Source organism: Muntiacus reevesi, chromosome 2 (assembly GCF_963930625.1).
Source record: "Muntiacus reevesi chromosome 2, mMunRee1.1, whole genome shotgun sequence".
NCBI classification, from domain to species: domain Eukaryota; kingdom Metazoa; phylum Chordata; class Mammalia; order Artiodactyla; family Cervidae; genus Muntiacus; species Muntiacus reevesi.
The window spans coordinates 11,558,901-11,630,822 of record NC_089250.1 but is presented as its reverse complement, the minus strand read 5'-3'; the positions used below and the strand labels follow the sequence as shown (position 1 = coordinate 11,630,822).

At 46.3% G+C, this 71,922-nt stretch overlaps 1 protein-coding gene and 1 non-coding gene across 2 annotated transcripts; one reads left to right on the top strand and one right to left on the bottom strand.

Annotated features, from left to right (window-relative positions):
* The first annotated feature begins 27,033 nt into the window (after positions 1-27,033).
* On the top strand, positions 27,034-71,630 carry IL2RA (interleukin 2 receptor subunit alpha). The gene is made up of 8 exons (XM_065919547.1): positions 27,034-27,097; positions 55,959-56,141; positions 60,632-60,745; positions 62,865-63,086; positions 64,438-64,518; positions 64,840-64,911; positions 66,198-66,264; positions 69,675-71,630. The coding sequence occupies exons 1-8, from the start codon at positions 27,034-27,036 to the stop codon at positions 69,697-69,699; spliced, it is 828 nt and encodes a 275-aa protein (XP_065775619.1). The 3' UTR covers positions 69,700-71,630.
* LOC136161930 (U2 spliceosomal RNA) lies at positions 52,878-53,068 on the bottom strand. Its single transcript, XR_010661816.1, has one exon. It is a non-coding gene; the product is annotated as a U2 spliceosomal RNA (small nuclear RNA).
* Positions 71,631-71,922: the final 292 nt, after the last annotated feature.

The following is a 71,922-nucleotide window of genomic DNA, read 5'->3' as shown; positions in this document are numbered from 1 at the left end:
GGGAACAAATGTGTTTGTCTGGGTTCTGGCTGTCTCTCGGGAAGAGAACCCAAGCCAGACCCATGATGGTCTGCACACCTGGCCATGCAGCTGACCAGCCAGCTGCCGTTCTTCTTGCTTTCTCATTTCCAGTCTGTTATTTATTTGAATGCAGCTGCAGGATCATGCAGGGGCCAGCTGGATAAGCAAGCATGGCCTGATGTCTCAGTCTGTGCTCAGGCATCTACAGTGGTGAGGGAGCTCTCTGGGGTCTCTCCAGTGAGGTCACTAATCCCATTTATTGGGGCTCCACCCTCTTGACCTCCGCAAAGCTCCACCTCCTGATGCCATCACACTGGGAATCAGGATTCAACCTGTGAGTGTTGGGAAGGACACAAACATTCAGTCTATAGCACCTGGTATTTTGCAGAATATGTTAGCAGGAGCCAATCCTGTGGAAATCAAGCTCAAAGGGAAACAGGGAATGGGAGTAACGTTCAGCTTAGGGCATAAGGAAGTGAACCTTCCCACCCCACATCCTACAAGATGGGCAGGAGACAGACTATTCTCTTAGTCCCTCTGGTGAAGAAATGGTGCCAGTCTTTTTTTTTTTTTTTTAATATTTGTTTATCTATTTTCTCGGCTGTGCCAGCTCTTAGTTGTGGCATAGGGGATCTAGTTGCCTGACCAGGGATGGAACCCTTGCTCCATGAGGAGCAAGGAGTCTTAGCCACTGGACCACCAGGGAAGTCCCGACCCTGCCCATCTTTTGATGAGAGCACTAAACGAGTGATTCAGAAGTGTAGCCCGTCTCAGAGAGCTTACGATTTACTCTTGTTCCTGCCATCTGACTCACACTACCTCACCTTAAATCTCATGTGATATGGTGGAGACCTACATTCATCAGAAAGTTCCCCAGAGAAATTGAGAGAAAAGCATTGAGACTGTCTTAGTCAGCCCAGGCTGCCATAACAAATAGCACAGACTGTGAGGTTTAAACAGTGCACCCTGATCTCCGAGACCGGAGAAGCGCCGCTCATCACGTTCTTGGGGAGGGCGCCCTCCTGGGCTGTCTGCGGCCACCCTCTCGCTGTGCGCTCCCTTGGTGGAGACAGCTGGCCCCCGTCTCCATCTTCACATCATGGGGGCTGCATCCTCCAGGCCTCATCTAAGCCTAATCACCTCCCGAAGACCTCGCCTCCCAGCACCGTCACGCGGGGCGGGGGTGGGGGGTGAATTTGGGGAGACACAGACACGCCGACCGTGAGGGAGAGAAAAGACCCACACTTCTCGGGGGCCCTGGATGCCTCGTTTAGAGGGGACTGAAGGGGGAGGAGGAAGCCCCGGCTGCCTGCACAGCTCTCTCTCCAGTCCTGAAGTTTGTGGGCCCAGACTGTGGGCTCTGGGAAGCTTCCAGAAGGCGGACAGTGCCCAGAGGAGCGTGGCAGCGAGAGAAGAAAGATTTCAGCCTTTTTTCTTCCTCTGGAAGCCCTGAGGGCCGGAGAGACGTCCGTACTGGAGTCTGGGGAGACTCCACGAGAGACAGTGCGAAGTGCTGCATCCTGCCTTTGAAAGGAGGGTGTGCTGATGACCTGCTTCTGCTCTTTTTGGGTCATAGTTTCCAGACTGGGGTCCGCGGGCCCTGTCGCCTCACGCAGAGGCCGGGCGGGGGAGGAAGAACGTTTATTTGGGTCACACTGAACAATTCCACACAGCTGCACTGTCGTCCCCACTTAACCGATGACATCTCCTGAGCGGAAGTGACTTTCTCATGGGTACAGCCGGCAGTGAACACGCACCTGAGTTGCCAAAGAGGCTCCCTCTCCCCAGATGCCAGATAGGAAGGCGGCTGGGGCCGAGGATTCAGGCTGATTCAGTGCAAAAGGATTGAGGAGTCATTCTTGCAACAAAATGCGCCCCTTGAACATTTGAGACATGAGATGAACTTGCTGAGCACCTCCTGTCCACCAAGCTCTGGAGGAGAAAGGGCCCAGAGGTGCGACAGAAGGTGTCCAGACCCACTGTCCCCACCTCCCTGAAGGAGTTACAGGTGGGGGCGCGAAGACCTGCCTTCTGAGGTCAGAGCCTTCAGTGGGGCAGAGCGGGCACTTCTAGGTGGAATCTGCTGTCCCCTGGGGCCTCCTTCATAGACTGGACATGTCCAGTGTGCAAGCTGTTTACCACCGCCTTCGCCTCCTTTTCGGTTGGATTCTGTGTGTTCACAAATCATTGTCACACACTTATAGAGAGCTTTTTGGTGAGAGCTGAACCATAAAGAAGGCTGAGCACCAAAGAATTGATACTTTTGACTGTGGTGTTGGAGAAGACTCTTGAGAGTCCCTTGGACTGCAAGGAGATCCAACCAGTCCATCCTACAGGAAATCAACCTTGAATATTCATTGGAAGGACTGATGCTGAAGCTGAAACTCCAATACTTTTGCCCACCTGACGAGAAAAGCTGACTCGCTGGAGAAGACCCTGATGCTGGGAAAGATTGAAAGCAGGAGGAGACATGGGCAACAGGGAATGAGATGGTTGGATGGCATCACCAACTCAACGGACATGAATTTGAGCAAGCTCCAGGAGATGGTGAAAGTCAGGGAAGCCTGGTGTGTTGCAGTCCATGGGGTCACAGAGTCAGACACAGCTTAACAACTGAGCAACAACGTTTTGGTTTACAGACAATAGATGCAGTTCTCCATCTGGAATTTTCTAGTTTAACTCTCAGGAGGAAATCTTTTTTTTTGCTCCTTGTCTCTGAGACATTAGAAACATCCTTTTTACATTCACTTCCTGTCCATTGTAACCAGTAGTCCCTTTATTTTACAGACTGAGGATCTAAGCCTTAATTAGATGGAGGGATAGAACTCAGGCTTTTCAATGAGTGGGCAGTGACCAAATTGTGGAGACTGGGACAAGAGATGAGGGGCCTGGGAGAGGGCCAGTCCAGCAAGGATGGAAAACTTCGCTAGTGACACCAGCAACACAAGCTATGGGTTTTCTTTCCAGCAGTGCTCAGCAGCCTGGAGGGAGAAGGGCAGAAAGTGGGTGGTAGAATTAATCAAAAGCTAGACATTAGCAGAGCAGATGTCCTAGAAAGAGAGGAGGCTTGGGAGGAGCTTGGATTGGCAGGAGAAAGGCTGGCATGAAATGCCTTGGCTTTCAGACAGCAGAGCAGGGAGGGAGCAGAGGAGAGAAATAAAAGGATGCCGAAAAGGGAAGAAACAAGTTATTAAGATGATGGTTAGATCAAAATTATAATCTGACCAAACATTAATTCCCAGGGTCTCTGTGTGTAGAGATATTTCTGATATTTCACAGAGGATGATTTTTGTTTAATTTATCTCGACACAATTTGTCTACTTTTCAGAAACTTTTTTGACTTTTTTTCCCCTTTCATTTCTTTCCTAAGTCATTCTATACAGTTATTCCTGTAATGTTGATAACAACAAACACTTAGAAACAAATTCAAAAGTCCAATAATAAATATTTAATGAAATTTAATGATGTTCAGTGGCAATTTATATTGAAAGATCCCAGTTTGGTTTAAAAATATGGAAATATATACACAGACAGTATTTAATGGATAGTTACCAAAAAAAAAAAGATATTTACCAATAAGACTTTATCAAGATAAGTGGGATTATAGCCACTTTTATACATATTTTTTGCTTGTTTGTATCTTTTCTCAGTAAAAAAAAATGTTAAAGAATGTACAATTTTCTGAATTAAAAAAAGTTTTAATTCATTTTCTACTAATTGGTGTCTGTTCTGATTTTTTGACAAGGTTTTCCATAACTTTTTAATTGCTTTGATTGGTTGAAAACTAATCCTTCCAATAAGAAATTTACCTTTTTATAGATGATTTTTGTGCATGTTTTGTGATTTGCCTGTGGATATTTTTTAGAAACTGAGTTCACACATGCTTAGTTGCTCAGTCGTGTCTGACTCTTTTGCAACCCTACGGACTGTAACCCACCAGGCTCCTCTTGTCATGGGACTTCCCAGGCAAGAATACTGGAGTGGGAGGCCGTTTCCTTCTCCAGAGGATCCTCCTGTCCCAGGGGTTGAATCTGCATCTCCTACATTGGCAGGCAGTCCCTTTACCAGCTGAGCCACCAGGGAAATGCAAGTTCACATATGCACACACCTAAATCGGCCAGTAGGTTTTAAGATGTCTTTATCGTTTTCCAACACTGAGATTCCCACTCTCTGAGCAGGGAGACCAACAGCCTGATCTGTAGGCAATGATTCGCGGGGGTCTGTTATCTTTTCCATCAAGTCGTTGGGTGCCTCCCCGGAGAGCGTGGGCAGAAGCGAGCCTTGCTCCAGAACTTTGATCTTGAGTACAGCTTTGAGTGGCAACCTTCATGTGGTCCTCAACGTGTGATCGGGTCATCAAAGCCAGATCAGCGGCTTACGTGGCAGGATCGGGAAATGAGTTTATCTGTGATCAGAGGGTTTCGAGGGATTAGTAACCCTTTCAAGTTACACTCTCTGCCTCTCTGGAGCAAAAACATTGCAGAGAGTAGCAATGACAGTTCACCTCCAAGATAAGATGTTCCTAGAACAGCAGAGGAGAATTATGCCCACTGTGTGCTGGGAATTTTAATGTAAATCAATCTCATTTATCCCTAAACTCCCAATGAGACAGGCGTTATTATGAATAGGAACTGAGACTCAGAGAGATCAAATAATTTGCTAAACACAGTAAGTGGCTGAACCACGATGAGAACCTAGATCTGTCTGAGGTTAATGTGTTACTATAACAAAATACCAGAGACTGGGTGGGTCGTAAACAACAGAACCGTACTTCTCACTGTTCTAGAAGTTGGTAAGTCCAAGATCCAGCTGTTGGCTGATTCAGGATCAGTGAGGACCCTCCTCCTGGTTCGTGGACAGCCATAGTCTCGTTGTGTCCTCACATGGAGGAAGGGGCAAGGATGCTCTCCAGGGTGTCTTGTAAGGGCACTAATCCCATTCATGGGGGCTCCACCTTCATGACCTCATCACCTTCCCAAAGCCTCACCTCCTGACACCATCAGCTTTGGGGTTCTCTCATGTAAATTGAGGCGGGTGGGGCATGAACATTTAAACCATAGCAGATGGCTGCCTCCGGGTTCCATTACTGTTTTACACAAAGGAAATAAAAAGCTGTGGGCATTTAAAGAGCAACTGAAAGCCAGAGGAATTCCAGAAGTTTATGCAGGGTCTCTCATCTCCTGAGCAGGCGGCAGGGTGGAAGACACTGAAAATCATGTCCAGCCAACATCCCCTTTATTTCAAGAAGATGCAAAGACCTCTTCTGCACAAGAGAACCCCTCCCTACCACTTCCTCCAAGCCACTAGATTCTAGCTAGTGTTGAGGACCTACAGAACACAGACAGGGCTTTTGCTCCCGAGGGACTCATATAAAAATGTGCTTTGTAATAAAAATTTCAAGAAAATCTCTCATTATTTCTTTATTTCTTTTCTTTTTTTTGCCATGAAGCTGTTGAGGGTTTTACTTAGGTTTATTACCGATGTAATTCACAGGCTAGTCACACTCTTCCTTTGGACTAAATGTAACAATTATTCAAGTTTGCCTTTGGCTTTATGAAGTGAAAACTTACCAGTGTCTCTTATTTCTTGATTCAATGACAAATTCAGTGACGGATTATTGATTTATTCAGTGGTTTATTATGATCCTACATGATTGCAGGTTGCATTTCAAACTCTTTTTTTTTCTAGTTGTATAATTCCAAATAATGATTCCCCACAGCCCACTCTCATATTCCAAAACACACATTCTTAAACCAGAGGGTTGTTTCTTAACAGGGAGTATGGGAATCAAAATGAAAGTGTTCAGTAGACATATATGGCTAGAAAATGATGAAATGACCTTGGGGAAAATGAAAAAAAAATTTTTCTGTTTCCCTCCTCCTATCTTCTGCCATATTTCAAGGTAAGATGACAGCTGTGACTAAATAGTACCAACTGTATCTCCTCCATCAAGTGGAAAGACCACAAGCATTGAAGAGGATGTCTTTATCAAAATATCTGTAATTGTGACCTTCAAAGAAACAGAACGAGAAGTGCTAGTGAATTGTTTTTTCACAAGTAGCCTTCCTTCATTTCCTTTAAAGCTGAGACCTCCTCCTCAAGCAAAAACATAGTTTCTCTCTGCTACAAGAAAGTTGAAAAACATAATTATTTCCACCTGTTTGTTTTCCTCTGCTTTGATAGTTGGGTTTCTCTGCTTTAGCAAGAGACATCTTGTCTGGACCTGATCATCATCCCAGAAAAGAAGGAAATTTAAAAACGCCTTCCTGAAATCTGATATGGGTCGTCGTCTCATCCAAGGCCGTAAGGTGACTTGCCTGAATGCCTCTGTGCTTCCTTGAGTAAGAGAAGGGGATGGAACCTATCAGTCATCATGGGATCATCTCATTATAGGGCTGACAGAGACTTACCTTATTCGATGTGTAAATCTTCTCTACTATACCCACAATGCTGGGATTTCAAGGTGCTAATTAATTTCATCTCTCTCCCCTCTGAATTCTGAACCTATTGAGAAAGAAAACAGGGAGTGTGATATTGTGAATTATGGTAAGAAATATATATATTTGTTATTTGTCCCCATTTCTGGGAAGGAGCTCCTAAAACCCTCGGAATTTCCTAAGTTGTAAGGATGATAAAAGTGCCTTTTATTATATTAATGAGATGAATTTTAGAAAGCATCTAAGGATGGAGATTGGTGACCAGAGGAACCAACTATGTGACTTGAGGGCTGGCACTTTCAGTCCCACTCTCTCTGATCTCCAGGGAGGGGAGAGGGCTGAAGATGGAGTCCAGTCTCCACTGGCCAATGATTTACTCAATTGTGCCTAGGTAGAGAAGCCTCCCAGGAGAACTGACTGTCTATAGCTACAAAGATGCTATTAGAAGCTTTATTCTTTGGCAGTATTCAAGTGATTGGCAGTTGTGTAGTCAACACACTTCAACATATACCCAACAGACTTGAGTATGTCTACAAAAAAAAGTCATACAAGAATGTTCCCAGGGAAAAGACAGCCTTCAGAATGGGAGAAAATAATAGCAAACAAAGCAACTAACAGAGAATTAATCTCCAAAATATACAAGCAGCTCCATACCAAAAAATAAACAACCCAATCAAAAAATGGGCTAAAGAACTAAACAGACATTTCTCCAAAGAAGACACACAGATGGCTAACAAATACATGAAAAGATGCTCAACATCACTCATTATCAGAGAAATGCAAATCAAGACCACAATGAGGTACCATCTCATGCCAGTCAGAATGGCTGCAATCCAAAAATCTACAAACAATAAATGCTGGAGAGGGTGTGGAGAAAAGGGAACCCTCTTACACTGTTGGGGGGAATGCAGACTAGTACAGACACTATGGAGAACAGTGTGGAGATTCCTTGAAAAACTGGAAATAGAACCACTGGGCATCCACACTGAGGAAACCAGAATTCAAAGAGACACGTGCACCCCAATGTTCATCACAGCACTGTTTATAATAGCCAGGACATGGGAGCAATCTAGATGTCCATCAGCAGATGAATGGATAAGAAAGCTGTGGTACATATACACCATGGAATATTACTCAGCCGTTAAAAAGAATTCATTTGAATCAGTTCTAATGAGATGGATGAAACTGGAGCCTATTATACAAAATGAAGTAAGTCAGAAAGAAAAAAACAGACTCCAATTAAAATTAATTAATTATTTAATTTTAAAAAATGAATGTTCACAGAGGAACCCTCCTACACTTTTGTTAGTAGGAATGTTAAGTTAGTGCAGTTACTTCGGGAAACAGTGTAAAGGTCCCTCAGAAAACTAAAGACAGAATTACTATATGACCCAGAAATCCCACTGCTGGGCATATATCCCAAGCAAACTATAATTCAAAAAGATACATGCACCCCTATGTTCATCGAAGCACTATTCACAATAGCCAAAACATGGAAACGACCTAAATGTCCAGCAACAGATGAATGGATAAAGATGTGGTGTATGTGTTCAGTGGATACTACAGCCACAAAAAAGAATGAAATAATGCCATTTGCAGCAAACATGGATGAACCTAGAGATTTTCATATTAAGTGAAATAAGTCAGAAAGAAAAAGACAAATACCACATGGTATCATTTTACATGTGGAACCTAAAACATGGCGCAAATGAACCTATTTACAAAAGAGAAGCGGACTCAGAGACATAGAACAGACTTGTGTTTACTAAGCAGGGGTGGGGGTAGGGGGTGGGCAGGGACAATCTGGGAATCTGGGATTAGTAGATGTAAACTAATATACACAGGATGGGTAAACAACGCGGTCCTAACGTATACCATAGGGAATCACACGCAATATCCTCGGAGAAAACAAAATGGAAAAGAATATTAAGAAAAACAATGTGTAACTCAGTCATTTTGCCATACAGCAGAGATTGGCACAACACTGTAAGTCAACTATACTTCAATTTAAAAAACTAAATTAAAAAAAGAGAATGCATACTTTTGAATCAGTTCTAATGAGATGGATGAAACTGGAGCCTATTATACAGAGTGAAGTAAGCCAGAAAGATAAACACCAATACAGTATACTAATGCATATATATGGAATTTAAAAAGATGGTAACGATAACCCTATATGCAAGACAGAAAAAAGAGACAAAGATGTATAGAACAGACTTTTGGACTCTGTCGGAGAAGGCGAGGGTGGGATGGTTTGAGAAAATAGCATTGAAACATGTATATTATCAAGTGTGAAACAGATTACCAGCCCAGGTTGGATGCATGAGACAAGTGCTCAGACCTGGTGCACTGGGAAGACCCAGAGGGAAGGGATGGGGAGGGAGGTGTGAGGAGGGACCGGGATGGGGAACACACGTAAATCCATGGTTGATTCATGTCAGTGTATGGCAAAACCCACTACAATATTGTAAGCAATTAGCCTCCAACTAATAAAAATAAATGAAAAAAAAAGAAAAGAAAAACAAATAAAAAAAGAGAATGCCCGCAGAAGATTTATTTATAATAATCAAAAACTGCAAATATTCAAAATGCCCATGGGTAGAAGAATAAACAATTTTGGTTTATTTATACAGTGGAATACTATGCAGTAATAGAAAAAAGAGAAAGACTTACTGATATGTGAAGTGACATGAATAAATCTTAAAATGATGATGCTGAGTGAAAGAAGCAAGCCCTCTGGAAAAAAATACACACGTGATTCCAGCAATATGAAGTAAAAGAAGAAGAAAAATGAGTGCATCGTGATAGGAATCAGAAAGTGGTTATCTCTGGCTGGAAGGGAATACTGATTGAAAGAAGGATGAAGGCACTTCCTGGGAGGAGGAAATGTTCTGTAACTTGGTAGGGATTGTGGTTACAAGGGTGCATTCATAAGCCTGTACATTTAAGATGTGTGCATTTTAGTGTTACAGACACTAAGATTATACTTCAGCAAAAACCTTTTTAATAAATATTTACAGAGCCTCTGTTATGTGCCATGATCTGTGCTAAGCATCTTGGATTCAAATAAGAATAAAATCTGAAGGAAATTTCCATCTAGAAGGGAGTTGTTGAAGTTTTAGACAATCTATAGATAATTACCTTATAATCTTCTCTTTCCCTCCTTGGTTTACAGTTAGTACTAAAAACTTAAAAAAACAAAACAAAGGGATGTACAAGGAATCAGAATACCAGCATTATTACTGACATAAGGGTTGGAGAACATGGCTTTAGATTTATTACCCAAATCTAGACAGACCTTGGGCTCCCGAGAGTCCACCCATGGAGAGTGGTCTGCAGACCAGACCTACTTTCTAAGACTGCTGGCTTCTCCTCCTGACGTTGGTGACAACATGGATGAAACTTGAGGGCATTATGGTAAGTGAGATAAGTCAGACAGAGAAAGACAAATACCATGTGGTCTTAGTGACATGTAACATCTAAAAAAACTGAAGCGAGAAACAGCAGAGTGGTGTTTACCAGGGGCAGGGGGGTGGTGGGAAAAATGGGAAGAAATTGGTCAGAGGGTACAAACTTCCGGTCAGAAGCTGAATAAGTTCTGGGAATCTGATGAGCAGGATGGTAATTATGGTTAAGAACGCTTCATCATATCCTTGAAAGTTGCTAAGTGAGTAAATTTTAAAATGTTCTCCCCACAGAGAAAGAAATGATAATTATGAGACGTGATTGGGGGTATTAGCTAATGCAACTGTTGTGATGGTTTTGCAATATATTCGTGTATCAAATGAGCACACCTTAAACCTACACAATGTATGTGCCAGTTAGATCTTTTTAAAAAATTATTTGTTTTTAATTTTCTGGCTGTGCTGAGTCTTCCTTCACTGTGGCCCTCGGGCTTCTCTAGCGCTGGCCCACAGGCTTAGTTGCCTCACGGCATGTGGGATCTTAAACTTCCACAACTAGGAATCGAAACTGCACTCCCTAAGTTGGAAGCTCAGAGTTTTAACCGCTGCACTACCAGGGAATTCTCACCAATTCTATCTTGATAGAGGGTTTTCATTTAATATAGGGAAAAGGATTTCTAGCTTAAGGTTGTGGCAGATTAGACCCACTTCCTAAGACTGCTGCCTTGGGGAATGTTAATGGAAGAAAACAAGAGCGAACTTCGAGTGCTCTGGAAGTTTCAGTAGATAAGCTCTACCCAACTGAGGAACAGAGGTCAGGTGGATGTCAGTTCTCCATGAAGAGGAGGAAATTGGGGTGGGAGAAGAAGCCAACTGCTTACTCCAGCTGGAGACCCTCCCCCCATGAAAACTTGAGGCAGGACCAGCCACCTACCAAAATAGGGAGACAGACAGACAGACAAGCAAGTCCAAAATGCTTTGTCGATGATCACATTCATACCAGGTGCAGAAAAGAATGGTGTACTTGGGGATGAAAGTCATAAAAACTCACTTAAAAAAAAAAAAGGAGAAAGATGGGCTGATTTTGACAGATGAGGAGTGGAGGCAGAAGAGCTTGAAAAAAGCTGAGGAGGTATGAAGTGTGGCCTGACACAGTTTGGGGAGTAGCTAGTTGGCGTAGCTAGTTGTTCAGATGAGTGTGGAAAGAAGAGGCTATTTATAAATGCATCGCAGGCTCTGGCCAGGATTCTGAAATTGACTTCCACGAAATAGAGAACATGATACAATCAGATGTGTATGTTAGGTGATTGTGCAGATGCTGCAGGTTAAGACAGGGTCAAGGAGAGGGATGCTGAGGACATGTGATAAATCCTATGAGTGGGAAAAAGAGATGATGAATGTAAAAGAGTTAAAACCCAAAGGACTTGACCATCAGCTGGAGGTGGAGGAAGCAGGGGAGGAAACGGAAGAGTCCAAGAGCCCCAGTTTCCAGGCTGGATGGCTGACTGGATGGAGGGACCCTGAAGGAGCCAGGGAGTCTGGGAGAACCACTGCAGGGAAAGATGGTAAGTTCAGTTTGGGAGAAGTTACCTTTGAGAGGTGACAGGCACCGGAGTAAGTCTCTCCGAGACAGTCTGATGAATTATCACTCTGTAGCTGGCAGGGAAAATTTGGGCTGAATGTAGATTCACAAGAGATCAAAGTAACTAAAGATGTGGCTAGACAGACTGAGAACAGAAACACACCCCCCTTCTTGTTGGAGCTTCTGCATTCCTGCTGGTGCTCTTTCTTGCGAGTTGCAATGCCTCCCCACCCACTGGCATCTTTCTGGGCCATGCGACTTGCTTTGGCCAGTGGTGTGATGTATGGGCTTCCCAGGTGGCTCAGAGGTAAAAAAAAAATCTGCCTGTCAAGGCAAGAGCCCCAGGAGACATGGGTTCGATCCCTGGGTTGGGAAGATCCCCTGGAGGAGGAAATGGAAACCCACTCTAGTATTCTTGCCTGGGAAATCCCATGGATGGAGGAGCCTGGAAGGCTACAGTCCACGGGGTCGCAAAGAGTCGGACACGACCTAAGTGAGTTAGCATGCATGCAGCCTGGAACAGAGCCACAACCCATGGCGGGGCTCAGACAGTCCTCAGTGGACATGCAGCCTTCCCTTGGCTTCCGGTCAAATCAGAATAAAATCGTCAACTTCTGACCTGTGTCTACAGACACTGAAACCAGCCACCCCTCTGAACATCTCCAGATGCATCTCACCTGTGTCTTCTGGCTCATCCACCGCACAGTCCTGGAGATGTTTTCTGTTTTCTGTTCCTAGGTGGTGATGTGAGCTCATCCCCAATTCCCACCTCCACCCCCACCCCCACCGCCAATTGTTATGTCAACCAAAAAGATGCACAATGTTACAACTGCAAGTTCAATTTTATTGGGGGCAAAATGAGGACTGCAGCCCGGGGAGATAGCACCTCAGATATATCTCTGAGAGGCTGCTCCAAAGAGGCAGTTGGGGAAGGTCAATATATAAGATTTTGGTGAAGGGGAAGTTTAATGCCATCTGGTGCCTACTTTACAAGAGGTTTAAGGCTAGTCACGAGGAGCTGCTGTCACCATGAAAGGACTTCAGTGCTTTTCTAGAGGTGAAGAGATGCGAGGACTGGGATCACGAAATCAGTTCTGAAAACATCTAACTATAAAGATCTGTTCTACCGGACTCCCTAGAGCACAGAGTGCCTCACTGCACCCTGAGCTCCCTCGCTGGCTGTTGGAGGTCCACCGCACAGGATCCTGCATAAGCCAGGGTACAGTCTCCACAGAGGCAGACAGCAGACGCTACTGTTGTTCAGTTGCTGGCAAATGCTCTTGGCAAGCGCCAATTTGGAGTTCACAGTTACACGCTTTGTTCTCTCACTTCACCCAGGCCTCTGGCCAAGTGTCTACAACTTTGAGGGGCTTTTAAAAACTTTTTTAAAGTTTTTTGCCCATGCTTCGTGTATGTGGGATCTTAGTTCCCTGACCAGGGATCGAACCTGAACCCTCTGCAGTGGAAGCAGAGCCTTAACCACTGGACCTCCAGGGAAGTCCCTGCGGGGCTTTTGCGGACCCTGACCTTTAGAAGCATCCTCTGCGTTCCCTCCCCAGGCCGGCTTTACTCACCTGCATTGTTTTTCTTTGTAAAACAATGGAACATTACACTGTAGGTTTTCCTTTCTTTATTCGCTTATTGTCTGTCTGCCTCACTAGGACTTAAGCACCATAACAATGGCAAGGATTTTGTCTGTTTTGTCCTTGCTAAATATAATAGCTGGCTCAGTGTGCCTGGCAAACAGTATAAGTAAATAGTGTATAAAGTAAAATTGTGCAAGTGTTAGCTTCTCAGTCACGCCCGACTCTTTGTGATCTCATAGATTGCAGCCCACCAGCCTCTTCAGTTGGCATTTTCCAGGCAAGGATACTAGAGTGGTTTGCCGTTTCCTTCTCCAGGGGATCTTCCCAACCAAGGGATCGAAACCAGGTCTCCTGTACTGCAGGCAGATTCTTTACCGACTGAGTCACCAAGGAAGCCCAAAGTCACTCAGTCGGTCTTTTCGACCCAATGGACTATAGCTCGCCAGGCACCTCCATCCACAGGAATTCTCCAGGCAAGAATACTGGAGTGGGCAAACAGTAGATACTCAATAAATAGCAGTGGTAACAGCAAATGAGCTCATAAATGAGCTCAGCAGAAAATGAAGAATTCCCTGCTTTGCATAAAATAGGCAAGTCACCAAGGTGGGAAATATGCCATCAATAAGCAAGATAGGGTTTTTTTGTTTTTGTTTTTCAGAAAAAAAAAAAAAAAAAAAAAACAGATAGGTGAGTAAATTAGAAATTAGTCCTGTCTCCACCCTGGATGAAATCAATCTAGTCTCAACAGATCTCAATCTCATTATTTCTCAAACAAGAAACAGAATACATCACAGTAGTTTCAGAAGGATAAATATGAGGTTACTCGAAAAGTTTTGAAGTTCTAAGAAAGAAATAATTTCATCAATTCGAGGTATTGTTAATACCCCATCTGGCCACGACTGATGAAACAGATATTTGGATTCCATGAATCTAACCACTTGCTAATGTCACTTCTAGAGTCTTCAAATGAGTTCCTTTGTTCTATTTTCATCCTCCAGGTGTCATAAAAATTTTTGCCTATTATGAAATAATATTCTGGCCTCATGACCCCCAAAAGTCCCTGCTTCGTTTTTGTTTTTTATTTTTGCTTTGTTTCATTTTGTTTTCTCGAACTCTGAAACTAGAGGCTTCCAGAATGAATGGTGGGGCAAAGTGGGAGCTTTTAACAAAGGATCACAGCTGCTCAGAATCTAAAGAGAGGGGAATGTTATTCTCTTCCCTCCTTGCCCCTCACCCCCTTCTTGGCCCCTTACTCAGAAGACGAGGCTCCTCAGCTCAGTTCCTGGGGGCTCAACTGCTCTTTTAAGAAGAGGTGAGTCCAGAGCTTGAAAGGACACTCTCAGCTCCTCACCCCAGCTGACTGACTGCACCCAAGTGTCTGGATTCTTGGGCTGAAAATCCTGACCATCCTGCCTCTTGACAGTGCAGGTTTGAGTACAAACCAAACTCGGTGTATGTGTAGACTCAGAATTGCCACCATCAAATGACTTCTCCTGAAACCCAATTCCATAAAGTAAGAGCCTGCTGACAACTGGTGAAGACTGACAGCATATGACTGGTCTCTCAAAAGCAGAGCTCAGAATGGGATCCCCATGTGATCACTCATTCAGCAGACTCTTACTGTCTGTTCTGTGCCAGGTAATGCACGGGGAATAAAAGGGGACGTAGAGGCACTTCCTGCCTCTAAGACACGTGGAGTCTAGTAGGAATGATCAGATGTGTCTCCAGAGACCCAGGACACAGTTAGAAGTTGGGAAGTGTTCTGAGAGTGAGGGGATGTGGCAGGTAGACCTGGGGACCCAGACAGGTCTCCACCCCCAGGTAACGGGGAGTGTGGGCGTTTCACAACCTCAAAGAGATTCAGTGTCTTTACGTTTGTAAAATGGAAATTGTGACGGTTACACTGACCTCATCCATTTTTACGAGAGGCTGGGGAGATGATACATATGGCATGCTTAGCACAGGGCCTGCCCTGTTGCACACATTTCATCACTGTTAGTGATTGTCATTGGTTTTACTGAAGCACAAGAAGGAGAGATTAGGTGAGATTCCCTTTAGGAGGGAGCATCTGAACTGGATCTTAAAGAGTGACTTAGATTTGGCCTTGAAGATCTGGCAGAGAGAACCTAGGGGGATTAGTGAAAAGTTGATGACTTTTGTTTTCTCTTATTTGTTTTTTTCTGTAGCAGAGCTGTCATGAAAGAGCTGCTGCTGCTAAGTCGCTTCAGTCGTGTCCAACTCTGTGCAACCACATAGATGGCAGCCCACCAGGCTCCCCTGTCCCTAGGGTTCTCCAACCAAGAATACTGGAGTGGGTTGCCATGTCCTTCTCCAATGCATGAAAGTGAAAAGTGAAAGTGAAGTCACTCAGTCGTGTCCGACTCGTAGTGACCCCATGGACTGCAGCCCACCAGGCTCCTCCATCCATGGGATTTTCCAGGCAAGAGTACTGGAGTGGGGTGCCGTTGCCTTCTCCAGTCATGGAAGAAAGAGGTGGAGAATTTATGTTGAAAAGTTAGGCTAGGGCAGATTATAAAGGACCCTGAGTGCCAGGCCAAGGAACTTGGGCTTAATTTCAAGGACATTAGAGACATTCCTAAGATTCTAAGTTTTGGATAAAAGAAAAGAAAAACTTACAATGTTCTTTAGAAAGTTAAGCCGAATCTAATGAGTGAGAATTGTTGAGGAGTGAGATACACATCTGAGCCAGGAAAGCCCATGTGGGAATCTGGGTAAAGGTCTAGACAAAAAAACGATACAGGTCTATGCACCCTCCGAACACCTCCAGTCCCTGAGCCCAGATGCAGCCCAGAACCTGCTCCAGGCAACTGTTGGTAATTGATCATCACTGGCTTGAGAGAGAAAATGCATTATTATCCATCCCTGAACTAGAGCCACAATGGAAGAGGTGAGGGGGCTTTTAACTGAAATCCATATAGCAAACACATCCTGCTCTCAAACAGAAAGGGAGAAAAAGAACCTCACTTTTTGACAAACTTGGTGGAATCCCACTGGAAAAGTCCTCATAAGCTGCAAAATGACAGCAAAGTCCCTTTTTACCCATTCAAGATGGAGGACTTGGTTTTTGGTTCATGCAAACCAGCTGCTCACTCCCAGTATTTTATGGGCATGGCAATCCACTGCTCCTTGGATACCAGATGTGTGAATCGGGGAGAGTATTTGATGCATAGTGGAGTTTGTTTTCTCCACGGTACCCTTCGACTAGTGAAATCTGGTGGAAATTACAACCTGCAGAAATTCAACTCAGCGTCTCAATAACAGGATGCACCTGTAGATTTCGTAGAATTTGCAGCAGAATTTTCTCAACACGAGTTTGAGAGAAATAAGACTGTTTTCATAGTAACAACTGGGGAGAAATCTGAGGTACTGTTATGTCAGCGACAGCAGGTATCAGCCATGGCAGATACCATCCACCGTGGATGCGTGGATTAAAGACCTCCACGGTGCAGCCTCTCTTGCATGGATTGATTCACTGTTTGGGGGATTATCAAGCTGACAGATGTGTCTGCAGTTAGCTGGGGCTTTTCTGATCCCCAACCCCCATGATTTGACTGTGGGCTTTTTGAGAGCAGGAGCCCTTGTAAATTTCCTTTTGTATCTCCCCATCCTCATTGAATTGAATTATACTGAAGAATACTCCCCAGAGTGCATGAACTACAGGAAAGAATAAATTGGGGGACCTCTACTGGAGAGTTCAAGTCCATAACTAACAGGTAAAAGGCAGAAAGACCTGGGACACCACACCACAGGCCTGGGAAAACCACCTGTTTTTTAACTGGATAAGGCACGTGTGTGCTCAGTCGCTCAGTCGTGTCCGACTATGAGACCCCATAGTCTGCAGCCCTCCAGGCTTCTCTGTCCATGGGATTTCCCAGGGAAGAATACTGGAGTGGGTTGCCATTTCCTCCTCCAGGGGATCTTCCTGACCCAGGGGTCGAACCCAAATCTTTTATGTCTCATTGCCACTGGCAGGTGGGTTCTTTACCACTCGCACCACCAGGGAAACCCACATCCGCTATGTAAACAACAGGCTCCCTGCACCACCTCTGGTCATCACTCTGCCTCTATCCGGGAGAGCAAAGCTTCTCTTCTCTTGGATTCTGACTCTGAGACCACAGCTCAGCACATCGCTCTGCTAGAGAAAAGAGGTACAAGATGAGAGAGCAAGGCTGCTTTTATGTGGTACGGTTGGGTGAGGCAGGGCAGCCCTGGTGGCTAAGACTCCCTGCAACTCAAGTCATTCCCCTCGTGGAGGGCGCCTCTCTTTCCCCTTTGAGGAGCCCCTGAACATCCCCTGAGCAGGGCCGTGCCCCCATTTCTTGGATCTCCCAGGGTCCTAGCACAGTGCATGTTTAACTGTAGGTGCTGTCAACTTCTGTTGACGGAGGACTTGACAAAGGTGAAATCATTTTTATTCAAGTCTCACTTTTTCTCTTTCTTGAACATCCCTTGAAGATACTAGAAAAAAATAAAATGGTTAAAAAAAAAAAAAAAAAAAAAGCAGAGGCAGGAAAGATCGGAGAGAAATCATGAAGTTCTGAGCTAAACAGCTGTCTCTCTTGTCCCAATCTGTTGGAGAAAGCTGTGCTCAGCATCTGCGCCCATTCTCCAAGCAAAAACAACTCCAAAAGGCATAAGCAAGAAATGGGCACCAGAACCCAGATTTCCATAGAATGCTGGGGGAAAGGGTTAACATTGCAAAGCAAATTGCAAAAATCTTCCAACCATTTTAAATTCCCCTTAATTTTTCACTCTATCCCAATCCCTTCTCTGCTACCTTCTCTCAACCGTATTTCCTCTTTGTCCAGGATTTTTTTTTTGATGGACCACTTTTTCTGGGCCTTGGCTTCTCTAATGCACATACTCATGCCCATTTTGCAAGCACACCTTACAGAACTGGCATTTTAATACCTGAAAACAGTAATAGGTGGACTCAATAAAAAGCTCACCCTAGCAACCTTTCATCTGCGGGAGACAGCAACTCCAATGATCAGGGGTCAGCATCCCCCGGTGGGACACATGGTCTCACTGCAGTCACTTCTTTCTTATCTCTCTCTTCCTTGTCCTACCCTTTCTCTTACTTCATCCTTTTATTTCTGCATTCAATCTTTCATGATCCACTTCTTTTATCTGCCTTTCATAGGAGAAGCTGTGCAACTTGGGACTAGGGGCACTGTTGAAATGACCTTTGACAAGCCATAACGGTAAGTGAGGGAAAAGTAAAAGAAGAGGATTGATTTCTCACCATCTCTTCCTCTTTTGCCTGCTGGCTCCTTTACCCTCTCTCCCCAATCTAGATTCTGATAAATAGAAGCAGTTTGTTATAAGTTGTTCATTATAAGGTGTGTAGGGAAAGATTGGAGAGCCAAGGCTTAGGATAGTCTGGATGATAAATGACAAAGCAAAGTTTGTGTCTTCAGGACCAAAGAAGAGAGCAAGAATGACAGAACAACCACAAGTGAACAACTAACTCCTACCTATTAATCCAGCAGTCCTCAACCTTTTTGGCACCAAGGACTGTTTTCAAGGAATGCAATTTTTCCACAGACTGGCCGGAGGGAGGTCGTTTGGGGATGATTGAAGTGCATTACATTTATCGTGCACTTTATTTCCTTGTTATTACATCGGCTCCACCTCTGACCATCGGGTACTAGATCCTGGAGGTTGGGGACCCCTGCATTAATCCACCTTTCTGCCACTCACCTAACCTCAGTCTCATGCACCTGGGTTTAAACATCTTCCACCTTCTCCCCTACTGCCCCACTTCCTACTGGTCTCTTCATTTCACGTTATTAGCATCTTCGCCTGGGAATACTCAAGAGAAGGAAAAGGTGAAACTCAAATCAATGAATTTCACTTCTGCCAAAGTTCACAGTGTCCATCCCCTACCTCTTGCCTCCAAATACCAGGTATTACAAGCTGCATTTTTCTTTTGTCCTCTATTCTGAGAGCAACCCGTATGCAATTCCAATTTGCATCATCCCCTCATTCGGGTCCTGTTATTTCCTGCCTGAAGAGCATCTCAGGATCTCTGTCCCTCTAGCCTCCCCTGTACCTTTACCCTCCGCTGCACCAGCTCAGGCCAACTATGATGTCACTTGAATCATGTCCTCTCTGTTTAGATTTCATCAGTGGCTGAAGTTCACACATCTCATTCTGTCCTTTGAGGTCCATCTCAATCTAAATCCAACTGACATTTCAACCCTTGGCTCCCACTCCCTCGTCTGTGTTGTTCTGTGTTTTTTGCTCAGTCATGTCCAACTCTTTGCAACCCCATGGACTATAGCCCGCCAGACTCCTCTGTCCATGGAATTCCTCAGGCAAGAATACTGGAGTGGATCCCATTCTGTTCTCTAGGGGATCTTCCCAATGCAGGGATCGAACCCAGGTCTCCCACATTGCAGGCAGATTCTTTACCATCTGAACCACCAGAGAAATCTGTCCTCTGTCTACTTACCTCTATTTCTATTTGACCATAGACCACACCTTCTTACCCCAGTATCCACCTACCATTCACCCTTAAAGGACAGTTCTTAGACATTCCTGATCGTATCAGTCTTCCTGAATTTTTCTCTTCCTGAACTTCTATGTCTTTATCATTATCACTAGTATTTATCACCTTTTACTGCTACAAAATTGTCACAAACCTCAGAAAATACAGTCTGGGTCAGAAATGTGTTGTCTGATGCAATGAATGGTCTCTTCTGGGAAGTACCAAGTGTTTCTGATAACAGAATTGAGCAACTTCCTGAAAAACTGAGATTCAACTTGAACAGTTGACCACTTCTCCTGGGAGGAACTTAGTTACCTTTAACCAAACTTTCCTTTCTTGAACATAATCTGTCTGTATCATCTATCCACCTTTTCTTCCAAAAAGAATCTCTACCAGGAAGGAAATCTTTGACCTGGACTGATTGGAAATGATCTCCTGGCAGTAGGCTTGAAACAAACCTTCAATGTGTGCTCATGAGGAATGTGTCTGAAGTTGCTTTAATAGATGCCAGTTGTATTCTTATAGGTATAAGAATACCTATAAGATACCCATGTTGGATACCCACGTGTCACACTCTGGGTTGGGTCATGTGAATTCAGCTGCCCAGAGACCTGTAACTTGGCATGAAAATCTTTTCATCTAAGTCCTCAAAGTGATGGAGACTCTTCTGAAATGGACTCTTAACTTCCTGGGGATGTGTTGATGTACATTTTTTTCCAAGGGAAGAAATTAGAGATTCTATCAAATTCTCAAAAGCGTAACCACATCCCCCCAAAACAAAGATTAACCACCAGACTAGAGGAAGAAAAAGCATATGAAGGTGGGGACGACACCGTCTCTCAGAGTAATGGAAATAAAAACAAAAATGAATAAACGGGACCTACTTAAACTCAAAAGCTTTTACATAGCAAAGGAAACAATAAACAGAATGATGACAACCCACACATTCAGAGGAAATATCTGCAAATGATGTGACCAATAAGTGACTAGTCTCCAAAATTTACAATTAGTTCATGACACTTAACAGTATCAAAACAAACAACCCACTCAAAACATGGGCACAAGACCTAAAAAGACATTTCTCCAAAGAAGACATACAGATGGCCAAGAGGCACATGAAAAGGTGCTCAACATCACTCATTATTAGAGAAATGCACATCAAAACTTCAGTGAGATATCACCTCACAACAGCCAGAATGGCTATCATCAAAAAAAATTCACAAACAATAAATGTTGGAGAGGGTGTGGAGGGAAGGGAACCCTCCTACACTGTTGGCAGGGAAGTAAATTGGTACAGCCACCGTGGAGAACAGTGTGCAGGGTCCTTAAAAGCTAATAATAGAGGCACCATATGACCCAGCAATCCCACTCCTGGGCAGATGGAGAAAAACATGATTCAAAAGTATATATGCACCCCAATGTTCATTACAGCACTGTTTACAACAGCTAAGACATGCAAGCAACCTAAATGTCCATCAACAGAGGAATGGATAAAGAAGATGTGGTACATATGTACCACAGAATATTACTCAGCCATTAAAAACAATGAATTAATGCCATTTGCAGCAACATGGACGGACCTAGAGAGTGTCTTACTGAGTGAAGTAAGTCAGGCAGAGAAGGAGAAATATCATATGACATCCTGTATATGTGGAATCTGAAATGACATGATCCAAATGAACTTACAAAACAGAAAGAGACTCGTAGACTTAGAGAACGGACTTATGGTTGCCGGGGGGCAGGATGAGGGGAAAGGGATAGTTAGGGAGTTTGGGATGGACACTGTTAATGGATAACCAACAAGGACCTGTTGTACGGCACAGGGAACTCTGCTAAATGTTATGTGGCAGCCTGGATGAGAGTGGGGCTTGGAGGAGAATGGGTCCATGTGTGTGTATGGCTGAGTCCCTTTGCTGCTCACCTGAAACTATCACAACATTGTTAAGCAGCTACACCTTAATGCAAAATAAAACGTTCAAAAGTTAAAAAAGAAAAAAAAAAAGAGTGAGTGGTAATACAGCAAAGCAAGTGCTGTGATAGTGTCAATCTGTTACTGAACCAGGTTAATCTTACTCAACACAGCAAGACAAAATGCTAGGACACTGTGGTTTGATGCAGAGAAGGGTTATTCACAAGGCAGCCATGTGAGGAGACAGAAAAGCAAATCTCAAGTCCGACTCCCCGACAGCAAGGGGATGGAGTATTTCTGGGATAAAGACTGAAGAAGCAGGATGGTTTGAGGCCTGGGGAGTGTGGGGAAAGACGATTGGGAAAAGGTGCTATGATTATCTTTCTGTGCAGAAGTGACCAAGTTACCTGCAAAATGTCACCACGCAGACACTCATGTCTGCCCAGTTGAAGGGTCATTGGTTCCATCTAGTCTTAACCACATCAGCTTGAACTGGGCACAGCAAACTCCAAATTCCTAGCCGACAACTTGGGCAAACATCTTGTTGTTCAGGCTACATGCCGCTTAGAGGACATGCAAGTCTTAAAACGACCTTGATGAGCGAAGGCAGATAAAATGAAATTCAACCCAGGGTCTGAGGATTAGAAAGTGATAGTCAAGCATCTTTCCTTCTCAATTGTGAATCCACTATGGGGAGCAGTTTTGCTCTATGGAGCCTCGGTACAATATTTACACAATTCACGACAAAATGGGTCTGCCCTCTTCTCCTATCTCTGCCTCCTCCGGGGCTGTTAAGGTCAGGAGACTAAGACTGAAAGTTCAGCTCAGTGCAAGCTGTAAAACTTGACCAAGTTATTTGCCTTTTATGAGTCCATCTTAGCGCCAGGAGCTGGTCCCCTTATTATGTCAGAAAAATTCTGTAGACTTTGTAACTTTTACTCATATGAATGTAGATATTTTATCATCACAATCCATTAAGTACTTCGAGACATTTGTTTTTCTGCTGCTTTACTAGTGGACTAGGCGCCGCTTAGCTACTTGAAAGAACTTCACCAACGTCTCGGTTTGAAGGTCAAGGTGTGTTTGTGTGATACATTAAGATAATATTAGGAAGAAATCTCGATTAAGTAACAGGTCAAATAATTGAATCATTTACCTAGATTTAATGTTTAGAGTCCCACATTTTGAAAGAGTAAGGGAAAACATTTTTGGTTAGAAGCTCACAAAATGCTGGGATTTTTTTTTTCCATTTATGATGAGTCAGATTGAGACTATTATGGCAATTCTTATGGGATTTGAGAGTGGTTGAATTCTCCCTAAGCAAACCTGCTGCCCTAAGGGAAGTCACTGATCCAGGAGCACATGATGTTTGATCCGTCTATGGGAACCAGTGGTATTAGTCAGGGTAAGCTAAGTTGCTGTAACAAAAACCCAACAAGAATGTGACTTATATACCAGAAAATCTACTGGTTTCCTAAATGACAATTTAAGGTACATGTTCCCCATCATGTGTAGCTGTGCTCCTGGGCATTCAGGAACCCGGGGGAGCACTCAACTTCCAGGATGACTCTGGTCACTGCATTCTAGATATGGAATGAAGGGAAAGAAGGGAATCCAGGCAGGGGCGCTAAACGCCACTTCTGCTACCGTTTCTTGGCAAGAACACCACCACAGAACCACACTTAGCTCCAAGGGGCTAGGGAATGTGCTCCGATCATTCACCCAAGAAGAAGGGAAGGGTGGCCTGGGGGACCTGCTGGCTGTCTCCACCCTACCACCACAGGCCGTCTCCATGACAACAGTCATGATGCAGTTGTCAACTTATTGCTCTCTGGTCCCTGTCCATAATTTCATCATGTGTTTATGATATTATTCAGTTTAGTGAATCCCCACATGTGTATCATGTTAACTAAGCTCTGTGACTAAAAGAGTTTAACATGGTTGTCCCAAGAAGACTGACTTAAAAAGAATTTTTCATGGTTTTCCAACTTGGATTGACTTAAACAACACATCCTAAATTTCAAAGTGAAAATGAAAAGTTCCAACCCAAAATTTCTTACAAATGGAGAAGTGTGCGTCCCAAGGTAAACCACCTGATGTGTTTTGGGAGCAGTAAGCAATTTCTACGTCCTACCTTTTCCCTAACATTCCGGTGTGGAGCAGAATATAAAATGTGGCTTTGCTTCGAGGCTCTAATTCAGTAACACCACTCATAAAAAACACAGTTATTTGATTAAAAAGACCCCCCAACCAGGCAACTGTAGGAAGAAAACTTCTAGTTGAACTAAAATAAAACCCATTTGCTAATTGTGGGGTGAAATAAAGCTTTTACATTATAAAAGAAAAAGCCCCATTTCACTATTTTTGTTTTCATAGTTTATACATCATTTTAAATAATAAACAAGATAAAATTAAAGATATTTAACTATTTTGCTATTACTTTCTTATTTTGTTGCTAATAAAATAAAATGGATTTAACTTTTCTAGTAATTATGAGAAGGGGTTGAGGGAAGTTCTGTTGTAAAGCAAAAAAAAAAACTTACAACTCACTAGAATATGACACAAATGAACCTATCAATGAAACAGAAATAGATTCACAGACATAGAGAACAGCTTTGTGGTTTTTAAGGGGGAGGGAAGGGTTGGGAGCTCAGAATTAGATGTAAACTAATGTGTATAGGGTGGATAAGCAACAAGGTCCTACTGTATGGCACAGGGAACTATATTTTATATCCTGTGATAAACCACAATGAAAAAGAATATGAAAACAAATAGATACATGTGTAACTGACTTACTTTGCTGCACAGCTGAAACGAAACACAACATTATAAGTTAACTATGTGCCAATAAAATTTTAAAAATTACAATTCAAATTTTGATTATTTTATATAACAGTGAATCAATCTGTGAAATTAATATTGTCTACCTACTTCAGTCCAAGTATATCTTTTAAGTCCTGGTTAATATTTCCTTGGTCCTCAAAAATTTTGTAAATAAATATTATTAAATTAATTTTAAATTCACAGAAGAAAGAAAACTGATACAAAGCTGAAGGTACTAGTAAACTTAAGGTAATTGTTACTTTCCAAGAAGAAATATTACTTCCAAAGACCCTCTAGAGTTTAAAAATTATGAAGCACTTTAAAAGCTTGTATGTCAGGACTTCTCTGGTGATCCAGTGGCTAAGACTCCACACTTCCAATTCAGGAGGTCCAGGCCCAATTCCTCATCTCACATGCCAAACTAAAGATCCTATATGTTGCAATGATGATGGAAGGTCCTATGTGCCACAGTTAAGACCTGGCACAGCCAAATAAATAAATAAATTTTAAAAAGCGTGGAGGTCATCCTGGCTTGTTTGCTTCTTCATGACATACGTGCTCACTGAGATTGGCTAGATTTCACATTTTGGTCTTATTTTCCTTCCATTGCTTTACTATTGAATGCTGGATACTAACCATTCTCTGCTCCCTCACTTTCTGAATAATTCAGCCCTAAATATCACATTGGCAGCTACTCTGGGGATGTTATTTGTATTATATTTCAAATTTTTCTGTGTTTGTAAAATTATACTTTGATACCTGTAGCCAGGAAAAATCTCCAGCTTAATAACTGGGGCAGCCCTACAGACAACAGGAACTGTTGCTCACATTCAGCGGGCTGAGACTGTTTCCAGCAGTGAGCGAAAGCCTGTCCTGGAATCCTACGATGATCCTGCCACATTCTGACAAGTACTGCATTCCCAGAAAGAGAGCAGTTCTTGCTTTTCTCTGTAAACTCTGGTACTTAGTCTGGAAACCACTTTTAGTTCATCTGCAGGTGGCTGTGGCTCAGTGGTAAAGAATCTGTCTGCCAACGTAGGAAATGCAAAAGACGTGGGTATGATCCCTGCCTGGATTAGGAGGATTCCCTAGAGAAGGAAATGGCTACCCACTCCAGTACTCTTGCCTGGAAAATTCCAGGGACAGAGGAGTACAGCCCCTGGGGTCACAGAGTTGGACAGGACTGAGCACTCACACACGCACAAGGCTCTTTTCAGAGATTGTAATTGCTTTTCTTCCTTCTCTCCCTCCCTCCTTTCCTTCCTTTATTTTTCTTTCTTTCTTTCTTCTTCCCTGGTGGCTCAGATCTGCCTGCAATGAGGGAGACCCGGGTTTGACCTCTGGGTTCGGAAGATCCCCTGGAGAAAGGAATGGCAACCCACTCCAGTATTCTTGCCTGGAGAATTCCACAGAAGGAGGCGCCTGGAGAGTACAGTCCATGGGGTCGCAAAGAGTCAGACAGGACTGAGCTACTAAGACACACACCTTTTTTAAAAGTCTTTATTGAATTTGTTACAACGTTGCTTCTGTTTCATGTTTCAGGATTTTGGTCCTGGGGCATATGGGATCCTAGCTCCCCAACCAGTGATTGAACCTGCACCCTCTGCATTGGAAGGTGAAGTCTTAGCCAGGGAAGTCCCAGTAATTGTCTTTCTTAGAAAATGTCAGAATATTCTTAGAAATTATCAATAACACATACTAGAACTATGTCCTGTTTTGGCATGCCTGGATAGTCTTTCTTTTGTCATTATTTTTGCTTACTTGCTAATATTTTTAAAATTTTACTATAAATACATGATGACATGAATTTCTAGGGGGCAAAACATAGTCAACTATTCTGTGAAAATCAGAAGATAGCTCTGATCATTAAATAGGAAAGCAAGATTCAATTTTCTGGGGAAAAAAAAAAAGTCCAACGTTGAAAACCAAAATCCACTTTTGAGAAAAACACACCTGGTGGCAAAATATCTTATAAAATGACAACTCATATTCAGGACCCAGGGCATCATGGTGAGAGAATTACAGCTAGTGCTTATTGTAAGTCTTGGGAGAACATTCAGGAGTTCTGAGCATGGGACAGCCTGCTGCTTCCCCTTCAATTATCTGAGTATTGGAGACCCCACCCAGAGACCCAGTGGACTTCTTAAAGGGCTCTGTGGTCAGACAGTTTTAGGAAATTCCCATCTAGGGCCAAGACTGCTTGGCATGACCTTGCCCCCCTCCATCTCGAGTGGCACCTGCCAACTCCCCAGGGAGCTATGAGTCCGGGACCTCAGTTTCATGGTGACATCAGCTTATGAAACTCTAGATGAGACCACTGCCAAGAAGCGCTTGCTCACCCTGCTTTAACGGCAGTGGGAATCTCCCTGTCCTTTTCAGGGGTAAGCCGAAGAAAGGATTCATAAACGAACCCCAATCCTTCTCACCAACCCCAGCCCACACCTCCCAGCAACTGAACTTGAGAAAGAAAAAAAAAAAAACCTGGTTAAAACCACTTCCTACATTTGAGACTAGAGAAGAGAGTGGTACGCACAATTTCCTGGCTGAACAACCCAGGCTAATACTTATACAGAGCAAGCATTGACTGCCCTAGAGGTTGACGGACCAGCAAGGATGACAACCTGAACAGACTCACCCTTCATTCCCCAGCCCCCTGGTGTGATGCCAACAAGAGGCTGAAAGGAAACCCGGCATTCAGCAGAGCAGCACTTTCTCGTCCCGGCCCCCACGTCGGCAGTGGTCCCAGGGGCCAGGAGGATGGAGCCAAGCTTGCTGATGTGGAGGTTCTTCGTATTCATCGTGGTACCTGGCTGCGTGACAGGTAAGGGGTCGCTGGTGCCTTTGGAGTTCTGGGAAGGCTAAGGATGTAGACTCTTCCCAATCACATAATCCAAGGGGCATCTAAGTGGAAAGTACAGGGAGGGGACGGGATCCTGGGTTCTGCCCCTGTGTCCGTGGCCCACCGGGGCCCCATTCTTTGCCTCTATCATCACCGACTTATAAAGACAACTTGGAATGGGGAGTTCTTGTCACTCAAGGTCTTTGACAGTTGATTCTGGAAGAACATAGTGGTATGATATTTGACTGTTAACCAGCTATTAATGAGCAGATTCCTCAAGAGATTTTATTTTCCAATGAATTTAGTTTTCCACTGTATCCACTGGCTGTAAGGATAATACTAAAAATCTGCTAGAAATCTCTCTATGACCAGGGGAATGTGCCTCAGATGTCAGTGACTCATATATGAAGCACTGGGATCATTTGGGATCTCAGAAAATTTAACCTTCAAGGATATGTACTTTGTGTTTTACTGCCTAGGGAAACGATACCTAGGAAGCCACTTATATGTGCAACTTTATAGAAGTTTTTTTAAAAAAATATAATCATATCACTTTGAGAACATTAATTCTTCTTGTCTTCTTATGTGTCTACATCCATGTATATACATGTGTGTATGTATACATATATGAAAGTTTTGCATTTCATTCATCCTTTCAGAAGGATATTGTCAGTTTCTGGTTGGTTTTTTTGTTTTGTTTTGTTTTGTTTTTAAGAAATAAGAAACCACCAATTTCAGCCTCAAACCTCCTTCCAAACAGCATGTGAATTTTCTAATAATGTCCTCCCTTGCTTATGCAGGAAAACATATCAGTATCTATAATTTCATATCCTTCATTTCTAGACAGATAATAATGCCAAGTGTCCACAGAAAGATGTGTTAAGAAGTGAGACACACTGATGCATACGGGGTCATTTTGGCCTGTTGAGGGGAAGTGATCAGTCTCTGGGCTATGAACTGATTCAGCAGTAGAATCTTCTTGAAAGTGAAAAGTGGGCATGATTTTAGGAAGACTTATAATGTGACTTCTGTCTCCGCTGGGTCTTTGCACAGTGAGAGGCAGGCCAAGGGAACAGAGAAGTTTTTACAGTTGACTGGCCTCATCTCTCGGGAGCACATTTCGAGTAAGTGCGTGCTACTGCCAGGAGTTGGTGACTTATCTGAGGATGAGATTGGCCTGATAGCTGTGCTCTTTCATATACTCACATCTTCAAAAATCTATCCAATGCCTCGTTTCCCTTTTCAACAGCACAGGAAATACAAACGTGAACAAAACGTAGCCTCACCTTAAAAGGGGTATCACCTGGTGAGGGAAAGAGAGTTATGACAGCAATATGGGTGGGATGGGATAAGAGCTACTGGAGCAGGGGGCCATATGGGAAGGCTTCACAAAGGCGGCAGCACAAGGAGCCCTGAGGGGTCAGTAAATTTCCCTCCATGGGGATTCCAAACAGAGAGTACCACACGCGAAGAGAGAGACGGGGCAGAGCTCCAGGAAAAGCCCCCAGCCTCGAGTGGAGATATGGGGATACTGGGGGTTAAAACTGGATGACCCCAAGTTGAGGATTTTAAATTTCATTTGGGAGTCAATCAAAGACCATGAGAAAGTAAAATTTACCGTTTATAGGGTACCTTACGGGGGGTGCTTCCCAGGTGGAGCAGTGGTAAAGAATCAGTCTGCCAATGCAGGAGACACAAGGGACGGTGAGTTCGGTCCCTGGGTCGGAAAGATCCCCAGAGGAGTAAATGGCAACCCACTCCAGTATTCTTGCCTGGAGAACCTCATGGACAGAGGAGCCTGGTGGGCTACAGTCCATGGGGTCCCAAAGAATTGGACACAGCTGAGCGACTGAGCACAGTACCTTGTATAGGCCAGACACATGTCTTCCTTCCTCCTTCATAGTCCCTCTGCAAAGTGGATGTCACCAACCCCCAGAGACGAAGAAGACCCCTAGACTCAGGGGCCATGAGGCAGTGACACAGCCGGGACTCAAACCCGATTCTTTCCGCTGAGTGCTCTTTCTGTTCACTGTGGACAGGGCCCAAGCTCTCTGGAAATGACTCCAGAGAAAGTAGGTGGGCAGACAGGGCGTGAAATGGCCTTTTCCAGAGACCAGTAAGGACTCGGCAGCCAAAGAGAATGACAAGGGCTGAATTTCTGGGATCCATACGTGGCTTAGGAACCTCTCCAGGGTCAGAAATAATCTCCTCTCAGACTTTTACCTCCCAGAGGAGCCCAGTCTTAAAATAAACAAATCTTATTCCTAGGAAGGGAGAGGTCACTAACAAAATCAATCAGACTGTCAACAGAAGCAATTTCTAGCTGATTCATAAGGCTGATTTTCATTCTGAAAATTTCCAAAGCCACCATTTAAAACTGTGAGGGCTGACGTGGAGTGTGTTGGTCAACGTGGGTGTTTTTAGTCTCTGTATTACTGGGTCCTGGGATGTGGTCGAAAAGAGAATTCTCCTGATGTTGCCAACAGGCACGTTATTGATGGTGCCTTTCTCAGCATTGTGGAAATTCTGAGAGTTTATCTGTGCCTTCATCATCTTTCTTTCATTCTAGGAATTCTGTGATCAAATCTGCATGCCCTAGACTCAAAAACACACACACAGTGTGGAAACCCATGAAGATGATATTTTCGTCTAATTATCCCTTCTTGTAAAGATGACTGCCCACACTGGAATTTCCAGCTTCACATTTGTCACTAAAAGACAAACGCTTAACCCTTCACATTCAATCATTCGGTTTCTCTAAATTCCAAAGTGTTATTACCATATGTTCCTTATCTTTAAGATATGCTTTAGAGGAGGTAGTGTATATAGACAGATAGATCATAACCCTTTGTGTGTGTGTGTGTGTGTGTGTGTATATATACACACACACATAGATATAGATACATATAGATATATATGGATTTGGTAAACTTAGGGAGTACCTCATTAAACAGTTGCTAGTTTCTTTAAAAACAGCATTCCTGAAATAGGCAGTGCTGTTTATCAGCTGTACATCTGCTCCTTTTGAGATCTGAGAGCATGGAGGCACCAGAAAGAGCTGGCTTCGCTGACAGTCAGCTGCTGTAAAGAATGGCTGATGGGCAAAGAGAAGAGTTTTTAGTTTCTTTGAGCAAAGCCTTGAGTGGTCCAGAGGCACCTGTATCACCTCTTGCTGAGGTCATTCTCATCAGAGCGATAGTCACCCTCAAGTCAGGCTAGCCCTCAACCCAGCCCTCACTAATTCCTTTTCCCCCTCACTGCCTGATGACCAGTAGAAACCTGAAAAAGAAACAGGAGTTCCTTTGGGAAGTGGGGCCATATCCCTCGAGGTCGGGGCAGAGAAATGTTAGGAGGAAGCTGAATTTTGCAGGGGGGTGAAGAGCGTGATTTGGGGGCAAATTGCTGGATCTCCGTGGGCCTCAGTTTCTCTGTAAAATGAGAAGGTTGATGGGGCTGATCCTGAGGCTGCCTTCTGGTTCTCTTGCTCTGTGTCAAGAATTCTGAACAGGAAATAAAATAAGCCCTGTCAAAAGGCCTTTGCACGCTGGGGTACTTTCAGATGAAAAAGTTTCCAAACCGAAGACATATACAGCAGGGTCCGGGTTGAGAGGCCTTTGGAGGCCCAAGTGCCAAGGCTGACGTGTCATCACGGTTATTTCCAGCCTCTGGGAGGTTCCGCCCTGCGCTCGGACCAGGACCACGGCTTCAGGAAGGGTGATGGCTGTAACATCGCTCCCTGCTGGGGAGGCTTCTGCTATTTGCTCTTGGGGCCTTTTTGCTCTCAGTTGATTTCTTTGCTTCTCGTAGGGAAGGGCTTACATGAGTGGAAACCTATTTCTCTTCTCTTCATCCCAGGCCATTCCCTGGGAGGAGAGGAAAGAGGATCTTCATTCAGTCAATCGCTTCAAAAAGCTATAAACCCTGCATTCTTGAAAGCGGTTAAATTGAGGCTTTCTAACCACTTCGGGGGAGCCTCAGAGGGGCATGTGCACTGGCCAGGAAGACAGTCAGGGCAGAATTTTGGTTCTTCTCTGCTCCCCTCCAGTCTCTGTTTCTGTTAATACTGATTTTTATTTATGTTTTCAGCTGCACCGGGTCTTAGTTGCCGCACGTGGGCTCTTTGATCTGTGCTGAGGCCTGTGGCGTCTTTAGTTGTGGCCTGTGAAGTCTTAGCTGCCCCATGTGAGATGGTTACCTGAGGCACATGGGAGCTTAGTCCCTGACCTGGGAGGGAACCTGGGCCCCCAGCGTGGGGGGCACGCAGTCGTAGCCACTGGGCCACCAAGGAAGTCCCTCCAATCCCCGTTTTTTAACTTCTCCTCTGAGAAAATGAACGTATGCCTATGTGATGACACTCGTATTTTTCGCAAGTCAGGGCACCCAACTGCGTACCCATGGGTCCTTGGCCTTCCGAGCGATGCTTGGCTTTCGTTCCTCGTCTGCTCCCTGCCCCAGACTTTGGGTGGCAGCGAGAAACAGAGAAGGAAGGAGACTTGAGTAGGAAACGAGTGGACGCTTGCGGGGGAGGTTGGCACTGAGGAGGTAAAACCTGGGCCGGGGGTTTACTCATGTCTGGTGAGCGTCCAGGAGCTCAACAGTCAGAGGAAAGGGCTCCTCCAACCTTCCTCCCCAGAGAGGCCTGGACGCCCTTCCTCGAGAGGTATCTGAGCAGAGCCTAGAAGAACATTGGTCAAGTGGTGTGAGGAGCCGGGCAGGGGGGCCTGGAGGGATGGCCTCTGAGCACTTTGGACTCAGGACCTAGGATTCCTGTCTCCAGGCCAACAGTGTGCGTCACCGCAGCCCAGCCGTGCCCTCCGAAGTTACAGTGGTGTTAGCTGCTCAGTCGTGTCCGACTCTATGTGACCCCGGGGACTGCAGTCCACCAGGCTCCTCTGTCCATGGGATTCTCCAGGCAAAAACACTGGAGTGGGTTGCCATGCCCTCCTCCAGGGGATCTTCCTGACTCAGGGATCGAACCCGCATTTCCTGCATTTAAGGTGGATTCTTTCACCATCTGAGCCACCAGAGAAGCCCCTGAAGCCACAGGGGGCTCCTAAACTTCCTGCGACCCTCCTATCTGTTGCTCTTCATCCAGGCATGTATCAGGGGAGGAGAGATTGGAGGCCACTAATGAGCACCCTCATCCGCCTCTTTTGCTGCCTCTTCTAGTAATTTCTTCAGGAAGTTCTCCTCAGGTGCAGTCAGCTGCTGTCCTAAGTATTATCCAGGGCGGGTGCAGGTGGGTGGGGAGGTGGTGGTGGGAAACAGCCCAGAGATGACCTTACCACATAAAGATGGACATCATTTATTACTCCTATACACATCGAAACTCCCAACAGGAAGAACAATGTGATAGAAACACTCTATCTAGCTCCATCTTTCTTGAGTAGTGCGTCCTTGAGCAAATTTGGTGAGTGCTGCTATTTGTTTCCTTAGAAAAACTTTCTTATGCACAAAATTTTGAGAGTAATATTTGGGGTTATAACCTCCCTGTCAACCAGGGTCTCCAGGTAAGACCTCCGGTCCGGTTCTTTAGTATCTGAATAGCCATACTCTGAGCACAGAAAATGAGACACAGGAAGTTACCCTCACTAGTAAGGGAAATGTAGCTGGCTTGGCAAAAGTAACCTAAGACCTGGGTGCCTAGACAAGATTGGAAGGAAAGGGTGCCAAGGAAAAACCAAAGACACCAGGCAAGCAAGAGAAGTGGAAATCTAGGACTAGAATCCAGGCCTCTCAAATTCCAGTACAATATTCCCCATATGTCTTCACATCAACTCTCAGTGACATCCATCCATCCACTTTCCATCCATCCATCCATCCTTCCTTCAATCCAGCCATCCATCCATCATCCATCTTTCCCTTCTTCCTTCCTTCCATCCATCCATCTCTCCGTTCATCCATCTTTCCTTTCTTTCATCTATCAAGCCATCATCCATCCATCCATCAATCTATCCCTGCATTAGGATTACTGAAATGGAAAAGGTCTTTGCTCTCAAACTGCTCCTGGCCTAAGACTGGAGATAAAACATCTGCTGAGCAACTCCCGCTTTGAGAACTTGCCAAGGGAGGCAGCAGTATTTGCCAATGACTCAACAGCCGTCACTGAATCCCCCTTTTCCCCAGACTTTCAAATAAGTCACCCATTTTGGGGAAAATAATACTAGAATCATCTCTGGGTCTTTTAGGTATTTTCCGCTCTAAGATTACTCAGGAATTTTCCGGCTTTTGACTTGTTTGGAGCTTACTCTGGGATTTGCTTCCATCAGTGAAAAAACACAAGTCCAACTGGGAAATGTATTTAGAGCAGTGGTTTCTGGCACGAATTGCACATTAAGTGTGCATCTGGGAAACTTTCACAAATGATGTCCAAGTCCCACCCAAGGCCAGTTAGGTCAGACTCTCTGGGGATTAGAACTAGAACTAAGGCTATTATCATTTTTAAGCTTCTCAAATGATTCAAGATGCAGTTAGGATTGAAATCCACAGAACAGTGATTCCATGGTTGGTCCGAGTCCATTGTTTTATCCTTATTCACTGAGAATAGATGCCCTAGTATAGTACTTCTCAAAGTTCAATGTATTACAGATCACCTGTAGTACTGGTGAGGCAGAGGGCTTGTTGTGAGACAGGTTCTGATTCAGGATATCTGGGGTGAGGGAGGAGATTCTGGTTCAAACAAGCTCCTCCATGAGATCCGAGTGCCTGGTGCCTGAACCCCATTTTGAGTAGCAAGGCTGTCACAGGAGAGAAGAAACAGGTGTTGTGTCCACCCCACACAGAACGTGCAACTAAAATGGGAAAAGCACTCTGGGAAAGACACAAGAGTGAACATCTCAGTGTGAAAGGTGGCAGAGTTGAAGACACCATGGCATCCAGAGGTGCTTCCCAGGGCATTCAGAAAGCTTTCTCGGAGAAGGTGGCTCTGAGTTTGCGCTTGTGAATCTCAGGAGCTGGCTGGGGGGTGGTGTCTCCTAACGAGGTGGCTAAAGGTGTACACGTGAGTCATGCTCCTTGAACAACAAACTGAAAACTGAGGCGTTCATGAGGGCAAAGAAACAAATGCCCCACATGTCAAATATTTCCTGCTCCATGTTGGTTGCTTGTTGAACAAAATGAAGCTCAAATGCCTATTGATCCTGTAAAAACTGTACTTCTGCTCTGACAAGAGGCATCTGGGTTCTCTCCCTCTCACTCTGATCCTCTAGTAACACACATCGTTGTGGTCTGGAGTCTGCACTCCTACAATGGGCCACTGAGTCAGCATCACTAGGACCTCATGACACCTCTTGGTAACAGTCAAGAAGTCTGGGGTCTTATTTCCCCACATTCAAATTTTGCCCCGACCTCTGTCTGGCCGGGGCTTCTATCCCAACTGCCCAAGTGACCGTCTGCCCCTAACCCATCCTGTCCACCTGGCTTTCCATCAGCCATGGTGCCTGCAGCACCCAGCCCAGGGCCAGGGACCCAGGGAGATTTCAGGCAGCAGAAACTCTAAGGCACCAAAGTGTGGATGCCCCAGGCAGGGTGACCAGAAGGCCACTGAGAATGAATGGGGTGGCCGGTGCAGGCCAGTGGAGTCAGGCCTCCGCCTACCCCCTTCCCCACCCCCAACTCCAGATACAACGAAAGGGCTGGGTGGATCAGGAGACTAGGAAGTGTGAAATGCTTCTTTCCGCAAAGAAGAAGAAAGACAAGCAGGTTTTTAAAGAACACAAAGTCAGTGCTAAGGAGGTGATGGGTCCCTTTACCCTAAAGAGCATGGCAAGCTCACTGGACTCCAGGAGGCCCTCGGGAGAGAGAGAGATGAGGAAGGCGAGTGAGGCTGTGAGCTGCAGAACGGCTGGCTGGTTGGGGCAGGCCCCGCACAAACCCTGATCCCAGCACCCACTTTTCCCTTTGAGGCTTATTTTGCCTTTAGCCTTGTGCCAGGAAACACTTTTGGAGGGTGCTGCTCTACAAAGGCTTGTGGAATCTTAGTTCCCCAAACAGGGACTGAACCTGGGTCCAGGCAGTAAAAGCACCAAGTTCTAACCCCTGACCCCCAGGAAAGTCCCCAAGAAACGTTTGAAACACAAATGATTATGAGAAGAGCTCATATTTACAGCTCTCTCATAGGCACTACCTGAAAACATTGTGTTGCCTCTGTTAATCCTCAAAATCAGGTCTACCTTTTCTCAACCCCCTTTCGTACCAAGTAAACTGAGGCTCACAGAGGTGAATCAGTTATCACGGGAATACAACCAGGGGTGGGGGGTGCCAGATGGGAGCCAGGCTGGATCCATGCAGGGCCTGCATTCTTGATGATTCTCGTAAACTGCTGTTAATAAAGAAGATTACTTTCACCTTGTGAAAGTTTGCTCTGAGTAGGCCCCACTGCCCCTGTGGTTGTCGATAAATGAAAAGCCTGTTCCGACCGCATCCAACAACAGACGTCCAGTAACTGCCTGCCGTCTGCTCGAGGGGCTGGCCTTTCCAGGCCGGCCGAGTCCCTGAGTTTAAATTCTCTAAATCCTGCTCTCCCCCTCCTCCTACCCGCCAAACAGCAGCTCGGGGTGTCTTTCCTGCATTTGACTGGGCTTCAAAGAAAGCACTCGAGTCAAGCCACGTCTGCCCCAGCCGCCCACGAAGCAAGGAAATTCTGAGCACCTTCAGGCATGAGTCAACACCACCATGTTCAGGAATCTCTGCCCACAGAATCACCCACTCTTCTGTTTGGGCCCAAAATAGATACCTCCGTCAGAAGCCTCCCTGCTTTCTGTGGCCTCAGCAGTAAGAAAACAAAGGTGAGGGTAGGTGTGTGTTCAAGGCATGATGGAGGGAGTTCGCTCTGCTGTGAAGTTCTCTGGAGTGAAAACATTACCACTGAGCTAGACACACAGGACAGGGCGACACAGGAGGGGGGCTGGGGACGGTCATTCCTTTGTTCATTCATTCACTTGGCGAACATTTATTAAGCAAAGGCTTAATGTGTCATATACAGGGTCAGGAGATGGGTGCAACCCAGCCCTGGGTCTCCAGGAACCCACCATCCAGCAGGAGAAAAATATATCACACAGATAATGCCAACCTAGCTGAGTCCCAGAATGTGAATACAAAGAAAGAGTGGATGGCCACACAGACAGGCATTTGTTCTTACGCAAGCCCCTGGACATTGTCACTCAAGAACTGCCTCACTGTCCTAACACCTGGGACAGAAACAAGGGCTGAAAGCATTGCTCTGTCATTACTAATTACTAAAGCTATTGAAATCAAACACCATGGATTTTAAGTTTAGAACAGCATAGTCAGAAACTGTGTGGAAGCTTTCCTTTGCTCAAGAAACTCCCTGACCGAGAAAATAGGAACATTTTTGGTGGGAGCAGTTATATTCCTTAAAGGAGAAACAGATGGCTCCCACAGCCCACAGGTGTTGTAGAAACACCAATAACATGTGAAGCTGACAGGCGGCACCTCCTCACCCATGTGTGAGCCACTCCCCAATTTCAAACACCCAGGAAGGACCTGCCTCCCCAAGACAGGCATGAAGGGAGCCCAGTCAGTCTGGTCATGCTAGGTACTTAAAAGGAACAGTGTTTTTTTAAACTATATATGTATATATATGCACACACACACACATATATATATATACACATACACGTATATACATATTAGGTTTGTAAAAATAGTTTGTGTTTTTCTGTAACATCTTTCAGAAAAACCTGAATGAATTTTTTGGCCAACCTAATATATACAGGTTGTATAAACATGCTGTGAATGTATACACTTGCTATATATAGCATACATGTGTATGCACATACATATATGTACTGTGGATATATACATATATGTGTGTGTTTATGTACATATATGTGTCTAGATGTGTGTGTGTGTATATATATATATGTTTGTTTAGTTGCTAAGTTGTGACTGACTCTTTTGCAACCCCATGGACTCTAGTCCCCCAGGTTCCTCTGTCCATGGAATTCTCCTGGCTAGAGTCCTGGAGTGGGTTGATATTTTCTTCTCCAGGGGATCTTCCTGACTCAGGGATTAAACCCATATCTCCTGCATTGGCAGGCGGAGTCTTTACCACTGAGCCACCTGGGGAAGCCCATGTGTATACATACATATACACAAATATACATATATACACTCTGTGCATATACATATATGTATATACACACGATATAGACACATACATATGTGTGTGTGCGGATATATATACATATATACAATGTGTACATATATTTGTGCATAACTATATACACATAGTTTCATGAAATGAAATTGGAGTGAATTGGTCCCCAAGTGAGTGAATTGGTCTATCTCCTCAGAGAAAGACTGTGACACAGTTAAAGGGCAGAGGAGCCGTTTTTACAAGTTTTGCTTGAAATCCCCGCGGCCTGGGCTGACGTCAGCCTCTTCCTGCCCAGGGCCCTGTGAGTTTCCCGGGAGTTTCGGGGGAGGCTGTGCTGCGGGCGCCCGTCCTGGCTGCGGCAGGCTGGCGGCTTCCCCAGTGGGTGAAACCAGTAGCGCCTGCAGACCCAGCTGAGTGTGGTATCTGTTTCCGGCCCCTGCGGTAGTGACACCTCTGCTCAGCGTCTGATATAGAATAAAAGGATCTTCGTGAAGAGAAAACTCCTTATTTCAAGTGGAAAGCAAAACAAACAACTACCAAAAAAAGTTACAAACCCCAACACCTTTTCACGATACGAGGGCAGTTTCCGCTGACATCCTGCTGTCACCCAGGGGAGTGCGGGGGACCGCAAAGGTGAGCGTTTTCGGCTCAGATGTGCTAACAGGCCCTTTATTTCACTTTTGACTTTCAACGCCTTTCACTCGCCAGGCCGTCAAGTTTCACTTTCCCTCTCCCAGGGCTTCCTGTCTCACTCCTCTAGCCTGAGTTTGCAGTGGGCTCCTGCGGAGAGACTCCCACCCTCCTGCTCCTCCTATTCCTCCTGGGAGAGGAGTTGTGGGTCCACCAGGCACCCGGCTGTGCCTTCTACACCTGTGATCTTACCGAAGTCTCACAACAACACTGTGAATCAGGTACCGCTGGGATCATTCCCATTTTACAGACGAGGAAACTGAAGTTGTTAGGCAGTCATTCACACACCCCAGAGAGTGATGGAGCCAGGCTACCTGCTCCATCCTTGTACAGAGGAAGAAGGCAGTTAACTGGTCTCATCAATTCCCCTGGGCTTCCTAGGGAAGTTTTCTGTCTCTTATTTTAAGTCACTCTTTGATCCACTCCCAAATTAATTCCTCCGAAATCAACATTCGCAATGCCTCTTCCCTGATCACGTTGCTCCCCCGCCACATGTGGGGCATGAGTCCTCTGCCCGGCATCTCATATTTTTTCTGACCTGGTCCATCTGAACGTCCTCTGCACATCAGACCTCCCGCAGCTCCAGCCACTCCAGCCGGCAGGGCTCCTGTTCTGCAAACATAGCTTCCTCACCTATGATTTCAAAGCCTGGCACCTAGGGACACCTCCCCTTTTATAATCTACCACATCTCATCTGCCTACTTGGAATTCTTCCCAACAGGGAAGCATCTGGGGAGAGTAGAAAGGGCTCAGGAACTTGGGATTCCATAGGGCTTGGATTCAGATCCTGTTTTCCTGTAAAACCATCACTGGGTACCATTCTCTGCCAGCACTAGCAGGGTGGGGACAGCTGATGGACGGGTGTTGTGAGCACAGGTGGTCCAGGAAGGCAGAAGCATGCCCAACCCCAGAGGAAAGGGGCAAGGAGGCTTCCCAGAGCAAAGTGACAAGGAGGGGTCCTGCAGGACAGGCAGAAGGCAGGAAGGGGGAAGCGAAGTCTCGAGCGAGTTAATGACAGAGGACACAGCATGGTCCTCCAGGTGGGGGAGCACCCGCGGGGCGGAGCTGTGAGCTGGTCATGGAGCCGGGCCAAGTGCAGGGGCATGGACTGTAGCTGGGGAGGAGCCGGCGCTACAGAGCGGCTGCAGGGATGGGAGCCATCTGGGCTTCAGGGCATCAGCCCTGTTATCTGTGTGTATGACTGTTGGCAGGTGGCACGGGGGAAGGGGTGCAGTCCCTGAGGGTGCTGAGTGACCTGGGGGAGAGCCGGGGGTGGGCCGGTCCTTCAAGCCTCCAGCGGCCTCAGCTGCCGTGGGACAAGGCAGCATGCCTAAGGTAAACAGCATACAGTAGGTGCTCAGTAAGCATCGCTTGCTGGGCCTGCAATCTGCACGGCTGAGAGCCAGAGCACCTCTCCACGGGGCTTTCCCACAGGCTTCCCAAATTTAGTACAGCCAGCGCTGGGCGCCCCCGCCACCCCGGCCTGCTCATCCTCTGTTATCTCCAGTTTTAATGAAAGATGCCACCATCACCACCTCCAGCTGCCCAGGGAACCTGCCCGGAATCCCGGCTCCTTTCACTTCGCTGGCCCCACGCTCCTTACAAAGGCCCAGTCCCTGAGGGGTCCAGTCTGAACCATCTCAGCATATTAGAACCCACTCTCCACTCTCCAAGCTCCAGCCCCCCAAACTCCAGTCCCAGGTGCCTGAGACAGCCTTCCTGCCTCACAGGACACACAGGGGACAGGATGGAAGGAGGCCAGAGGCTACCGTGGCCACAGGGGCAGGAAGTAGCTGAGACACAGGGAGGAAAGGTGGGCGCATGCGATCACGGGCGCCTCCCCCTGAGGCTTCAGATCCTGGCCTCCTAGAACTGGCTGTGTGACTTTGGGCAGGACCCTGACGCTGCCAGCTCACTGCATTGTGTATAACACGGAGCCGGTAGGGACGGCCATCCAGTAATTAATCACCGAAATGATTCTTATTTACAGCTGTATCAATAACACTAGCATTCTGTGTATCTCACTTTATTCTATATTCAATGTCTTGCTTATAATAATGGACTATAAAATAGTCATCATATTAATTGTCATGAATGTTCATAACAGCCTACTACAGAGGTGGCTGTGGGGACCAGGGAGAGTCAGCTGTGTGCCTGGATCAGTGGCCAGCACACGGTGACTGCCACGTCTTGGACAGAGCAGGTGCTTTCTCTGTGCATCCAAGGAGATGGCAGAGAGGCTCTCTAAGTCCCTTTCAGTTCTGACATTCTGTGGCTAATAAACACCCCAGAGCAGGGTGAAACGCCATCCCTTCCACCCTGTGCTGATCGAGCCGTTCAGGCTCCCCACCAGCCAACCTGCTCCCCTACTGCGTCCCGTCCGTTCACCAGCGGGACTGAAGGCATCGCTCACACCACGGGAGGAACTCTATGTAGTTCATGCTGCAAAGACTACATCCTTGACGGCTCCCATCTATTCTTTTCAGCACAAAGCAATTCCCCATGAATCATGGTAAACAGGTCCTAGTTCCCATGTCCTTCGAAAATGCTGCCACCTTGGATTTAAATTCAATAAGAGGAAGCCCAACATGAAAACCCCTTACAAATTCATCACCTGTGGTCAAAGCTCCTAAGGTGGGTGTCCCTTGAAAGGAACAGTGCTCACCTATGGCTTTGATCAGAGACCACAATTGCGAGTGCTACCTACGAATTTAGGGAAGGCAGAAATGGCGTGGATTTTTAGATATTTTTATTTATTTATTTGGCTGTACTGGGTCTTAGTTGCAGCATGCAAACTCTTATTTGTGACTTGTGGGATCCACCTCCCTGCCCAGGGATTAAACCTGGGCCCTCTGCACTGGCAGTTTGGAGTCTTAGCCACTGGACCGGGAAGTCCCTAGAGCTGATACTTTAAAAGGTGCTCTGGGGAACTTGGCTCAGACAGTGAAGAACCTGCCTCCCAATGCAGGAGATGCAGGTTTGATCCCTGGGATGGGAAGATCCCCTGGAGAAGGGAATTGGCAACCCATGCCAGTATTCTTGCCTGGAAAATTCCATGGACAGAGGAATTTTGTGGGCTACAGTCCATGGCGTCACAGAGAGTCAGAGCGACTGACACTTTCACTTCACTTTCTGGGGATCTTGGAACCTGTTTCTTCGGTGCTAGCTTAGTGGGGGACAACCCAAGCTGAGCCCACAGAGTAAACTCATCAAAAGCCTTTCATTTTAGGCTGCCTTTCTGAGGCCAGTTCCTGGAGTGCAGGAGAGGGTTCCAGGCCTCGTTTACGCGACAATCTTAAAAACCTCCTCCAGATCCTGTGTGGCCACCCCCTCATCAGCTCACTCAGACACAGCCTCATCCCCCCTCTTCTCTGTGGGGCCTCACCTACTGATGTGTGGATTTGGGGAACACATTCAGGCTGTTGTTGATCTACACTGAACCCATCTTAGGCCAATCACAGTAGACAAGCAGATCAGGGCTGCCTCCAAAGCACCAGGAACCTCGGAACCCAAACCAGGACCTTACCTCCAGCTGGCCTGTGGCCTCCATTTCCGTAGTGGGATTGACGTTCTCCACGGAAAGGCTGGTCGCCATCCAAGATGCACAATGATGTCTTCGTCCGAGCAGGCTGTCCTAGCAGAATACCATGGTCTGGGGGCCTTAGAACAGCACAGCTCACCCCTCACTTTATTCCTAGGGGCTGATATCTGAGACGGGGGGCCGGTGTGATGGGGTTTGGGGGAGGGCTATGGTTTCCCCCCAGAGGATTTCTCGTGCCTCTCCTAGGGGACCCAGACCCACCTCTGAGGTTCAAACCTCACAGCCTCAAGTCACCCAATGCCCCACCTCCTGACACCATTGCACCAGGCAGGAAGGCTTCTTCATATGAATGTGAATCCAAACATTTGTTTGAAACTGAGTGTATTCTTGAGAGCAGGCAGGAAGAAGTGTGCCCAGAGTGATGGGTATGGGAGATACCCCAGGAGATGGGAGTGGCTACTGGCAAACCTGACCCTCATCTTCCCAGGACACATGGATTTGGGGCGCCTGGCACACTCAGGGCCCATATTGACACAGCCGGCCCCTGCACGACACCTGAACGGGGTGTGGGTTCTGACGAGTGACTCTTCCTTCGAGACGCCTCCATGTTCTCCTGTGACTTTCTTCTGTTTTCTTCTGTCCTGTGTTTCCCTTTGGGTCTTGAGTTTCTACCCAGCATTGCACCTATGCACCTGGCATTCTTTAGAATAGTGGAAACTCTGAGGCTACGGAGTTGAAAATCTCCACGACTCCACGGTCTAAATTCTCTGAAGGCTCCCCTTGGGGAAGATGGCAGGTGGGATTCACCAACGTAGCACATTTCTGCTGAAACCATTATTTCGTCCCAAGAAACAGGTTTCAAAGGTTTGAAGGAAAACTGATTTTCGATTTCAGAGAAAGAACATGGGTATATTTCTACACACCTTGTTTTTCTTATCTGACAACATTTTAATTTTCATCGGGTTGACATTCTGCGGTAAATGTGTGGTTAACTCTTTCACATACAGAAGCTTGCTATCAGCTAAGCCTCCCAGGGACAAAACCACCACCCTCAACAGTTCATTCGCAGGAGCATTGGAGACCCCCAAACGTGATGGCTTTGACTTAGGGACAGGAATGCTGCTGGTTCTCAGTCTCCTTTCTTCACTTCTAACATAAAGAGAAAATAACTCTTTTCCCACCCATCTCCCCGTTTTTCTTGGTAACAAGTGTTGATTAAGGCAGAATATGTTCTCATTCTTGAGTTGTGGAAACTCTGACTCTTAGGTCTGAGAGGCCCAGGCGGGTCTCAGAAACTGTGGGTCAGATATAGAACTCACGAGTGAAGGATGCTCAGTACCATAGAACAAGCCCAGCTGCACTGAGTCCCCCCCACCCCCAAAGAGCACACAGCGCCCCCTCTTATTCCCACCTGGGGAGTCAGGCAACCTTTTCTTTGATGCCATTAACCTGCCTTAACCCCACTCCCACCCCCAGCCCCACAGCCCGGTGACCCTAAACTTGGTTTTGCCACGTTTCCCTCAGCATGTGGGGGATTCCCAGGCGGTGCAGTGGTAAAGAATTGTCTACCTGCAATGCAGGAGACAATAAGAGACGCAGGTTCAATCCCTGGGTCAGGAAGATCCCCTGGAGAAGGAAATGGCAACCCGCACCAGTATTTCTTGCCTGGAGAATCCCATGGACAGGGGAGCCTGATGGGCTACGGTCCATGGAGTTGCAAAGAGTTGGACATGACTGAATGACTGAGTGTGCACGCCTCAGCACCTATGCTGAGTGAAGATGGATCTGTGTTGACTGAATGAATTAAAGGACCACATTATCGATGTGATTGCTAACACACTCAAGCATTCATTCAGGGCCTATCGCTGCCTGCATTGAGGAAATAGTTTAAATAAACAGTAGGTGACATGGACGGGCAACAGCAACCAGAAATAACCAGAAGTTTTGAAACTCAACAATGGTAAGTCAGTGGGCAGTGATCAGGAAGCTGACCGTACTTTACTAGATGTGAAGGTCATTGTGAATGCAGGTGAGAGGAAGGAAACAGATCCAGAATTCCCACAAATAGTTCTTAGAAGATAAGATCAAAAGAATCTCCATTTCCTTGTTCTGACACAACAAAGCTTTAAGTTATTAACATTTTAGATATTTTTTTCCAGCTCACAAAGCTTATATCTCTTATCATTTGGTCCTAAAAACAACCCTGCTCCAGAGATAATAATAGCAACATCAAGACCTGGGGGTCAGATATTGAAATCTTCCGCTTACATTAATTTCATGGACGCATCTCTGTCGTTCACACTCTTGCCATTCACTCTCCAGAAAACATTCCCCTTAAAGTCCCCAGGTGGCACCAGTGGGAAAGAACCCACCTGCCAACGCAGGAGACATAAGAGAAGTGGGTTTGATCCCTGGATTGGGAAGATCCCCTGGAGAAGGCCGTGGCAGCCCACTCCAGTATTCTTACCTGGAGAATCCCAGGGACAGAGGAGCCTGGCTACAGTCCATGGGGTCGCAGAGAGTCAAACACGACTGAAGAAACTTAGCAGACACGCATACTCCCCTGAGCCTGACATTCTCTCTGCCAGGTGAACCACTGTTCATCCTCCAAACATGGCAAAGCTGAGACCAGCCTTCCTCCTGACCTGACTCACAGGCTGGGAAGGCTTCCCCATCAGGGACACCATGCCAAGAGACCCAGAGGATGGATCAGCCTGGCAAAGGCAGTGACCTGGAGGACCTGGAGCGTCTAAGAAACCCCTAAGGTCACACGCTCCTTAATAGTGCTGAGGAATCTGCCAACTGTGGTTTGACTGGCAGACTTGATTCCTGAAGTAAAGAAAAGAAATATTGTCAATCCCTCCTGTCAAAAGCCGAGTCTGGTGCTTAAGAAACCCACTTCCTGAATCAAAGGAGAAAGAAGGAGGGTGGTTGTAGTACCCAGAGTTCGATCACGGAGCTGGAGAGATCTGCAGCTGCAGCCATTGACTATGGCACTAGTACAGTCACTCTGTGCTCTGGGATGCTAGGATGCTTGACTTCTCAATGCTTTTTAATTTTAAAAGATATTTATTTATTTGACTGTGTTGGGTCTTAGTTGCATCATGCGCGATCTTCCGTTGCAGCACACAGATTCTCTAGCTGAGGCGCACAACCTTGGTTGCTCCTCGAGAGCCCAGTTGTCCCACGGCATGTGGGATCTTAGTTCCCTGACCAGGGATCTAATTCTGGCATTGTAAGGAGGATTCTTAACTACTGAACAGCCAGTCAAGTCCCTGACTTGATGGTCTTTTTTCCTTTTCAGCTAGCTCAGATAAACCTCATTGGCTACGATACTGCCACTGCGCAAAACTGGTGACATTTGAAAACACATATTGGAAGCAGGGAAAGATGGGAGGTGGAAGGAAAGGATAAGATGCTACTGCTCTGGCAGGTCTGCAGTCGGTAGGGCTGGAGGCGAGGGTGGACGGTACAGGAGATGGAGGCGGCGCCGTCCGCCAGGATTCTGCAGAGGTCCAAGCAACGACTCGTGGGAAGGGATTGTACCCGAAGGCAAAGGCGAGGGGACCTGAAGGCAACTGAAGCATTGCCTCACGGGCATGAGCCGACCCTTAAAAGAAACGGGGACAAGAAGAAGAACAGAGGATTGTTTGAGTGCTTGTTTGTCTTTAACTTTTTGAGATAATTATAGATTTTCATGCAGTTGTAAATAACAATATCAAGAGATCCAGTACAGCCTTCATTCCGTCCTCCCCACAATTATAGCATGGTATCACAGCCAGGAAGTTGACCTCACTGCAATCTATCAGTCTTGCTCAGACCTCAACAGTCTTACATGCTTTCATTCATGCACGTATGTCTTTATTTCCATGTGACTTTCCCACATGTGTAGATTTCTGTGACCATGAGCAGAGCCAATGTACACAAAAGTTCCCATCCCAAGATCCCTCCCCTGCCTTATTGTGACCATGGCCACAGGCCACCATCCTCCCTGACCCCTGGCAGACACTGAGCCACTCTCCATCTCTATAATTTTGTCATTTTAAGACTACGAGACAAATGGAATCACATGATATGTAACCTTTGAAACTGGCTTGTTTTCACTCAACCTAATTCCTTTGCGATCTATCTTTCTGCACATAGTTCCCTTTACAATTCATCTTTCCGCACTCCTTAGCTGGCGTTATCCAAACAGTATCCCAAAAGTGCTTCTCTCCTCCTCACTCCATGCCACGCTTTTTCAGTATCACTATCGATAGCAATTCACCCCAGTACTCTTGCCTGGAGAACCCCATAGACAGAGGAGCCTGGCAGGCTATAGTCCACGGGGTCGCAAAGAGTCGGACACGACTGAGCAGCTGGAACACACACACAGATCATTTGCTATCTTTTAAAATCATTTCATTCTTTTATCACTACCGCCATTGCTTCTTTTGGGTTTACTGGACACACTATCATAATATTTGCAAGTACAGATAGCTCCACTTCTTTTCTTTCTAGTATTTAGGCTCCTACGTGTTCTTTCATCCAATTGTGTTGACTAAAATCCCAATGGCAAGTTAAGTAGAAGAAGAAATAGTAGGTTTTGAGCACAGCTGGAGCACCAGAGGATGGTCAGATGGGAAGGTGAAGGTGACTTGAGCTCAGGGCTAGAGGTGGGCGTCTGGACGGGGCAGCACAGCATCCTTGCCAAGACCTCAGCTCAGAAGCCCAGACAAGTCTTTAGCCTCATCACTGAGGGTCCTCTAGCCAGGCGACCTTGCTGGGCAATCTCGGGCAATTCGCCAAACCTCACTGTGCCTCAGTGTCTCATTTGTAAAATGGTAGGAATCATGATAATATCTTCTTCATGGTGTAGTTGTCAGGATCCAATCAGGGCATATTTGTGAGGGCTTGTCATTGTTACTTTAAGACGAATTATAAACATGTACTCTTAAACTCTCCCAGTGTTAATGTCTAAGATGGCAAACAATGATGGATATAATCTACAAAAACAAAAGCTTTGGGGTGGGGTCCTCAGTAATTTTTGAAAGCGTAAGGAGATCTAACACCAAAAGGTTTGAGAATCACTGCCTTTGTCATATTGGTTGTTTAAATAATTGAAATATGTCCAACTTTGTTGGTCAATATCTGCTCTTTGAACTTCTCAAATGATCCATCTGCACTCCTTCCCCTGGCTCCTCCCACACATCAGCAACTGAAGGGTTACCGTATGGCAGATGGGGGCTGTGGGACGCTGGCTTCACCCTTACCTTGGCATCCCTCACATTGGTTCCTGACTCCCTCTATTCTGCTTGTTCAACACTTTGAATCTCACTCCTACAGAGAAAACAACTGCGTCACCCTCTGTGTTTTTGTGGTGACCTGGGGTCCATGCAAACCTTCTCTCCACATGCTGTCTTCTTCATCCCTGCTTCTTCTGACACATTTAAATTTTCCATTTGAAATTATTTCCTGAAAGTAAAAATGAGATCTTTTTTAAAAGGTAGGCATAAGGGGGCTTCTTTGGTGGCTCAGTGATAAAGAATCCTCCAGCCAGTGCAGGAGACAGGGTTCAATCCCTGGTCCAGAAAGATCCCACGTGCTGTGGAGCAGCTAAGCCCATACTCTGCAACTACTGAGCCTGTAATCTAGAGCCGGGAAACTGCAACTACTGAAGTCTATGTCCTAGAGCCTGTGCTCCGCAACAAGAGAAGCCTGCGCATTGCTCAAGGGCAGCCCCCACCCACCACATCCAGAGAAAGCCTGAGAAGCAATGAAAACCAGGCACAGCCAAAAATAGCTATTAAAAAAAAAAAAAGAAATAGTGTGAGTCGCTCAGTCGTATAAGACTCTTTGCAATCCCATGGACTGTAGCCCGCCAGGCTCCTCTGTCCATTCTCCAGGTAAGAATATTAGGGTGGGTTGCCATTTTCTTCTCCAGGGAAATCTTCCCAATCCAGGAATTGAATTCATGTCTCCTATATTGCAAGCAGATTCTCTATTGCAAAAAAAAAAAAAGAAAGAAAGAAAGAAAAAGTCATTCCTTTAAAAAAAAGGTAGGCATGAAGGCAGTAATAGTAGGATTTCCTGTGATTCTGGTCTCATCACCTTGAGCTGTGTGACTTCAGGCAACTGACTGAACCTCTCTGAACCTCAGTTCTCTGACGTGTAAGGTGGGGTGACAATTTCTCCCTTTGAGGGTTGCAGTGAGCTTGGAAGGTAATCTCTATGAAGGAGCAGTCACAGGCGGGGCTCAGATGTCACAGCTACTGTTATATAAATAGCCCCAAATGGAGGACGTGAGCTCTGAATTTTTCAAAGATAATGATCTGAATTCAACCACAACACTTCACAAACACTTCCCAGTGACCCAGATAGTAGAGGCAGAGCCCTGCCTCCAGCTAGAGGAGCTTCCACCGCTGGTGACAAGCGCGCTCGTTCCTGACGCTAGCGATGGGGAAGCACTGAAGCGGAAGTCGGGGCTCTGTCCTGTCCCAGGTTTGCAGCTATTCGTCGAATGGAACGAGGCCTATTTCCTTAATCAACAAAAGGGCAGGTTAACCTTAATTATCATTGGAGTCTCTCCCAGCTCTCAGATCCTGGGATCCTATTGAGATTAATGGTAAATATGTCCTGTAATATTTTAGTTTGCACCCGAAATACCTGCTTTTTCTGAGGCTCAGACTGCTGGGTGGGCTCCCCAAGGAATTTGGAGACTGTCTCTTACATTTAGATAAATCTCTGAATATTCATTGGAAGGACTGAGGCTGAAGCTGAAGCTCCATCAGGTGTCCCGATGAGGTGCCCTCCTCAGGGAAAGATTGAAGGCAGGAGGAGAAGGGAGTGACAGAGGATGAGATGGTTGGATGGCATCACTGACTCAATGGACATGAGCTTGAGCAAACTCTGGGAGATGGTGATGGACAGGGAAGCCTGGCGTGCTGCAGTCCACAGGGTCACAAAGAGTTGGAGATGACTTAGTGATTGAGCAACAACTACAAATCTCGGGGTTCTTCTTAGATTTGACACAGATGAGTGTTTTGAGGTCAAGAACCATGCCATTTCTTCATCCAGTGCCCCAAACTTTAATGGCTCCTATGTCCCACGTGTAAAGTGCAGTAAACCGTCACCTAGAAGTTTCTGTGCCTAGTGAGCCATTCTGATGTCTACCCCCAATCTCTAGCAAATGGATGGCCAGGCAGATGGGCACACAGATGAAGCCAGGCGCTCAGAGCTGGCCTGGCTGTTCGGGCAAACATAACTTGACCTTGATTTACTCGCAAGGTGAAGAATCTTATCTCAGACCTTGTCCACATCCTTTCGAAGCCTCTTCCCTTTCCTTGTCTTTCGTGTTACTCACACAGGCCACAGGGGCTATAGGAGTGCTCTTTTGTTTTCAGCAACATCAGAAAAGAATAAAAAAAACACTCACCTAATCCACAACTGTTTTCACCCATCCACCTTTCCTCCAGCCAAGGGAGTTCTCAGTGCACCCTCTCAGATGCTTTTCCTGGGAACAAAGTGCTCCAGAAGCAGCTTTAGCAGTGCCTAAGGACCCTGCTGGTGGGGTCCTGGGGGTGGCGAGCCCCCAGGAAGGGGGCAGCCACTGCTAGATACTGAATGTGGCTGCAGCCCCTGGCAGCTTCGAGGCACTCGTGAGAAATCGTCTCAGCATCCACACTCACCCTATCATTTCAACAAGCCCCCCGCAGGCCACATGTCTGCATGTCAAAGAGTGAGAGGCTCTGCTGCACACAAGTGAAGCAGAGTCCTCCCAGCTCTAGAGAATCAGACTTCCCGCTCAAAGGAGTGACTTCCCTCCAGGTGTTGGTATTTCTGGTTAACTCAAGGGACACAAAAACACCTCAGCCCAAAACTCATCTTAGTTCTTTGTTGTTGCCATTGGTTAGCCATTAAATCATGTCCAACTCTTAGGGACCCCAAGGACTATAGCCCCCCAGGCTCCTCTATCCATGGGATTTTCCAGGCAAGAATACTGGAGTGGGTTGCCATTTCTTTCTCCAGGCATCTTCCCAACCCAGGGATTGAACCCACATCTCCTGCATTGGCACTTTACTACTGAGTCACCGGGGAAGCCTGCATCTTAGTTCTATTCTCTTCTAAAAACAAAATGGCAAAACACAAAGGATAGCTTTATGTTGGGGGGAGTGGCATTGAGAGTACATGCCAAACGAGAGAAAGGGTATCAGGATCCCAACTCCAATTAGGAAGCCCCGGTCTGCAGCTCTTGTCACTCCGACTGGGTGACCGGCCGCGTAGAGGAAGAGAAGTGAATGCCCTGCATCACCAAGTTTCTCATCTTTTATTGGAAACCCACGCAGTAGGAGCTGTCCTTCTGGAAACAGCAGCAGATGGTTGATGGTTTGGTCTAACATTCCAAAGGAGAGAGCAGGACCTCCCTGGTGGCCCAGTGGATAAGAACCTGCCTGCCAACACAAGGGACATGGGTTCAACCCCTAGTCCGGAAAGATCCCACCTGCCGCAGAGCAACCAAGCCTGTTCGCCACAACTACTGAGCGCCTGCCCTAGAGCTGGTGAGCCACAGCTACTGAAGCCTGTGTGCCTAGAGCCCGCGCTCTGCATTAAGCAATGCCACCACAGTGAGAAGCCTGGGCATCCAACTTGCCACATTTAGAGAAAAGTCCACGCAAAGCAATGAAGACCCAGCACGGTCAAAAGTAAATAGATAAATCTTTAAAAAAAAAAAAAAAGAGGTGGGGGGGCGGGAAGCAGAAGAAGCAAGAAAGGACAGAGCAGACGCCTGGGAGACAGAACGGCTGGTCTGGATCCTTAGTCTGTTGCAGCGCATCAAGCGGACGCCTCAGTGCTCTCTCCCCCGGCATGGGCATGGTGAGATGGAGGAGGTGAGGCTCCAGCAATCCACTGGAGGGAAAACAAAACAACGGAGACCAGAAGCAGCGAGTGACCCAGGGGCCCCCACCCTCGTCCACCTTCCTCCCAGACCTGCGTGGTGACACAGCCCAGAGCAAGGCAGCCCTCAGTGACTGTCGCCAGTGTCAGCTGGAGATGCTGAAAGTGCACGGATTCCTGCACTTCAGTTGAACAGGGAATTCCCGGAGGCCACACACCTACAAACATCCCAAGGGGAGGTGCACCCGGGCCAGTGTGGATGGAGGTGGGGTGGGTGCAGGGCGGAGGGACACGTGCGTGGGGTCCCGCCTGTGTCTTTCCAATTACCTGTCTCAGCTAAAATCTGAAATGAGACAGGAAACACTTTTGACATCAGAAGAGCTCAATTTTAACTCTCTGAGAGTGGAAGCTCTTGGGGTTTGCAGGATTAATGATAATCACTGGCTCTCTTTCTTCCTCTGCCCACACGAAAGGTCGGAGGTGGCAAGACCATATCAGTGTTTCTCTGAGCCCCTGGTAGGACCCTGCCTGGGCCCCCAGTCCGAGCTCTGAGCATTCACCCCAAGTCCCTGCACCAGACTAGGAATGTACACAGTTCTTCTCCACTCCAGAAGCAGCACACACTTTCAATCCTCTCCAAAGAGAAGATAACATCCAATTTAGAAATGTATCGATGCTTTAAAAAGGCAGAGAGAAAAACAGTTCCCTTCCCACTTGCAAAAACTTTTTCTGTGTTTGCCTCCTGAGTTGGGGAAATGGGCAGAGTGGAGAGCAGAGAAAGATTTCTGTTAGAAAGGCAGAGCCTCTGGTGGAAACAGGAAATAGATTTGGAAATGTGGGTACAAGAGTAAAGGCGGAAAAAGTCCCTTTGCTGAACTCTGAAAATTTTAGAGTAAAACTAGGGAATGAGAGCAGCTGCCATGCTATGTGGGAAGAAAATTCATAAGGATAATACGAGGAAAGGGGATATAAAGACATTTTGCTGAGTCACACAAACAGAATTGTCCTTCAACATGCCTCTGCTTCCCTGGTGGCTCAGATGATAAAGAATCTGCCTGCAATGCAGGAGGCCTGGGTTTGACCTCTGGGTCAGGAAGATCCCCTGGAGAAGGAAATGGCTACCCACTCCAGTGTTCTTGCCTGGAGAAGTCCATGGACAGAGGAGCCTGGCGGGTTACAGTCCACGGGTTTGCAGAGTCGGACATTACTGAGCAACTTTCACTCACTCACTCCTCTGCAAGATTTCAGGAGAGAAGAGGCATTTTCCATTCGTTTTTTTTCCTTTTAAGATGTTGTACTGCTGTTTCTTTTATGACCTCTCTGAGAAGGACTTTAAAAAAAATCCCAGATTTAATCCTATTAAAAAGAACACCCCACCCTCTGTCTGCCTTTGCTGAACACCCTCCCACCCCACCTTCTCCAGATGACATCTGGATCAGTCTTTGCATGGTTCCAGGGCAAAGGGTTATAGTCAAGTTCTTTACTAGTTCTTAGTTATAGATCAGGGAAGTTTCATTGCTTCTAGATTCCAGGAAAATTGCTTTGATAAAAAGCAAGTCTGTGGGAGTAAGAAGTTCTGACTTTCCCTTGTCCCCACATGACCTCCTCGATGCTCAGGCTAATTTATGATGATCCCGGAAATTTCCAGGGCCTAATTAAAAAAAGCATATCCCCACGTAAATAGTTTTTAAGGACACCAACTTGTCCCAAGGGCAATTTGCCTTGTTCTTTTCCAATTTCTGTGTTTGGAAACTTTTTTGGTTTGTGATTGAGTTGTCAGATTCTGAATGCATCTGAGGTCAATCCTTGATTCCTTGTGCTAGTGAATAATTGTGAGAGTTGCTCTGTATACTTCTTACTGATTTTTTGGAAGTAAAATTACTTGCAGTGAAATGCACAGATCTGCAGTGTACAATTTTGATGAATTTTGGCCATTAACCAAAAATTTCAGAAATGGAGATCTGATTGAAATAGAAAGGTGTTTATTTGGGGTTTGTTAGGGATACCCCAGAGAAGCCCTTGAGCAAGGGGGACAGAGCAAGGGTGGTGAGAACTGGGAGACTGGGACTGACACTTTTTATACTCTGTATAAATAGATAACTAATGAGAACCTACTATATAACAGGGAGCTCTACTCTATGCTCTGTGGTGACCTAACTGGGAAGGAAGTCCGAAAAAGAGGGGATCTATGTACATCTCTGCCTGATTCATCATGCTGTACAACAGAAACTAACACAATATTGTGGTGCAACTAGACTCCAATAAAAACTAAGCAAAGAAGCCCTTGAATTGTCTCCCCCACTCTACCCCCAACAATAAAATAAGGGAGGCTTATAAAGGGAAAACCAAGGTTACAGTTAGTGACAGCAGGACTTGTTTACCAAGAATTATGGTTGGAGCTGGCAAGCTTAAGGGTGCTTGCTGAGTACCAACTGGTTGACATCTGAAAAGGCTGCACAGTTTCAAGGGTGGCCTTGAGACCATCAGTTTGCAGCTACTGGCAGGTATTGTTTTTTTTTGTTTGTTTGTTTCCCCCGAGGGGGTGCACCGTTCCTGGAAGTACTGCAATACCAGGTCGATGCGCGGAGTGGACGGAGCAAGCTCCTATTCCAACTCCCAGCTCCAAAAATCCATTTAATATATTGTCCTCGGATAGAGGACGTATCAGATATTAAACTGATAAGAACAGATACTACACTTGATCTTAGCCAAAAGGCCGAGAAGCGATGGCAGGTATTGTTTTGAAAACGGTTGGTGGTGTCCTTAAGTTTGGTGCAATTCAGAGAAAATTCAAGTTCTTGGTGGTGTGGGGAAGTGTCTGAGAGCAGGTCTTCCATGGCCCCTGACTCCACTTTTGTGTGCCTGAACTGTGAGGAGTCCATTATCATTTCAATTTGTCATCAGGACGAAGGTGTACACCCAAGGACCCATCATTTTCATTACTCACTGATTCCTTGCAGCCAGCCCTGCCCACCACACACAAACCCTGGCTTAATTTCTTTCTGTATACTAGTTTTGTCTTTTCTTGAACTTTATAGAAGTGGAATCAATGTGCGTGTGTGTTGTTTTATCTTCTTTTGTTCAACATAATGTTTTTGAGATTACTTAAAGCTACTATAAATGTTTAAGTGTTTTCATAGACACAAGATTTCACTCCTGCTGGATAAATACCCAGGAGTGGGATGGTTGGATCGTAGGGCAGGTATATGTTTAACTTCATTTTTAAAAACTTTGAATTTTCCAAAGTAACAGCGTTATTTTCACTCCCACCAGTAATGTCAGCAAGTTACAGTCGCTCCCTGTCAACATTTGGTATTGTCAGTGTTGTATCTATTTTACCCATTCTAATGGACTCTTTCAACGTGGCTTCTGATTTGCTTTTCTGTGATGTCTAATGTCGTCTTGAGCACCTTTTCAACTGATTGCTGATAATCAGATATCTTCTTTGGAGAAGTGACTTGAACAATCTTTACACACTTATTTATTGTATCCATCATTATGGTATCATACAGAGTAATTTCACTGCCCTAAAAATCCTCTGTGCTCCGAATATTCATCTCTCCAGCCTCCCTAACCCTTGGCAACCACTGATTTTTTTTTTTTACTGCCTTCATAGTTTTTCCTTTTCTAGAATGTCTTATAGTTAGAATCATACAATGTGTTGTCTTTTAAGATTGTCATCTTTCACTTAGTAATATGCATTAATGTTTCCTCTGTCTTCTCTGGTTTGATAGCTCATTTCTTTTTAGCCCTGAATAACATTCCACTGTCTGAATTTACCACAGTTTATTTGTTCACTCATTTACTAAGGGACATCCAAGATTGCTTTTTCTGGACAGAGAAAAAAGGAGCTGAACTAGCATCTATTCTAGGACTATTATGTGCTGGGTGCTCTGCAAGTTACCTTGATATGTTATTTCACATAATTTTAAAACAAATCAGTAAAATAATAATTATTTTACAAATTTTACAGAAAAGGAAGCTATGTCTTAGATAAGTAACTGTAATAAAACTGTGTGGCTAGTAAGCTGGTGGAGCTACAATTTAGAGACCCAGCTTCCTTCCTTTTCCACCACACTGCATTTCTTGCCTTGTTATGATTATTACAGTGACCAGAATTTAATTAAGTGACGGGGTTCCCAGGTGGCGCTAATGGTAAAGAACCCACCTGCCAAAGCAGGAGACATTAAGAAACTCGGGTGCGATCCCTGGGTCGGTAAGATTCCCTGGAGGAGGGCATGGCAACCCACTCCAGTATTCTTGCCTGGGGAATTCCATGGACAGAGAAGCCTGGCAGGCTACAGTCCATAGGCTCACAAAGAGTCAGAGATGACTGAAGTGACTCAGCATGTTATGTTATGCATGTTATGTCACAGGTTCCTCTGCAACTGCTGGCCCACTCGGCCATTCAAATTGCTGTTGTTTAGTCCCTTCTGGGTTAGAGGTGGGGCAAGTTGTTCACATTCTCCTCATCCTCTTGGGGGTGTCGGGAGGGTCCTGCATCCTGGATGGGGATGGGGTGGTCTCCAGGACGATGAGTGACTGGCAGACCGTGAGGGCTCAGAGAAACTCCACTCCATGCTGAGTGATTGACACACAACTGGCAGCTGGTCCTCTGCCGGCCGTGGGTACGGCCACTGGCCCAGAACCGATGCCCCTCTGCTGGGTGGTGAGGCCAGCTGCGGGCAGCCTGGCCGCCTCACTCTCTCCCACTTCCTGTGCCGTCCTGTTCACTTCCTCCACACAGCCTATGACTTTTTCCTGAAAAATCTCATCTCTTAAAGCAGGGCAACGTGTCTAGAGACACACAGTGGAATCCCTGTTCTGATGAGACCAGCACGTTTCCCTCACCATAACAGTTGGGTGTTCAGCCACTTCTTCAAGTGTCTTTAGTGGGGAACCAGTGATGCTTTTTGGGGCCACGGGAGGGTCAGGTTTTGTGGTGTGAGAAGAAATTTGGAAAACTCAGAGGTGGGTAGATAGGTGAGAAACACATTTCCTACTCACCACGCACTGAGTAAACACTTTACAAATATTTCTCCCCCAAGAAAGGATTTCTCAACAGACACATTTCATCCCTCAGTTAAATCCGTGTGGCTTCCCCCACTCCGCGCCTTTCCTCGTGTTAGTCAAGTGAAATTTGCTCAGTCGTGTCCGACTCTTTGTGACCCCATGCACATGGAATTCTCCAGGCCAGAATACTGGAGTGGGTAGCCTTTCCCTTCTCCAGGGGATCTTCCCAATCCCAGGATCTAACCCAGGTTTCCCGCATTATAGGAGGATTCTTTACCAGGGAAGCCTTTCCTCATGTTCCTTGTGAAGAAACTAGGCTTGCTCGGTGGGAGTCATCAGAATAAAACCCCAGTTGTTTCTACTCATTTAGTTTGAAAGACACTGTAGCTTGGAGAAGAACTTGGCTGAAGTTAAATTTTGAACCATCTCTGATCTGAAGGTTTCTGAAGAACCTTCAACAGCCTGAGTGTCTTTCCAGGAAAAAGTGAGGTACATGCCAATCCCTTAAATCAAGGGAAGAAATGTGGGGTTAGATCATTTTGATGGTTGTCTGTGCCTGTGTTTGGAAGCTCCTAGATGACTAAGGTGCCTTTTTGTCTTGGCAGAGGTTTGTCACGATGACCCTCCGAGTCTCAGAAACGCCATGTTCAAGGTCCTCAGGTACAAGGTGGGCACCATGATAAACTGCGACTGCAAGACAGGCTTCCGCAGAGTGTCGGTCGTCATGCGCTGCGCGGGGAACTCCAGCCACTCTGCCTGGGAAAACAGATGCCTCTGCAACAGCATCTGTAAGAGTTTCCACTGGTAACCCCTAGGGAAGGAGAAAACTGTAGCAAAGAGGGAGGCAGGGCTCCCCCCAACTTTCCTTGGGGGCTGGGGGGTGAGGTAGAATTCCTTTACAATGTTAGTTTCTGCTGGATAAGGAAGTGAATCAGCTACAAGAATGCATATATCCCCTCCCTCCTGAGCCTCCCTCCCACCCATCTAGGTCACCACAGAGCACCAAGGCAAGCTCCCTGTGTGGTACAGCAGCTCCCTACTAGCTGTTTCACACACAGTAGTGTATATATGTCAATGTTGCTCTCTCAGCTCGTCCCATCCTCCCCTTCCCCTGCTGGTCCACATGTCCATTCTCTGCATCTGCATCTCTATTCCTGCCCTGCACATAGGTTCATCTGTACTGCTTTTCCACAATTCAGAAAGACACATGCACCTCAGTGTTCATTGCACCACTATTTACAATAGCCAGGACATGGAAGCAACCTAAATGTCCATTGAGAGAGGAATGAATAAAGAAGATCCGCTACATATATACAATGGAATATTACTCGGCCATAAAAAGGGATGAAATTGGGTCATTTGTAGAGATTTGGGTGGACCTCGAGTCTGCCACACCAAGCCCTCAAGGAAACCACACTTTAAGAGGGTGTGGGGGGGGGGCAGACATTACACTAATAATTACTAAACAACTGAAAATAATCGTAGTTCATAATGATGTGAACATAGCCTGGGCAACGGAGCTGTTCTCCATAGCGGCTGCACCACTGCCATTCTTCAGTTCAGTCCAGTCACTCAGTCGTGTCCAACTCTTTGCAACCCCATGGTTTGCAGCACGCCAGGCTTCCCTGTCCTTTCCCAACTCCCAGAGCCTACTCAAATTCACGTCCATCAAGTTAGTAATGCCAGCCAACCACCTCATCCTCTGTTGTCCCCTTCTCTTCCTGCCCTCAATCTTTCCCAGCATCAGGGTCTCTTCAAATGAGTCAGCTCTTTACATCAGGTGGCCAAAGTATTGGAGTTTCAACTTTAGCAGCAGTCTTTTGAATGAATATTCAGGACTGATTTCCTTGAAGATGACTGGTTTGATCTCCTTGCAGTCCAAGGTACTCTCAAGAGTCTTCTCCAACACCACAGTTCAAAAGCATTAGTTCTTTGGCGCTCAGTTTTCTTTATGGTCCAACTCTCACATCCATACATGGCCACTGAAAAAACCATAGCTTTGACTAGATGGACCTTTGTTGGTAAAGTAATGTCTCTGCTTTTTAATATGCTGTCTAGGTTGGTCATAGCTTTTCTTCCAAGGAGTAAGTGTCTTTTCATTTCATGGCTGCAGTCACCATCTGCAGTGATTTTGGAGCCCCCCAAAATAAAGTCTGCCACTGTTTCCATTGTTTCCCCATCTATTTGCCATGAAGTGATGGGAACAGATGTCATGATCTTAATTTTCTGAATGTTGAGTTTTAAGCCAATTTTTTCACTCTCTTCTTTCATTTTCATCATGAGGCTCTTTAGTTCTTCTTCACTCTCTGCCATAAGAGTGGTGTCATCTGCATGTCTGAGGTTATTGATATTTCCCCCGGCAATCTTGATTCCAGCTTGTGCTTCATCCAGCCCAGCATTTCGCATGATGTACTCTGCATACAAGTTAAATAAGCAGTGTGACAATATACAGTCTTAACATATTCCTTTCCCAATTTGGAACCAGTCCATTGTTCCATGTCTGGTTCTAACTGTTGCTTCTTGACCTGCATACAGATTTCTTAGGAGGCAGGTAAGGTGGTCTGGTATTCCCATCTCTTTAAGAATTGTCCAGTTTGTTGTGATCCACACAGTCAAAGGTTTTAGTGTAGTCAATAAAGCAGAAGTAGATGTTTGTCTGGAATTCTCTTACTTTTTCTATGATCCAACAATCATAGGATGCTGGCAATTTGATCTCTGGTTCCTCTGCCTTTTCTAAATACAGCTTGAACATCTGGAAGTTCTTGGTTCATGTACTGTTGAAGCCTAGCTTGGAAAATTTTCAGCATTAATTTGCTAATGTGTGAAATGAGCACAGTTGTATGGTAGTTTGAACACTCTTTGGCATTGCTTTTCTTTGGGATTGAAATGAAAATTGACCTTTTTGAGTCCTGTGGCCACTGCTGAGTTTTCCAAATTTGCTAGCATATTGAGTGCAGCACTTTAGCAGCAACATCTTTCAGGATTTGAAGTAGTTCAGCTGGAATTCTATCACCTCCACTGGCTTTGTTCATAGTGATGCTTCCTAAGGCCCACTTGACTTCACATTCCAGGATCTCTGTTCTAGTTGAGTGATCACATCATCGTGGTTGTCTGGGTCATGAAGATCTTTTTTTATATAGTTCTTCTGTGTATTCTTGCCACCTCTTCTTAATATCTTCTGCTTCTGTTAGGTCCATACCATTTCTTTCCTTTATTGTGCTTATCTTTGCATGAAAATTTCCCTTGATTTCTCTAATTTTCTTGAAGAGATCTCAAAACATGTCCATTCTATGGTTTTCCTCTATTTTTTTGCATTAATCACTTAGGCAGGCTTTCTTATTTCTCCCTGCTATTCTTTGGAACTCTGCATTCAAATGGGTATATCTTTCCTTTTCTCCCTTCCTTTCACTTCTCTTCTCAGCTATTTGTAAAACCTCCTCAGACAACCATTTTGCCTTTTTGCATTTCTTCTTCTTGGGGATGGTTTTGATAACTGCCCCCTATACAGTGTCACAAACTTCCATCCATAGTTCTTCAGGCACTCTGCCTATCAGATTTAATCTCTTGACTCTATTTCTCACTTCACTGTATAATCATAGAAGGTGAAAGTGAAGTCGCTCAGTCATGTCCAACTCTTTGCAACCCCACGGACTGTAGCCTACCACGGTCCTCCATCCATGGGATTTTCCAGGCAAGAGTACTGGAGTGGGTTGCTATTTCCTTCTCCAGAGGATCTTCCTGACCCAGGGACTGAACCTGGGTTTCCCGCATTGTAGACAGACGCTTTACCATCTGAGCCACCAGGGAAATGGGATTTGATTTAGGTCATACTTGAATGGTCTAGTGGTTTTCCTTGTTTCTTCGATTTAAGTCTCAATTTTGCAATAAGGAGTCCATGATCTGAGCCACAGTCAGCTCCTGGTCTTGTTTTTGCTAACGGGATAGAGCTTCTCCATCTTCACCCGCAAAGAATAGAATCAATCTGATTTTTGTATTGACCATCTGGTGATGTCTACATGTAGAATCATCTCTTGTGTTGTTGGAAGAGGGTGTTTGCTATGACCAGTGTGTTCTCTTGGCAAAACTCTGTTCACCTTTGCCCTGCTTCATTTTGTACTCCAAGGCCAAACTTGCCTGTTACTCCAAGTATCTCTTGACTTCCTACTTTTGCATTCCAGTCCTCTATGATGAAAAGGACATCTTTTTTTGGTGTTCTAGAAGGTTTTGTAAGTCATCATAGAACTGTTCAATTTCAGCTTATTCAGCATTAGTGGTTAGGGCATAGACTTGGATTACTGTGATATTGAATGGTTTGCCTTGGAAGCAGAGACCATTCTGTCTTTTCTGAGACTGCACACATTGCCATTCTTTAGGATGCCCTCTGACTCTTAGCCAACAAAAGTCGTCTAGTCAAGGCTATGGTTTTTCCAGTGGTCATGTATGGATGTGAGAGTTGGACTGTGAAGAAGGCTGAGCGCTGAAGAATTGATGCTTCTGAACTGTGGTGTTGGAGAAGACTCTTGAGAGTCCCTTGGACTGCAAGGAGATCCAACCAGTCCACACTGAAGGAGATCAGTCCTGGGTGTTCTTTGGAAGGACTGATGCTAAAGCTGAAACTCCAGTACTTTGGCCACCTCATGAGAAGAGTTGACTCATTGGAAAAGACCCTGATGCAGGGAAGGATTGGAGGCAGGAGGAGAAGGGGATGACAGAGGATAAGATGACTGGATGGCATCACTGACTCGATGGACATGAATTTGGGTGAACTCCGGGAGTTGGTAACGGACAGGGAGACCTGGCGTGCTGCGATTCATGGGGTTGCAAAGAGTTGGACATGACTGAGCGACTGAACTGAACTGAACTGAACTGACTCTTAAATGACTTGCCTTTGGGAAAAAGGAATGACTGAGATTGCTCCTCTGGCCACCACATTCACCTCCATGCACACTGTTGACAGGCTGATGGCCAGAACGGGGTCCCTTTTGGGGAGACACACAGGCACAAACCATTCCACCAGAAAAGCTCGGGTCCTTCGGAAACACATTGTAGGCTACTATCATCACATACAGGAAGACTGCCTGGTGGGCTGGTGCTCTGTTGCCCATGAACGGCCCTCTGACAGCCCCCCGAAGACAGGGTATGTGGGGCTCATTTTTATAACCTCTGCATCCCCGATATTGCCTGGCACATTACAGGCCCTAGAAAGATGTTCTTTTTGAGAGTTTTCTCTTTTAAACACCTGTGAAGTTATCATCTTCATTCCCTCCATATTCTCTAGCCCCTGCTAAGATCCCAGTAAAACAAGTCACTCCTGGACCCAAAGAACAGAATGAAAGAAAACCCACAGACGTGCAGAGCCAAACGCAGCCCCCGGAGCAAGCTGACCTTTCAGGTAGGAGTGGACCTGCTCTCTCACAGACACATGCAGTGCGCCCCCAAGGAGGAGAGTCCGGCCTGTGGTCCTCTCTCCCGAGGACGTCCTGGGGATCAGCACTGCGGCGCGGTGGTGGCAGGCTGTCTGCTCAGCATCTCGAGCCCCTCTTACAGCAGCTGGCCTGGGCTCTGGGCTTCCTCCAGGCTTGGGAACTGGCCCCAGCGAGCTCAATTCAACTCCACTCAACTCACTTTCTTTCAAATAGTATTTTGGGGGCTAACTGCTCCAAGCCCAGTGGCCAGACAATACCAATCTGAGTCGGCACTGCTCCTTGGCCTCAAAAGATGCTCTATGTTTCCCTTAAGGAAGAGACACTGAACTGTGAGCCAAGTAATCTAACAGGACAGGGTTCTGAGGTGGGTGGGGCCACACCGGCTTCTGGAAGCTGCAGACAAAACTTGGGCTAATGGGCTGTGGATGAGCCCGTGACATGTCACCCAGCTGCTGCACCAACTTTCCAAAATTAATAAGGAGGAAGTCAGCTTTGACATCAGGAAGAAAGGAGCCCATTAGGGAAACCTGAGCTTTAGGGGGCCCAGCTGACCTTACAATACCCTGTGCCCCTACGCTAATTGTACAACTTTACAAAGAACTTTACGACTTTGTATATAATCTCATTCCAACCTCAGAACCCAGTGAGACAAGGACCAGGAAATATTCCTTCAATTTACTGATGGAATTGAGATGCGGAGACAATTAGAGACACGGCACAACTCACAAAATGGGACTGAAATAAGGGTTTCCTGAATTAGACCAGGGGTCTTGGTATGATTACTTAAGCTACTTTGAATTTATTATCAGCTTTTATTAATTAAAAAAAAAAAAAGACAATGACTAATCTGGGGAACCTGCTGCAATATGCTGTTTCCTGTCCTTGTCACTGTGACTTTGTTCTGGAGTGAACGTGTTTCAGAATACATTTGTTGTTTTCCTCTGCTTCTCCCCTCCCATATTCCGCAATTACTGAAAGTTTTCTCAAGAAGTCAGTGTTTACTCTCCTTACTCAAGAGATAACCAGCTGCCTCTGGCTAAGGGGTGCTGCGCAGACTGTCTTAATTTGGAGGTTTTGAAAGAAGCAAATCCAATTCCAACGAGTCTAGACAGTTATGAATTTTACTGACTGGAAAGGCAATTTGATTCTGAGACTTAAACACATATTCAAGCATGAACTGCAAGACACTGTACTGAGCAGACCCCTTGGGATGAGACCACTGGGTCTCCTGCCGCAGAGGGTCATGGAGGGCAGTACGAGGGGTTATGTTGGATCTTTGGGATTATGGAAGGTCAGAGCATAAACACAGCTTCACAGTTCCGGGCTTAGAAGGATCTGTGGTTCCGTGTGTCCAGATTTGCAGGGCAGGAGATTAAATCAGAACAGAACATAATCTGTGGGGTTAAAGGTCAACCAGACTTGGGTTTTAGCTGGGTGAGGGGAAAGTTACTGGACATGGGAATTTTCAGAGGCCTTAAAAGGGCCAGCTTCAGGCATGGCTTGATCAGGGACCGGGCTCCATTCCTCTAAGATCGTCTTGGTGCTTCCCTCCTCCCAGCTTTGGATTTGTCCCGAGTACTTCTCCGTGGCCCCAAGATGACCACTTTAGATGTGCTTCCTCACTTAGCAGTCGAGACCTAGGTGGTCTCCACATCTCCTCAGCCCAGACAAGCTGGAACCTGCTCTTAACCCTAAGCTGAGACCACTGTTCGAACACCTGCCCACTTGGCAAATCTCCCCCTGTCAGCAGAAGCTCATTTCTCTGCATTCCCAGAGCGAGCACCTGTGTCTCAAGGGTCATGCTCCCCACGTTCTCCCTGCAGAGGCTCCCCTCCCCGATCCACTGTCTGCTCACTGCAGGGGAGGGGGAATGGGTCTTCATTCCATTCACAAAGTGCCTAGCAAAGGCCCTGACAAATAGATGTGACCAATACTTACTGGAAGAAAGCAGGGCGGTGGGAGCAGGGGGAGAAGGAGGAGGGGGCCAAAGAAAAGAAGCAGGACTGTGGTCTGGTCTCTAGGAAGAGGCAGCCTGGACTCACAGCATCTCCTCTATTGCCTCTGGAATTCCCTTCCTTCGTCCAGGTCACTGCAAGGAGCCGCCACCATGGGAACATGAACGTGAACCTTTAAAGAGAGTCTATCATTTCATCCTGGGGCAGACAGTTCATTACCAGTGCGCCCAGGGATTCAGGGCCCTACAGAATGGTCCTGCTGAAAGCACCTGCACGTTGATCAACGGGGAGATAAAGTGGACCAAGCCCAGGCTCAAGTGCATAAGTGAAGGGGCGAGCGGTCAGGTTCCAGGTACAGAGGTGCCCCCCACCCCAGGGTCCACTGCCTCGTGACTTCCCTGAGGTGGACCAGGCTGGAATCCCTGATCCACCCGCTAAGTGGTCTAGGGTGAGCCACTTCCTTTCCTGGGGCCTCGGGTTGTTCTCTCTCTAGAAACAGATGAGATAAACTGTAAGGTCTCCACGCCCTGGGGTCCCCCATTTCATGATGGGGATAAAAAGCAGGATCTGAAAGAGGAAGACAGGCGTCTTCCGGAGGCCTCCGGCCCCCACATGGTGCTGCTCCCATTTCTAGCTGATTTTGAAATTCCCCCTCTGCCTCTAAGCTACCAAGACTTCCTCATTCAAAAGGGAAAGTTCACCTGCCCTGCATACATTTCCAACTTGCTGTTATGTAATGTAAATCCGTTCTCCTGCTATACCAGGAGAAAGCCACCCTCCCCTCTTGTGTGAGTTCCACTTGAGCTTTGCCAAAGTGCAGACATGCAGGGCAGGGACTTTTCAAGCACAGACACACATGCACACACACGTATGCTCATTCACACTCACGGACAAGCCACCTACGTTGAGGTCTTCTGCTATTTTCGTCCTGAAATCATATCTACAATCAAAAATCCCCTCATTGGGCCCTAACTTCCAGTGGTTTCTTTGCTTGCCCCCATTGCCCAGGCCCCCCACCTCCCTCTTGGATCTTTTGTGGGGAGAGTGCTGAGTTTCTTTCCCATAGCCTGCACCCTGAGAGTCATGCTGCCCACCGGGTGTGTCCGAGCAATGGTGAACCTGTCACAGAGAAAAGCTCTCCTTTTGTGCATATCTATTTAAATAGGCTTCCCAGGTGACGCTAGTGGTAAAGAACTCACCTGCCAATGCAGGAGACTTAAGACGTTTGATCCCTGCATTGGGAAGCTCCCCTGGAGAAGGAAATGGCAACCCGCTCCAGGATTCTTGTCTGGACAATCCCATGGACAGAGAAGCCTGCTGGGCTGCAGTTCATAGGGTCGCAAAGAGTCGGACACGACTGAAGCGACTTAGCACGCACACACTTTGCTTAATGTTTTGATGGGATTTGTATTATGATGACCCAATTCCAAGCTGCAAATGGAAACCAGAGCTGAGTAGGAAGCTTGGGGAGAAAGCTGCTCAGAGCTCCAAAGAGAGCCAGAGTCAGGGTCACAGTTTCCTCCTTCCGCTCTGCTGGGGTCACATGGAGCCACTTCACTTGACCCTGATGGGGAGCACAGAGCTGAGACACACCTTAGCTACCATGTCTAGGGTCAGCTGAGGAGGTGGAGGGGGTGGGTGGGAGATCCCAGACCCCCACTCCCCACCTTCTGCCCCACAAGCATCCTTCTTCTCTCCTCCAGATGACATAGAGCCTTGGGAGAGCACGGAAGCTCCCCCTGGGAGTGGAACTTTCTTAACAACCAGGACGGCAGGGACCACAGGTATGGCTGGCATTTCTTGGAAGATAAAAGCTTGGCTATTAAGCTGTGAGGCATGAGAGGGAAGAGCTGGCCTGGGAGCTGCCCCCTGGTGCTAGAGATTGGCACACATCCGCACATGACCTCCCAGGCCTCAAACACAACCAGCGTCGCCAGTGTCAGAGGATAAGCAAGTTAGAGGGCGCCAGTTCGAGGCAGAAGAACAAAATGTTCAGAAGTTGGGCTCCCCTGGCCTCTCATAGGTCTCCAGCCACCTGGACTCTCGCAGCCCCAGGCAGTCCCACAGCCCGCATCCACAAGCACCTCCCCCTCTCTTTTGCACAGATTTCCAGAAGCCCACAGAAGAGGCTGCAACGTTGGATACGTTCATATTTACCACCGAGTATCAGATCGCAGGTGGGTAGTGACCCAACCATACCGACACATTTGCTTGGTGGGTGGTGACCTGCTCAGTGGGTTAGTCTAAATTAACTCTTTACACTCTACGATGTGCATAAAACTCAAAGACAAATCCAGAGCATAACACGACCCAAAGTCACAGGCACAGCTGTGGTGAGTCAGCAGTGAGGTCTCCAACCAGCCTCAACCAGGGCCTCCCAGCCAGCTCCCAGAGGACAAACACCCAGCACCTGGATGTGTGTGGGGGGAGGTGGCATGCCCAGTGGGGGAGAGAAAAAAACATGCCCAGACCACTCCAGGTGCCTTCTGGAGGGAGGCAAAAACAGGCTCTGAGGGGGAAAAAAAACCAAAAACACCAAAACGGAGCTCGTAGAGTAGACTGCTGGTGATCAGGGCCTGGGGGTGAGGCAAAGAGAAGACCAGTGTCAAAGGGCACGGACTTCGTCAGCAGAGGAGTCGGTCTGGGGATGGTCAGGGTGTGAGGATTACAGCCAACGATGCTGTGTTGTGGACTTGAAAGTTGCTAAGAGTAGCTCTTCAATGTTCTTGGCACAAAAAAAAAATAGTAATTACAAAATATTTTGCAATAAGTAAGTGTACACCTTAAAATTACACAAGGTTACAGGTCAATTATATCTTACCGGGCGGATGGAGGGAGAAAAACAGGCTTTGAGGCAGGTCTAAGACAGACAGATGGACGGCTGGATGGATAACCGCCAGCTCCAGGGAAAGAGTATATGGGAAACAGGGACACTTTCAGGAGATGCTAGCTGTTTATCATTTACCTTTATACTCATCTTGATATTTCAACATTTCATTTACCCCTTGTGGGCCTCACTCAAGATCTGTTTAACTGAGGCTGGGCCTCTGACCCTCTCTGAAGAGCGTGCCTGTCAGCTGCTCCCCAAGAAGGAAGCGAGCCCCCTGGGAAAGGCTGGGGCCCTTCCGGACCATACCCCCAGGCCCGGGTCCTGGAGCCTCCAGGGAAGCCTGGCCGGGAGGGGGCTGCATTCTGAAAAGGGGTGGCAGAGATTGCCCGGCTCACCTCCCCGGAAGCACTGAGCTGGGTGTGGAGAGCTGGAGGGACCTATACTCGGGAAGGGGCTCTCTCAGCCCCGGGGCCCACCTCCCTGACAGACACTCGGGAGGGGGCTCTCTCAGTCGAGGGGGCTCTCTCAGCCCCGGGGACGCCTCCCTGACAGACACTCGGGAGGGGGCTCTCTCAGTCGAGGGGGCTCTCTCAGCCCCGGGGACGCCTCCCTGACCTGCTCCTCTGTCCACAGTGGCCGGCTGCATCCTCCTGCTCGCCAGTGTCCTCCTCCTGAGCTGCCTCACCTGGCGGCGGAGATGGTGAGTAGCTGTGAAACAAATAACTGCCTGACACTGTGTGAGTCCCGCAGATACCCAGAACTGCAGTCTTCCGGGAGACGGGAGCAGACACCACAGACTGACCCAGAGAGCTGTTCCAAGTGTTACTCACTCAGTCGCGTTCCACTCTGCGACCCCGTGGACTGTAGCTCGCCAGGCTCCTCTGTCCATGGGATTCTCCAGGCAAGAACACTGGAGTGGGTTGCCAATCCCTACTTCAGGAGATCTTTCTGACCCAGGGATCAAACCCAGGTCTCCTGCATTTCAGTCAGATTCTTTACCGAAAGAGCCACCAAAATCCTTCCTAAAATCCAATGTCATCTGAGAGCGCCCTCTTGTGGCCAAAGGAAATATTACTTTTTTTTTTTTTTTAGCAATTGGGAGAAGGAAATGGCAACCCACTCCAGTATTCTTGCCTGGAGAACCCCAGGGACAGAGGAGCCTAGAGGGCTGCCGTCTATGGGGTCGCACAGAGTTGAACATAACTGAAAAAACTTAGCAGCAGCAGCAGTATTCAGAAAAATAAGATCATGGCAGCCGGTCCCATCACTTCATGGCAAATAGATGGGGAAACAATGCAAACAGGGACTTTATTTTTTTGGGCTCCAAAATCACTGTGATGGTGACTGCAGCCATGAAATTAAAAAACGCTTACTCCTTGGGAGGAAAGCTATGACCAACCTAGACGGCATATTAAAAAGTAGAGACATTACTTTGCCAACAAAGGTCCATCTAGTCAAGGCTATGGTTTTTCCAGTACTCATGTATGGATGTGAGAGTTGGACTGTAAAGAAAGCTGAGTGGCAAAGAGTTGATGCTTTTGAACTGTGGTGTTGGAGAAGACTCTTGAGAGTCCCTTGGGCTGCAAGGAGATCCAACCAGTCCATACTAAAGGAAATCAGTCCTAAATATTCATTGAAAGGATTGATGCTGAAGCTGAAATTCAACTACCTTGACCACCTGATGCAAAGAACTGACTCATTTGAAAAGACTCTGGTGCTGGGAAAGATTGAAGGTGGGAGGAAAAGGGGACAACAGAGGATGAGATGGTTGGATGGCATCACCAAGGCACTAGACATGAGTTTGAGTAGGCTCTGGGAGTTGGTGATAGACAGGGAAGGCTGGTGTGCTACAGTCCATGGGGTCGCAAAGAGTCAGACACTGCTGAGCAACTGAACTGAGCTAGGAGCTGGTGATGAGAGGGAGCTGGCTTACAAAGTCTCCTGAAAGCCAAAAATTAGGTGCTCTGGAGTTTTGCGATCTGCTTTTAAGTTTAGCCATTATTAAAAACTAAAGTATATAAGCTTACAATTAAATAAGTTAAACAGTACAAAGTTAATAAATATTAAAAATTAATCACTTTCTAATTATTTTAGTGCAGTGGACTACTCTATTCTCAGGGTTGTTTGCATCTGTGTACCTGTGTTGAGGAAATACTGCCTAGATGATGATTTTACATTGTACCTCTCTCCCCAGCTCTGTATCCAGGACGTATTGACACTGGGTTTGGTGGGGATTTTTACACCATGGAGGTGAGCAGACTGTTTCCGAGAGCTGGTTGTTAAGCATTTGCCTGCACGCCAGTTCCTGCAGCCTCACCCCATGGGAGCTCTTAGCCAGGTAGGAGGTAACCAGATGCTGCTGACAGCTGTTTTGACAGGGTTGCCACTAGCCACGTGCGGATACTTCCGTTTAAACTTAAATAAATTAAATATGATTAAAAGTTCAGTCTACACGTGGCAGTAGCCACATTTCAGGTGTTTGATAGCCACACGTGGCCACTTTGTTGGACAACACAGATATGAGACACTTCCGTCTTCACAGAAAGTTCTTACGGCACAGTGCTGGCTAGAAGCTAGCAGTTTTCAATTCAGGAAATCCCCTTAGCACAGCTAGCTGAGCTATTATTTTTCCTTTTCTGCAGCTATTGTCTTCCACTTCCAAAAAGTTTTATAGAACAGCTCCTGTGTAGATGTGGGTCAAAGGGCACACACTTGCAATTAGAAGATGGCCAAGTTCTGGGGAATCTGACGCAGCAGCTTAGGTGACTACAATCAACAGCAGTGTATCCACACACTTTAGAGTTGCTAAGAAACTAGCTCTTGCATATTCTTTTACCACCAAAAAAGATATGACAACCATGTGATGTGATGGAAGTGTTAGCTTAACGGCAAGGTGGTCATTACATCACAACACATAAATATATCAAGTCAACATGCTACACCTTAACCTTGCACAGTGTTCATTGCCAATTATCTCTCAAGTTTAAAAGGACTCAGAGACAAACTCCTGTGTACCAGGCACTTGGTAGGGGCCTCAGGATGATTAAGAAGGGTCCCTGCTCTCAGGAGCTTATAGACCAGTCAAGGAGAAAAGAAAATTAAAAAGAGAGAGACTTGAAATGCCATTTGTGAAAGCCTAAGATTGAGGTGCTACAGAGAATGAGGAGAGAAAGGACACACGTCAACATAGATGGGGGCACCCAACAGGCTTTCAGAGCCGATGCCGGCAGAAAGGTGAACAGCAGGAGCAGCTGCAAGGCAGAGGGACTGGAGAAGGGAAGCGTCCTGAGGGGCAGGAGGCTGTCTGCGAGGGTCTGGCAGTTCTCAGCAACGAGGGGTAAAGCGCACAGGGCGGTGGTCGCAGTGCCCCAGTGTGTGATGGCCGGAGACCACGTCCTGGAATATCAGGCCAGACGGGGAACCCAGTCCCATCCTGAGGGCAACAGCAGCCACAGAAGCGGGCTTATGCGATAAATGGTAGCATTGACATTTGAATGGTCCAGCCACCAGAAAGGCTGGATTTAGGGTGGTAATAGTGGTGGCATTTTGATATGTTGTGCTAGAATAGATCCACCCAGGGGACGAGGAGAGCATGGACCAGGTCGGGGGCATCCGCTAAAGCAGAGGAAAAGAATGGAGAGATACATAAAGGAGTCAGGTTAGCAGAGTCTGGTGGCTGATTGGAAATGAGTGTGAAGGAGGAGGGTTGACTCGAGATGATACAGGTACCCCTTCCCCGGGGACTGTCATCACCACCCACTAGGACAAAATGCAAAGTGAGGATGTGCACCCAGTGAGTACAGCCTATCTTTCAGCCCCTCCCCAAGACCCACCAGCTCCCCCACCTGTAACCGGCCAGGCCTCCGGCTCACTTTCAGTCCCACAGGCTGCACAATGACTGGATCACGTCACCATGAGAACCACGAGGCTGCCGGTCTTGACCTCTAGAGGGATGATCAGCAAGTGGGATGGTCAGGGTATCCTGAGGTGGGACTTAAAGTTAGCAGGTCAGTGGGGCTTTTGTGGAATGCTCAACGCACATCAGTTTATTGAGACCATATTGATTTTGGTGCAGCATTCCACCCATGACTATGACTTGTATCACCACAGGAAGAAGAACAGAAGGACAATCTAGAAAACCAAGGGCCGGAAGAAGTCAAGAACAGCCCACAGATGTCATGGATCACAATCAAAATCAAAGAAGCTAAACACTCATCCAAGAGGCATCTCCTGATCCGGTGGGCTCTGGAAAGCTCTGAAGGCACATAGCAGAACACCAGGCATCTGCAACCCCATCGTGAAGCCAATTCTGTAGCATCAACCCTTGAGGTTGACCTGTGTCTAGGCAGCAAGTCCAAGGTTGCTGGAGGAACGGAGAGGGACAACCAGAACTCTTGGTCCTGTTTCCATGTATATGTGTTCACCAGACCACAAGTAGCATGGAGCTTTCTCCACACCATGTAGAGTATAAAGAAGAGTAGCTTCATGCTAAGAGCATCCCAACTTCCCAGGTTAGAAATCCCAAGGGAAGCCCTAGCACTGATGTAAATAGACACACACGCTCTCTGCATCCACATAAGTCCTTTCCCAGCCTCTGGTTGAGCAGCCCACTCTCCTGCTCATATGCCCCCCAAATGAAGACTTTTGACCTTAGCCCAGTCCTCCAAGCTAGCCCCCTCTACTGAATCTTCCAGTTCAAGTTTCTAAAGAACAGATTCCCTGGGGGAGCAGTCTTTAGGTGACCACAGAAGACAGCAAGCAAACCCATGGAACTGTCAAGCCTCAGAGTTTGAAGGGATTTCACTGGAGTTAATGCTGGGAGAAGGGGGAGAAGCTGGGTCCCAGGTAGTGGGTTATCCTTGACATATAGCTTCAGCTGTTTGTGACTGGCTGTTCTAAGAGTGTTTTCTCTGGGATTGCTATAAATGATGCTCTCGGCTGCCACAAATTTGATGTTTACAGACGGACACACAGTGTGCAAACGTGTACATTTGCAAAGAGGTGTCATAAAAACACTGATAAGGGAGCAGTACATTCAGTGTTTATAGGAGGAAAGAAAGAAAGAAGGATGGGGGCAGGGGAGTGCATGTCATTATGGACGAGGTCACATCAGTGACCCTCACACTGTGAGCAAATTAAAATTGCCTGGAGACCTTGGTGAGACCTGGAAGCCTGGGCCCGTCTTCAAAGTTTCTGAGTCAGCAGGTCTGGGGTGGGGCCCGGGAATCCACATGTCTAACAGGTTACAGGTGATGCTGAAGATGCTAGTCCGGGGACCACACTTTGAGAACCACAGGGTTTACACCTCTCCACACCAGCCAACCCTCAACCCCCAATGGAAAAGCCAACCTTGGGGGCTGAGATTTCCGTGCAAGTTCAGACTCTTGCCCAAGATATCAATTCTCAACCAGTTGACAGATGTCCTGGCTGAACGAAATCACATGATGAAAGAGATCAATGAAAAATTTAAATCAGCAGCCAGTTTTCATTTCTGAGAGGCAGGGAAGCATTACCAAAAAATATGCAGGTGTCAGCAGGTCTATATCTAGGTTAAAAAGTGGTTTTCTGTCCTTTCTGTGACCAACCAAGTACAATCAGATTCCATCATCAGCATTCCCCGACATGTATGTTTTCTGGGAAAGTAAGGTTAAGACCTGGAATTTCAGACCAGAAAAAATATATATGTTTTTAACCTTATTTATCTGACTTGAGTAAAACTGGATTATCATTATTCATTCTGGGAGAGAGAAGTCTGTGAGATCAAAATTTTTTCATAATACAGGTGACCCTTGAAGAGTTTGGGTTTGAACCACGCAGGTCTGCTTACATGTGGATTTTCGTCCACAGTAAATCCTGCAGGGCTATTCAATCCGAGGTTGGTTGAATCTGTAGATGCAAAACAAGGGATATGTAGAAACCATGGGTATGAGGAACCAACTATAACATGTGGATTTTTTACTGCACAGAGGGTCATTGCTCCCAAGTCCCGGGTTGTTCAAGGGTCAACTGTGAGTAAGATGTGATTTGCCTTTTCCACTCTCACTCCCTTACAAGTGCGTGGTGAAGTTTTCCAGAAGCTACATAATGTGCGATGATGTCATTGCTCTGGTGTTAACATATAATGAGTTTATTACTATTGTTTATGGAAGAACTAATAAATAATATTTTTTAAATTTCTTGGTTTTAGCATATAAGTATGGTAGGTATCACTAGATGTAACTGTATAAACAAAAAGTTTTGGGAGCCCTCAATACTTTTAATAACATACAGAGGTCGTCCTGACAGACCGTTAACAAACACATTATCACTGGTCCTTTCAGCAAGGCAAATCAGGTATATATATGTGTGTATATATATA

Bases quoted from the DNA above. Each gene is read 5' to 3' on its own strand.
- IL2RA (XM_065919547.1), top strand. From the start codon at position 27,034: ATGGAGCCAAGCTTGCTGATGTGGAGGTTCTTCGTATTCATCGTGGTA. The intron at 60,746-62,864 runs GTAGGAGTGGAC...TCCTTCGTCCAG, and splicing joins GGAGCAAGCTGACCTTTCAG to GTCACTGCAAGGAGCCGCCA. The intron at 66,265-69,674 runs GTGAGTAGCTGT...GTATCACCACAG, and splicing joins CTCACCTGGCGGCGGAGATG to GAAGAAGAACAGAAGGACAA.